General features: G+C 41.1%; 1 protein-coding gene and 3 long non-coding RNA genes across 6 annotated transcripts in view; all 4 read left to right on the top strand.

Annotated features, from left to right (window-relative positions):
• Positions 1–794, top strand: part of LOC124151143 — a 2,420-nt gene extending 1,626 nt beyond the window's left edge. The window contains exon 3 of the long non-coding RNA XR_006863333.2: positions 645–794. This is a non-coding gene — a long non-coding RNA (uncharacterized LOC124151143). The remainder of the gene's footprint in view (positions 1–644) is intronic.
• Positions 795–9,402: 8,608 nt separating this feature from the next.
• Positions 9,403–11,787, top strand: LOC124151144. The gene is made up of 3 exons (XR_006863334.2): positions 9,403–9,511; positions 10,379–10,507; positions 11,642–11,787. It is a non-coding gene; the product is annotated as an uncharacterized LOC124151144 (long non-coding RNA).
• A 6,159-nt stretch (positions 11,788–17,946) lies between these two features.
• LOC125372564 lies at positions 17,947–20,041 on the top strand. The gene is made up of 3 exons (XR_007218193.1): positions 17,947–18,074; positions 18,639–18,767; positions 19,890–20,041. It is a non-coding gene; the product is annotated as an uncharacterized LOC125372564 (long non-coding RNA).
• Positions 20,042–41,285: 21,244 nt separating this feature from the next.
• Positions 41,286–57,082, top strand: LOC124151167. 3 transcript variants are annotated; one of them, XM_046523528.2, is made up of 3 exons: positions 41,289–41,471; positions 51,387–51,463; positions 55,860–57,082. In XM_046523528.2, the coding sequence occupies exon 3, from the start codon at positions 55,873–55,875 to the stop codon at positions 57,001–57,003; it is 1,131 nt and encodes a 376-aa protein (XP_046379484.2). In that variant the 5' UTR covers positions 41,289–41,471; positions 51,387–51,463; positions 55,860–55,872; the 3' UTR covers positions 57,004–57,082. The 3 variants fall into 3 exon arrangements, with proteins under 3 accessions (XP_048239000.1, XP_046379484.2, XP_046379485.2); XM_046523529.2 differs by lacking the exon at positions 41,289–41,471 and adding an exon at positions 48,247–48,441; XM_048383043.1 differs by lacking the exon at positions 51,387–51,463 and having other exon boundaries at positions 41,286–41,471.
• The last annotated feature ends 15,007 nt before the right edge of the window (positions 57,083–72,089 follow it).

Genomic DNA, 72,089 nt, shown 5'->3' with positions numbered 1-72,089 from the left:
GTCAATCACTTGACTGTCTGGTCCAGACTCGATTATTTTCAGAACGCCGTCATACAGGTAGAACTTTGCTGACAACCAAATTTTGCCTTACCCGCCCTTCAGTTCCACTGCCAAAATTATTTTGAACCGCAGATCACACCAATTTGAAAACAGCCTCCAAATGGTCTTTCGTTTGAATTACAGTTGATAAAGTTATGAAAGCTACAAGATGCATACAAATCGTCATCTGAATATCAAGTTATTATCATTGATATCAGAAACCTTACTCCGATTCCCATTATTGCGATTTCAGTTTTTATCACACGCGCTCGCTTGCACGCCATTGTATAAATGCAACCATCTTGAATGTGACGTTAAACCCCATTTCACCTTGTTTCAGTTGTAGAGAAATAATCGTGTGCCTTAGCGACTAAAGGTTCGATTCCCAAAATGGGTACCATATTTTATTCCCTTCTGTTAAATGTCGGGGCCGTGAACTTCCTCAAATATTGATAAAAGTGGAATAAAATCTCAATCATTAACGTCTTGATCGCCAATACTAACTCTGTGTTGGGGGTTAAAACTCCGCGAGATTTATTGTATCTGTATCACACGTGTCCTGAATTCCAGTTCCAATTTAATAACATCGTTTCTTTTATTTTCAGCTAACCTTATTCCCCTACTTGCTGGGAAAATTAGATACTAAACCTGTGAAGGCAACGGTACGAGCCCAAATACAAGGAAAAACAAGAGTTAGTTCCCTTTAGTTGAACACATTGTCTGTTTGACAACGGAATAAACACGATTTAAAAACTTACAGTTGCAATTATTCATTCAAATTTGCATATGCAAAGCAAATACAGTCTTATATTTCGTACATGGCAGAACATTACGGAAATATGAATATCAGGTTTCCGTCAGAAAAAATGCCATTATCATTAGAATTCAGTTAAAAGCAGAGTCCATTGTACGATTCGACTATATCAGAAACATGTGTTTATGAAACACTATCAAATACTAACTGTGGGGGTACAAGGTATTCGCCAAAAAATTGGAGCGCATCCTGACCCACCGATGCTCCCGTGACAAACACATGCAAAGGCAAGTCAAGTGTTCAGCTGAAGAAACACGGGAATATAAGATAAAATTCAAAATAGAAAATGGAAATGGACGAGGACTGTGTGGCATCGTAAACGGATGGCGTCGACCATTGCTGCTGATATTTACCATTAATTTGTATGGTCACGCCGCTATAATATATTTACTTGCAATACTTGTGACTGACCAGACACAGACATTATGCACTGGTATAATTGTTTGAGGATTTCACTCATGTACAGCAATAGTGGTGATATACTTCATGAGACGTGTGGACATATATGTGTGCGTGCGTGCGTGTGTGCGCACGTGTCTGTATGTGTGTCTGTGTGTGCGGGCATGTGTGCGTACGTGCGTGTGTGTGTCTGTCTGTGTTGGTATGGGTGTGTGTGCGTGAGTATGTGTGTGCGTTTGTGTCTGTATTTGGTGGGCGCCCGTGTGTGTGTATGTGTGTGCGTGCGAATGTGTGTTGTTTATCGCCGCACTTGCGCATGTGTGTTGTTTATCGCCGCACTGGCCAATATTTAAGCTATATGACGCCCGTAGATAATGGAGTGATTCCTATCAATCTAGTTACTACACGGTCCATTTAGTCATCTCTTTGACCAGCATGGTTTGTTGGAGACCCAGAATTCTAACCCAGAATCAACACGAGTCTCAACATACAGTGCACGCATTACAATAACAATACCTGCAATAATGAGTTGAACTTTAACGCCGCTTTATATAATATTTCAGTTGCATCAACGCCAACAACAGCATTATACCCAAGAACCACCTTCAACGTCACAGAGAAAGCGTACAGTTGCGTACAGTCCTATTACTAGAGTTCGCGTTGCTACAATATATCCCATCAGGGGTTCGGGGAAGACAGGCTTGGGATCACAACCGAGTGAGTGAAATTGCAGTTACCCCAGTCGTTTCACTGAGAACGGGTCGAACCCGGGTCTACGAAGCGATTGCAGCCGGCTGTAACCACTCAGCGTCCAAGTGACAAGAGGCGAAACCAGTTGTAATAAGATCGTAATTTCGTTACAAAGAAGCGTCCACTTTTAGTTCCCAATGTTGACTTAATTTATGAAGCCCAGTCTACTTACAAAACGTCAGCAGGATCTTGTTTGCTTGTGAGGTACGCATCGCCCGTCAGAAGGTAAGTGTATCCCTTGTTTAAATACAGTGTAACCGACAGCGTACTGGTGCGGACCTCGTGTTGGTGTGGGATCTTGTGTGGCCACACTGTGCAGTGGATGTTTGTTCAAGGAAACCAGGTAGATATGTCGAACATTACAGCTTCAGAAACTGGGGCAGGAAAACCTCATTTATCCGGACACCTCGCTTATACCACGTTATACACATGGAAACAAAAGCGACAAAATCCTTTCCATAGTCATGAGAAATCCCAGTCGAAAGCAGGGTCGACTGTACGATTCCGACTCTGTCATGAGCATGTCTTTATGTGTGAGTGAGTGAATTGGGTTTAACGCCGCTTTTAACAGTATTCCAGTTATATCGCGTGTCAGCTTAATGTGGGAGGAAAGCGCGAAGGGATGCAGGTCTCAGACGTTTCCCACATCGGTGACACCCACGAGCACGGGTATGGTGCTGACAAACCTAGAAACCTAATCGGGGCGAAACGGGATTCGAACCCACAATCATAGGTTTGTGGCATGCCCAAGGGACGCAACTCTGCACACAGACGACTTGGCCACCGTGCCCGACATGTCTTTATGAATCACTGTCAAATGGAGATGATACCACACGACACAAGAAGCCGATTTCCTCAGGTTTGGAATAGAGTTGGTATTAATGTAGGTCCACTCATGTCCATGTACCGTAAACTACAGTTGTAACGAACTCATAGGGACAAGATATTTGAGTTCGTTATAACCGTAGTTCGTCATTAGAATATATACAGCAAATGATCGGGACCAAAAACTAACTTAGTTATATCCGTGTGTTCGGCTTAAACGTAGTTTACTTTATTCCAAATTATTTGGTTATATTTATGGCGACTTCCATTCCAGATAATGCTTTTAAAAGTATACAAGTCATACAACCCGTAACAGACGTTTTGTGTTAAGCTTTAGAGGTTGCATGATCAGATAACACATTCCGCTAACAATGTAACATAACAATATGAATATTTCTTTTTCCTTTTTCATTACAACGTCTTTGTATCGTTATTTATCATGTAGTTGTCGATTTTCGATCACAAACGTTGATGCCACTTAATTTCGTTGATCCGACTTAATCATATGCAACCTTCCATGTCGGATTAACGGGACTTGGCTGTACATGTATACCTAGTTTGTCAATGTTTTCAAGTGTTGAAGAAACGCACTCATTTACATCAGTGATCATACTCGTCAACTATCCTGGCAGGTGTGTTATGTCATTGATGTCGGGGGTAGCGATACAAAACCACATTAATGACATTTACATGTATGTTCATACCATCTTCCCGAGGCAAGAGAGTTAACTGACTATAAAGTCCAGTTTCCACCCTTGCCGAACTAGGCTGGTATTATGGAGTTATATTTGGGCTGGACTAACGAGTCTATGCATAGTCCAATCAAAATCGCGCACCGAAATAGAAATCCGGTTCGTTAACTGTCGTGCAGATTTCGGTCGATTGCAGGATTTGCAAAGCATGTGCACCGCCAACTCGTTGTCAATAGATATTTTCCAAATCTTTTCATGTTTTTAATCAATGTGCTCACGTGATTTGATGCATTTCGCGATGTAAGACCCGTTTTATCACAATATAGATCTTGATTATCCATCAGATCGTCCTGACTGGGCGCCACCATTTTGTGTGAAGCAAACGCAAGTGATACGAGAGGTGGAATCTGATTGGTCCATAGGCGAGGCTTAGACGGGACATAACTGGTAATAGCCAGTGGTGGCGCTACGATCGAACCCAGTAATTCCAGCCTTGTTCGGCAAGGGTGGAAACTGGACTTTTAAAGTCAGTTAACTCTCTTGCCTCGGGAAGATGGTGCATACTAGTTGGAATAATTTGGACAGTTTACAATTTCAAACCTTATTTCAAATGTTAGAAATGACACATTTCCCTTAAATTTCCAGGTACAGAAATTACGAGGAAATTGTACAATTTTAAATGTTTGTCATTTTATTTCATTTCATGACCATACAGGCATCAATGCTCAACCACACCTTCTGAAACACAGTGGAAATACAAGGACATATTACTAACTTCATCTCTGCAGGCGCTCGGTATCACTGTGGAGTATTAAAACAAAGTCAGAGATCGTTAACGTGGACAAAGAGTGCTCAGTGCATTAGCGAGGGTTTTAATTACAAGTGGCAATTGGGAAGCTGAAGTCTTAGCTTCTTGGAAGCATTATCACAGAGGACCATTTGACGAAGACATATTACTACAGAAACGTTGTGCGTTAAATGCAAGTTAACACGAACATCTTAGTGCCTACGTTTTGAAGTCAACTATTTCTAGATAACATTTATGTGAACATTTTGTTTGTACTAAAACTTAAATAAATTATTTAGGCCTTCGTTTCTAGTTATCAATCATAAAGGTTTGTTCAATGGAGGATACAAAAAAGTTCGCCTGATCATTTTGCAATATTGAGAAGAGTTACAGTAGAAAAATATAATAAGTGAGTGAGTATGATTTTACGCCGCTTTTAGCAATATTCCAGCAATATCTCGGCAGGGGACACCAGAAATGGGCTGCACACATTGTTCCCATGTGGGGAATCGAGCCCGGGTCTAGAAAGATATAAAAGACATCTATAGAAAAAAAGGTACACTGCTTACAATACTATACACAAATGTACATGATGGTTGACATCGTAAATGTATCTTTTGTATTTTCATTAACATTTGTTTCTTGTGTAGCATTTTACTTTGTTAGTGCTTATAATATGAAGGAAGCATAAAATCCCCGATTGATCTCCTATATAATATCATATAAAATGTATGTACGTAACGAACTCTCTACAGCGAACGAACTGACTGACTGACTGATATAGAAGATTTAACGTGCGCTTTCCGACTGCAGCGTATTTCGCACACGGGCCTGGCCAGGCCATTTAGTGTATTCCGAGAAGGGTGAAAGTGGTGTGTGCAACCCAAGAGGGGGCTTTTAGGGGTTGCTTATATCGATTTTTTTGAAATTCTAAAATTTGGAATAAATGCCGAGGTGGGTGGAGGAGGGAACTAAGGGAGCCGGGTGAGGTGGGTGTTTGTATGTTTATTGGATTTTGGATTGGTAGATTAATTAGTTTTTAGATGCGCTTAATTAGGCCTGTTTTGATTAGGAATACGCCTAGGGCCTTGAAGTTTTCTAGTTTATTTTGAGGGTTTAGTATATCATCTAGAGTAGGAACCTTATTTAGATTGAGGTTGGTTTGTAGTGTGGTTCTGTGTGTTTGGTAGTGGGTGCAGTGGATGAGTGCGTGTTCTGTGGTTTCGGGTTGTTTGCAGTGGGGGCAGTTGCCCGTGGTGTGTCTTTTAAGTTGTTTTAGGTGGTTATTTAGGTTCGTGTGTCCTGTTTGGAGTTTTGTAATTAATCTGTCAATTTTTTTAGAGGGGTGTAGGATTTTAGGTTTGGCTAGTGGTTTTCTGAGCACTTTTTTGATTTGGCTATTTGAGTTTTGATATTGATTATGCCATTTTTTGGTTATTTTTTGTTTGTTTACACTTTTAATTTCTGATTTTGAGATGGGTAGGTTTAGGCTTATTTCTGGTATTTTGAGAGATAATTTAGCTGCTTTATCGGCGTTTTCGTTGCCGTAAATTCCTACGTGGGCGGGGATCCACAAGAAGGTTATTTGTTTGCCTGCTTTTGTTAGGTCGTTGGAGCTTTTAAGTATTTGGTTTATTAATTTAGGTCGTTTTTTGGTATTTTTGTTTTGGAGGGCTTGTAGCCCACTAAGCGAGTCAGTGAGAATTAGGATTTTTTTGTTGTTTTTTGATTGTTGGTTATGCAGGGCTGAGGCCATGCCCATAAGTTCAGCCGTGAATATAGATTGGTTGTTAGGGAGTCGGTAAGATTGTGTGGATATAACTGGTTGTGTGGTATGGACTCCGAAACCTGTGTGGTTGGAGATCGGGTCTGAAGATCCGTCAGTGTATATGTGACACCAATTTGGCCAATTTTCGTGTATGTAAGAAAGTGTGGTGGTTTTAGCTATGTTTGGGTCGGTTTGTTTATTTATTTGGTTAGTTAGCGTTGTGTCTATTTGGGGTATTTTGAGTTTAGGGGTGAAGATATTTGATTTTTTGCAGTTTTGTTTAAGATTTTGAGTTTGGTGTTCATTGAGGTAGTTAGTTATTCTTTGGGATATTGGGGTGAGTAAGGGGTGTTTGCGAGCTAGAGCTTGGTTTCTTGGGCTAATGTTTTGGTTAATTAGGTTTTCGATGAGAGGGTTTGTTTGGGACGCGGCCCAGAAATTAAGGCTTAGATGTTCCCTGCGTAGATTTAGTGGCATTTCTCCTGTTAGGGCCTGAAGTGAGGTGTAGGAGGTGCCATGTTGGGTGCGTGTAATTAGTTTAAGGGCTTGGTATTGTATTGAGTCAAGTTTTTTAGATAGAGAGTTGTTTAGGGTATTGTATATGGCGCAGCCGTAGTCTAGTTTTGATCTAATTAGTGTTGTATATAGTGAGAGGAGGGTATCTTTGGAGGCTCCCCAGTTAGAGCCGGTGAGACATCTTAATGTGTTAAGGTCTTTGCTGCATCTAGTTTTTAGGTTTTGGACGTGAGCCTCCCAGGTGAGGTGTTGATCGAAAATAAGTCCTAAGAATTTGGTTTGTTTTTGGAATTTGATTGTTTGGTTGTTTAGCTGGAGGATTGGGTAGGCAGGTTTCATGTTTTTATGTTTGAATACTATTCCTGTTGTTTTATCTGAGTTAAGGGAGAAGCCCCATTTGTCTGCCCATTGTTGTATTTTATTTAGAGATTTTTGGATTAAGTTTTCTGCCATTTTAATGCTTTTAGTGCGGATCCATAGGGCTCCATCATCCGCGAATTTTGAAGTGTTTAGTTTAGGGGATAAGCCCTCGAATAGATCATTTATCATTATATTGAAGAGGGTTGGGCTGAGAATGCTGCCCTGGGGAGTGCCATTTTCTAGGGGACACTGGTCCGATAGCGTATGGTCTATACCCACGGTAATTTTGCGATTGTTTAGGAAATCTTGGATGAAGTTTATTATTTGGCCTTTTAGTCCTATTTTAGCGAACGAACGGATACAGCGAACTGATATCTGATCACCGACAAGCCCATCTATCACTAATTAGTGACGTGTATAGCGAACTGAGAAATCTCACTCAGTGTCAAGTGTCACTGACAATTGGCTGTACGCAATCAGCGGCGAATAAACACAATGGCGGCGAATCAATACAGTCAGCGGTGACGGATCAACCTTGTTAAATTTGCATTGTGTTAATCTTACCTGTACATGTAATATTGTCTGTAAAATATTATGTCTGTCATTGGAAAATCTATGTTTTGTCTTACCCAAGATGGCGGACGTTTCCGAGCGAAAACGAGTATAACAAACAACGGATATAACGAACTGATTTCTCTGGTCCCTTGTTCTACTGTATATCTTTTCATACTTTTGCTAGAACATATTTGTGAAACTGCGGGGAAGGTTAGTGAATATATAGCATAGCAGCTTTATGTTATCGATCCCCGTGTATGATTGTATACAATTCCGAATGCTGAAATTTCAAAATAGAAAATAATAACAGCGTATATCGTCAGACCCAGATGGCCAATGCCAATAAGTTGTCTCGTACATCGAGAATTGCCAACCATCAAGTTACGTCAGCTTTTCAATACACGTATATAAATTAGGTCTATATGGCAGTAGCAAGAGGCCCGGCGCCAAGCGACGTTACAGCAAGTACTGTCTCTCGCTTGTATGCGACTGATGCAGCAACACATTTTACTTTGATTGTTTGAACGTGCATGGATATATCAGAGTCGTCTTTTTCATAGTTTCGGGCAAACAACAATGATTTATTTAGATGCAGAACATCAACGAAAAACGTCTTCAAAACTGGTATCCTTCCAATCGGATCGTCCACGTCAATAGCAGTGACAGTCCGTACCGCACCAGTTGGCAATCATACTTGTACGAATCATTTTGAATGTCTCGGGGCCAAATATCTCCCAGACGTCTCGTTGCAGACGTTGAACAACTCGAGTAGTTACTGCTGAACAACTGCTGGAGCAGTTACATAGAAACATGATTTTCTGGGTTTAGGCGACCATTTAGCGTCCTGGCCAGTTTTTAATCGCTCGAAGGTGTCACAAAGGTCGCAGCCCTGTGTAATGGGGCCTTTACCTAATCATAACCAAATTATACGGTAGGATATCAATGCCCTACCCATAAAAACAAACAAACAAAAGCAACCAAATATCTCACTTTCACATCAATTCCGTCATATAATTTCAGGCCCCTATTCCCAAATACTCCATTACTCGTGTAATAATTACTTCCCTTTCAAAATCTTCACTCCCGTCATGGGATGGGCATTCATTTGCAAAGGAAACCTTTTTTCAGTCATTCCTTCCTATGTTTCTTGGTTTCCCAGAGAACGAAATCGGCACCTCCGGAAGCGCTCGTTATCATCATCATCATCAAATAATTTTCTGGTCCACCAGCACCAAGGCAATGTTACCAATTGGAAGTGGTTTATCTCAATCAGACATAGGTCAGGTCGATCCTCAGATATCTCTCAATCTCATCTGAATACAAAAATAGAGACGCTTCTCCACTGGCGAAGCTTCCCACTGTCAAAATCACATAATAGTAATATTACATAACTGACGTGATATTCATCACGTTTCCCCGTTCCCATCACACCAATCAAGATGTACTGCGTGGTGTATGTCGTCACACTGTAATAATCTCTCAAAGGCAGCTGCTGAAACAAATGAAACATCATCATCATCATCATCATCAAATAATTTTCTGGTCCTTCAACACCAAGGCAATGTTACAAATCGGAAGTGGTTAATCTCAATCAGACATAGGTCGGGTCGATCCTCAGATATCTCTCAATCTCATCTGAATACAAAATTAAACACGTTTCTCCACTGGCGCAGCTTCCCACATAACAGTAATATTACATCACTGACGTGATATCCATCGCGTTTCCCCGTTCCCATCACACCAATCAAGATGTACTGCGTGGTGTATGTCGTCACACTGTAATAATCTCTCAAAGGCAGCTGCTGAAACAAATGAACCCTCGGGCATATCATTCTTCATCTTTCTACGCTAATTAGAAGGACCGGGTGTATAAATATGTTCAAACAAACAATCAACTACAGCCACTTGTCCATATCTTCTCGGTTGCTTGTCGATATCGTGTCTATAGTTGTCAATCATGAAGGGAGTTGCTGTCATTTTCGCTGTCGTCGCCGTTCTTGTGTGTGGTGAGTAGCATTCAAACTGTTTCGTTTTTGTCATAGATTTCTGATGGAAAATGTAGCCTTTACCATCGTGGAGCGGTAGAGTAGCCAAGTGGATAGTGCTCACTCGTCACCCGTGTTCGATTCCCACGTATGTGAAGCCCATTGTTGGTGTCCCCCGCCGTGATGTTGCTGGAATATTGACATAAAACCATACTAACTCACCTTATCAGCGGATGTACATGTTTAAATTAGTAAAAGTGATCTCTCGAGCTACTGGTCAATATTTTCACCGTTACATCGACAAGGCAAGACCTGGTAAAAACAACATACGAAAACCATCTCAAAACAAAAAAATCTAATAGTGGGTTTATATTATAGTCCTAGCCACATGAAACAGAATCAAGAAATATCGTGATGATTAATTAACGAAGACAGCTGCGTGTGGCTGATACCTATAAAGTGAAAGGGGCGGTCGGGTAGCCTAGTGGTTAAAGCGTTCGCTCGTCCCGCCGAAGACCCTGGTTCGAATCCCAAAATGGGTACAATGTGTGAAGCCCATTTGTGGTGTCCCCGGTTGTGATATTGCTGGAATATTGCTAAAAGCGGCGTAAAACCATACTCACTCACTCACTCACTATAAAGTGAAAACACGCCATTCCGCCGTTAAGGTATATTACTTACAGTAATGACAAAAAATGCAAAGTGCGGTTTTCAAGAAATATCCTTTTATCTAGCGATAAACATCATCATTGAGTTTTGATGTAATACGGGTAGATTTACTGTTATTTGTTTGGATTGTTATTTTGGGTGTTTGGATCGGGTTTTTTATTGCGTTTTTCTTTTATGCACTCGCCGATATGTCCATTTATCCAGTGATTCCTTGTACAGGTCACGTGGCCGAGGCCCAGGATACCACGTGTCAACCACTCCGCTGTCTGGTGCCCTGTCCGCGGGGCTACAAGCGTGATGCCAACAACTGTTTAACGTGTGAATGTCTGACAGAGCAGGAGATCAAAGGTACGCTTCACTCTTACATTCCTTGTACTACGTTAAGGTCACATGTAGGCCGCGTAATTCATAATAAAAGACTATAAGACATTGGTTTATTTTTAGCAAATAGTCGGTTCCGGTTCCAATGGTTCCAAGTTATTTTCCATTCCGAAGTTTTACTTTTTGATGCAACCCGACACGACAAAAAGTAATAGCATTCTTGATTTATATTATAACACGGGCCGCATAAACCATCATATTTCTATATGTCATTGTTTTCATTTGGTACGACCGTGTAGAGAAAAGTGAAATCAACCTTTGACCAACATATACTACCCTATATGATATATATTTCTGCGGCTCCCCGGGGTAGAATAGGTCTTCCGCAATCAATGCTTGTCATAAAAGGCGACAGGATCGGGTGGTCAGGCTCGCTGCTTGGTCGATGCATGTCATCGTATCCCAATTGCGTGGATCGATGCTCATTATGTCAATCACTGGACTGTCTGGTCCAGCCTCGACCTTTTACAGACCGCCGTCATACAGCTGGAACTTTGCTGAGTGCGGCGTTAAACAACAAACAAATTTATGTGGCCTTACCCGCCCTTCAGTTCCACTGACAAAATTATTTTGAACCGCAGATCACACCAATTTGAAAACATCCTCTCAGTAGTCTTTCCTTTGAATTACAGTTGACAAAATAATGATAGCAACAAGATGATCGGTTACATACAAATCGTCATCTGAATATCAAGTTATTATCATTAATATCAGAAACCTTACTCCGATTCCAATTATTGCGATTTCAGTTTTTATCACACGCGCTCGCTTGCACGTCATTGTATAAATGCAACCATCTTGAATGTGACGTTAAACCCCATTTCACCTTGTTTCAGTTGTAGAGAAATAATCGTGTGCCTTAGCGACTAAAGGTTCGATTCCCAAAATGGGTACCATATTTTATTCCCTTCTGTTAAATGTCGGTGCCGTGAACTTCCTCAAATATTGATAAAAGTGGAATAAAATCTCAATCATTAACGTCTTGATCGCCAATACTAACACTGTGTTGGGGGTTAAAACTCCGCGAGATTTATTGTATCTGTATCACACGTGTCCTGACTTCCAGTTCCAATTTAATAACATCGTTTCTTTTATTTTCAGCTAACCTTATTCCCCTACTTGCTGGGAAAATTAGATACTAAACCTGAGAAGGCAACGGTTCAAGCCCAAATACAAGGAAAAACAAGAGTTAGTTCCCTTTAGTTGACCACATTGTCTGTTTGACAACGGAATAAACACGATTTAAAAACTTACAGTTGCAATTATTCATTCAAATTTGCATATGCAAAGCAAAAACAACGCTCATATTGCTCATATTTCGTACATGGCAGAACATTACGGAAATATGAATATCAGGTTTCCGTCAGGAAGGAGTTTGAATAGAAAATGCCATTATCATTAGAATTCAGTTAAAAGTAGAGTCCATTGTACGATTTCACTATATCACAAACATGTGTTTATGACACACTGTCAAATAATAGCTGTGGGGATACAAGGTATTCGCCAAAAAAATGGAGCGCAACCTGACCCACCGATGCTCCCGTCACAAACACATGTAAAGGCAAGTCAAGTGTTCAGCTGAAGAAACACGGGAACATAAGATACCATTCAAAATAGGAAACTGCATCAGACATCATTTTCGGAATGGATATGGGGGAGGAGTGTGTGGCATCGTAAACGGATGGCGTCGACCATTGCTGCTGATATTTACCATTAATTTGTCTGGTCACGCGCTGTAATATATTTACTTGCAATACTTGTGACTGGTCAGACACAGACATTGTTTGGTATAATTGTTTGTGGATTTCACTCATGTACAGCAATAGCAGTGATATACTTCATGAGACGTGTGGACATATATGTGTGCTTGCGTGCGTGTGTCCGTACTCGTTGTGTGTGTATGTGTGTCTGTCTGTGTGGGTATGTGTGCGTTTGTGTGCGTGCGCGCATATGTGTGTGTCTGTCTTTGTGGGTATGTGTGTGTAACTACTCGGCGTCCAAGTGACAAGAGGCGAAACCAGTTGTAATAAGATCGTCCTTTCGTTACAAAGAAACGGGGCCGGTCGGGTAGCCTTGTGGTTAAAGCGTTCGCACGCCACGCCGAAGACCCGGGTTCGGTTCCTGACATGGGTACAATGTGTGAAGCCAATTTCTGGTGTCCCCCGCCGTGATATTGCAGGAATATTGCTAAAAGCGGCGTACGACCATACTCCCTCACTCACTACAAAGAAACCTCCAGTTTTAGTTCCCAATGTTGACTTAATTTATGAAGCCCAGTCTATTAAAAAACTGCAGCAGGATCTTGTTTGCTAGTGAGGTACGCACCGGCCGTCAGAAGGTAAGTGTATCCCTTGTTTAAATACAGTGTAACCGACAGCGTACTGGTGCGGACCTCGTGTTGGTGTGGGATCTTGTGTCGCCACACTGTGCAGTGGATGTTTGTTCAAGGAAACCAGGTAGATATGTCGAACATTACAGCTTCAGAAACTGGGGCAGGAAAACCTCATTTATCCGGACACCTCGCTTTCTGGACTATTGGGAACGTTATACACATGGAAACAAAAACGACAAAATCCTTTCCATAGTCATAAGAAATCCCAGGTTAAAGCAGAGTCGAGTGTACGATTCCGACTCTGTCATGAGCATGTCTTTATGAGTGAGTGAGTGAGTTGGGTTTAACGCCGCTTTTAACAGTATTCCAGTTATATCACGGCGTGTCAGCTTAATGTGGGAGGAAAGCCCGAAGTGATGCAGGTCTCAGATGTTTACCACTTCGGTGAAACCGACGAGCACGGGTATGGTGCTGACAAACCTAGAAACATAATCGGGGCGAACCGGGATTCGAAATGCACGCAGACGACTTGGCCATCGTGCCCGACATGTCTTTATGAATCACTGTCAAGTAGAGATGATACCACTAGACACAAGAAGCCGATTTCCTCAGGTTTGGAATAGAGTTGGTATTAATGTAGATCCACTCATTTCCATGTACCGTAAACTACAGTTGTAACGAACTCATAGGGACAAGATATTTGAGTTCGTTATAACCGTAGTTCGTCATTAGAATATATACAGCATATATACAGCAAATGGTCGGGACCAAAAACTAACTTCGTTATATCCGTGTGTTCGGCTTAAACGTAGTTTACTTTATTCCAAATTATTTGGTTATATTTATGGCGACTTCCATTCCAGATAATGCTTTTAAAAGTATACAAGTCATACAACCCGTAACAGACGTTTTGTGTTAAGCTTTGGAGGTTGCATGATCAGAAAACACATTCCGCTAACAATGTAACATAACAATATGAATAATTCTTTTTCCTTTTTCATTACAACGTCTTTGTATCGTTATCTATCGTGTAGTTGTCGATTTTCGATCACAAACGTTGATGCTACTTAATTTCGTTAATCCGACATAATCATATGCAACCAACCATGTCGGATTAACGGGACTTGTACATGTATACCTAGTTTGTCAATGTTTTGAAGTGTTGAAGAAACGCAGTCATGTACATTTACATGGGTAGCGATACAAAACCACATTAATGACATTTACATGTATGTGCATGTGCATACCATCTTCCCGAGGCAAGAGAGTTAACTATAAAGTCCAGTTTCCACCCTTGCCGAACTAGGCTGGTATTATGGAGTTATATTTTGGCTGGACTAACGAGTCTATGCATAGTCCAATCAAAATCGCGCACCGAAATAGAAATCCGGTTCGTTAACTGTCGTGCAGATTTCGGTCGATTGCAGGATTTGCAAAGCATGTGCACCGCCAACTCGTTGTCAATAGATATTTTCCAAATCTTTTCATGTTTTTAATCAATGTGCTCACGTGATTTAATGCATTTCGCGATGTAAGACCCGTTTTATCACAATATAGATCTTGATTATCCATCAGATCGTCTTGACTGGGCGCCACCATTTTGTGTGAAGCAAACGCAAGTGATACGAGAGGTGGAATCTGATTGGTCCATAGGCGAGGCTTAGACGGGACATAACTGGTAATAGCCAGTGGTGGCGCTACGATCGAACCCAGGAATTCCAGCCTAGTTCGGCAAGGGTGGAAACTGGACTCTTAAAGTCAGTTAACTCTCTTGCCTCGGGAAGATGGTGCATACAAGTTGAAATAATTTGGACAGTTTACAATTTCAAACCTTATTTCAAATGTTAGAAATGACACATTTCCCTTAAATTTCCAGGTACAGAAATTAGGAGGAAATTGTACCATTTTAAATGTTTGTCATTTTATTTCATTTCATGACCATACAGGCATCAATTCTCAACCACACCTTCTGAAACACAGTGGAAATACAAGGACATATTACTAACTTCATCTCTGCAGGCGCTCGGTATCACTGTGGAGTATTAAAACAAAGTCAGAGATCGTTAACGTGGACAAAGAGTGCTCAGTGCATTAGCGAGGGTTTTAATTACAAGTGGCAATTGGGAAGCTGAAGTCTTAGCTTCTTGGAAGCATTATCACAGAGGACCATTTGACGAAGACATATTACGACAGAAACGTTGTGCGTTAAATGCAAGTAAACACGAACATCTTAGTGCTTACGTTTTGAAGTCAACTATTTCTAGATAACATTTATGTGAACATTTTGCTTGTACTAAAACTTAAATAAATTATTTAGGCCTTCGTTTCTAGTTATCAACCATAAAGGTGTGTTCAGTGGAGGATACAAAAAAGTTCGCCTGATCATTTTGCAATATTAAGAAGAGTTACAGTATAAAAATATAATAAGTGAGTGAGTATGATTTTACGCCGCTTTTAGCAATATTCCAGAAATATCTCGGCAGGGGACACTAGAAATGGGCTGCACCCATTGTTCCAATGTAGGGAATCGAGCCCGGGTCTAGAAAGATATAAAAGACATCTATAAAAAAAAAAAAGGTACACTGCTTACAATACTATACACAAATGTACATGTTGGTTGACATCGTAAATGTCTCTTGTATTTTCATTAACATTTGTTTCTTGTGTAGCATTTTACTTTGTTAGTGCTTATAATATGAAGGAAGCATAAAATCCCCAATTGATCTCCTATATAATATCATATAAAATGTATGTACATAACGAACTCTCTACAGCGAACTAACTTACTTACTTACTTACTTTGGAGATTTAACGTGCGCTTTCCGACTGATGCGTATTTCGCACACGGGCCCGGCCGGGCCATTTAATGTGTTTCCGAAAAAGGGCGAAAGTGGTTGCTTATATAGAATTTGGGAATTTTGAGATTTGGAATGGATGCCGATGGGGTTTGGGGGGGGGGGGGGGGGGGGGGGAGAGAACTCCGGGAGCTGGGTATGGTGGATGTTTGTTTATGTGATTTTGATTTGGTAGATTATAGTGTTTTTAGATGCGTGTTATTAGTTCCGTTTTGATTAAGAATACGCCTAAGGCCTTGAAGTTTTCTAGTTTATTTTGTGGGTTTAGTATTGCTTCTAGAGTGAGAGCCTTGTTTAGATTGAGGGTGGTTTGTAATGCGGTTCGATGTGTTAGGTAGTGTGTGCAGTGGATGAGTGCGTGTTCTGGGGTTTCTAGTTGTTACATTGTGGGCAGCTACCTGTGGTGTGTTTTTATATTTTTTTTGAGGTGGTTATTTAAGTTGGTGTGTCCTGTTTGAAGTTTAGTGATTACTCTGTCGATTTTTTTTGATGGATGGAGAATTTTTGGTTTGGTTAGTGGTTTGCTAAATACTTTTTTTATTTGGCTATTTGAGTTTAGATATAGGTTATGCCATTTTTTGGTGATTTTTTGCTTGTTTACGCTTTTAATTTCTGATTTTGAGATGGTTAAGTTAAAGCTTATTTCGGGGATTTTGAGGGATAGTTTGGCTGCCTTATCGGCGTTTTCATTACCGTATATTCCTACGTGGGCGGGTATCCACAAAAAGGTTATTTGTTTGCCTGCCTTAGTTAGGTCGTTGGAGCTTTTAAGTATTTGATTTATTAATTTAGGTCGGTTTTTGGTATTTTTGTTTTGGAGGGCTTGCAGTCCACTTAAGGAGTCGGTAAGTATTAGGATTTTTTTTGTGGTTTTTGGATTCTTGATTATGAAGGGCTGAGGCCCTGCCCATTAGTTCTGCCGTGAATATTGATTGGTTGTTTGGGAGTCGGAAGGATTGTGTGGTTTTAGTTGGTTGTGTGGTATGGACTGTGTGTGTTTGGAGGTCGGATCTGAACATCCGTCCGTGTAAATGTGACACCAATTTGGCCAATTTTCGTGTATGTATGCTAGTGTGGTGGTTTTAGCTATGTTTGGGTCGGTTTGTTTATTTATTTGGCTAGCTAGTGTTGTGTCTATTTTGGGTATTTTAAGTTTGGGGGTGAAGATATTTGATTGTTTGCAGATTTGTTTAAGATTTTTAATTTGGTGTTCATTTAGGTAGTTTGTTATTCTTTGGGATATTGGGGTAAGTAAGGGGTGTTTACGAGCTAGAGCTTGGTTTTTGGGGCTGATATTTTGGTTTATTAAGTTTTGGATGAGAGGGTTTGATGGGGACGCGGCCCAGAAATTTAAGCTTAGTTGTTCCCTGCGTAGACTTAGTGGCATTTCTCCTGTTAAGGCCTGAAGTGAAGTGTAGGAGGTGCCATGCTGGGTGCGTGTAATTAGTTTGAGAGCCTGATATTGTATTGAGTCAAGTTTTTTAGATAGAGAGTTGTTTAAGGTGTTGTATATGGCGCAGCCGTAGTCTAGTTTTGATCTAATTAGTGATATGTAGAGAGAGAGGAGGGTATCTTTCGAGGCTCCCCAGTTAGAGCCAGTTAGGCATCTTAGGGTGTGTAGGTCTTTACTGCGAACTAACGGAAACAGCGAACTGATATCTGATCACCGACAAACCCATCTATCACTAATTAGTGACGTGTATAGCGAACTGAGAAATCTCACTCAGTGTCAAGTGTCACTGACAATTGGCTGTATGCAATCAGCGGCGAATCAATACAATCAGCGGTGACGGATCAACCTTGTTAAATTTGCATTGTGTTAATCTTACCTGTACATGTAATATTGTCTGTAAAATAGTATGTCTGTCATTGGAAAATCTATGTTTTGTCTTACCCAAGATGGCGGACGTTTCCGAGCGAAAACGAGTATAACGAACAACGGATATAACGAACTGATTTCTCTGGTCCCTTGTAGTTCGTTATAGCCGTGTTCTACTGTATATCTTTTCATACTTTTGCTAGAACATATTTGTGAAACTGCGGGGAAGGTTAGTGAATATATAGCATAGCAGCTTTATGTTATCTATCCCCGTGTATGATTGTATACAATTCCGAATTCCAGCTGCTGAAACAAATGAACCCTCGGGCGACACCCGTTTTAATTCCATATCATTCTTCATCTTTCTACGCTAATTAGAAGGACCAGGTGTATAAATATGTTCAAACAAACAATCAACTACAGCCACTTGTCCATATCTTCTCGATTGCTTGTCGATATCGTGTCTATAGTTGTCAATCATGAAGGGAGTTGCTGTCATTTTCGCTGTCGTCGCCGTTCTTGTGTGTGGTGAGTAGCATTCAAACTGTTTCGTTTTTGTCATAGATTTCTGATGGAAAATGTAGCCTTTACCATCATGGAGCGGTAGAGTAGCCTAGTGGATAGTGCTCACTCGTCACCTGTGTTCGATTCCCACGTATGTGAAGCCCATTGTTGGTGTCCCCCGCCGTGATGTTGCTGGAATATTGCTAAAAGCGGCTCACTCACTCACTCACTCACTCACTCACTCACTCACTCACTCACTCACTCACTCACTCACTCACTCACTCACTCACTCACTCACTCACTCACTCACTCACTCACTCACTCACTCACTCACTCTAAAGTGAAAACACGCCATTCCGACGTTAAGGTATATTACTTACAGTAATACAAAAAATGCTAAGTGCGGTTTTCAAGAAATATCCTTTTATCTAGCGATAAACATCATCATTGAGTTTTGATGTAATATGGGTAGATTTACTGTTTATTTGTTTAATTGGTTATTTGGGGTGTTTTGATCGGGGTTTTTTGTTGCGTTTTTCTTTTATGCACTCGCCGATATGTCCATTTATCCAGTGATTCCTTGTACAGGTCACGTGGCCGAGGCCCAGGAAACCACGTGTCCACCACTCCGCTGTCTGGTGCCCTGTCCGCGGGGCTACAAGCGTGATGCCAACAACTGTTTAACGTGTGAATGTCTGACAGAGCAGGAGATCAAAGGTACGCTTCACTCTTACATTCCTTGTACGACGTAAAGGTCACATGTAGGCCGCGTAATTCATAATAAAAGACTTTAAGACATTGGTTTATTTTGAGCAAATATAGTCGCTTCCGGTGCCATTGGTTCCAAGTTATTTTCCATTCCGAAGTTTTACTTTTTGATGCAACCCGACACGACAAATATTAATAGCATTCATGATTTATTTTATAATACGGGACGCATAAACCTTCATATTTCTGAATGTCATTGTTTTCATTTGGTACGACTGTGTAGGGGAAAGTGTTATCAACCTTTGGCCAACATATACTACCCTATATGATATATATTTCTGTGGCTACCCGTGAAGATCCGGGGTAGAATAGGTCTTCCGCAATCCATGCTTGTCGTAAAAAGCGACTTACGGAATTGGGTGGTCAGCCTCGCTGACTTGGATGAGGCATGTCATCGCATCCCAATTGCGTGGATTGATGCTTTTGATGTCAATCACTTGACAGTCTGGTCCAGACTCGATTATTTACAGACCGCCGTCATACAGCTAGAACTTTGCTGACAACCAAATTTTGCCTTACCCCCCCTTCAGTTCCACTGACAAAATTATTTTGAACCGCAGATCACACAATTTGAAAACAGCCTCCAAATGGTCTTTCGTTTGAATTACAGTTGATAAAGTTATGAAAGCTACAAGATGCATACAAATCGTCATCTGAATATCAAGTTATTATCATTAATATCAGAAACCTTACTCCGATTCCAATTATTGTGATTTCAGTTATTGTCACACGCGCTCGCTTGCACGCCATTGTATAAATGCAACCATCTTGAATGTGACGTTAAACCCCATTTCACCTTGTTTCAGTTGTAGAGAAATAATCGTGTGCCTTAGCGACTAGAGGTTCGATTCCCAAAATGGGTACCATATTTTATTCCCTTCTGTTAAATGTCGGTGCCGTGAACTTCCTCAAATATTGATAAAAGTGGAATAAAATCTCAATCATTAACGTCTTGATCGCCAATACTAACACTGTGTTGGGGGTTAAAACTCCGCGAGATTTATTGTATCTGTATCACACGTGTCCTGACTTCCAGTTCCAATTTAATAACATCGTTTCTTTTATTTTCAGCTAACCTTATTCCCCTACTTGCTGGGAAAATTTGATACTAAACCTGTGAAGGCAACGGTTCAAGCCCAAATACAAGGAAAAACAAGAGTTAGTTCCCTTTAGTTGAACACATTGTCTGTTTGACAACGGAATAAACACGATTTAAAAACTTACAGTTGCAATTATTCATTCAAATTTGCATATGCAAAGCAAATACAACGCTCATATTGCTCATATTTCGTACATGGCAGAACATTACGGAAATAGGAATATCAGGTTTCCGTCAGGAAGGAGTTTGAATAGAAAATGCCATTATCATTAGAATTCAGTTAAAAGTAGAGTCCATTGTACGATTTCACTATATCACAAACATGTGTTTATGACACACTATCAAATACTAGCTGTGGGGGTACAAGGTATTCGCCAAAAAAATGGAGCGCAACCTGACCCACCGATGCTCCCGTGACAAACACATGCAAAGGCAAGTCAAGTGTTCAGCTGAAGAAACACGGGAACATAAGATACCATTCAAAATAGGAAACTGCATCAGACATCATTTTCGGAATGGATATGGGGGAGGAGTGTGTGGCATCGTAAACGGATGGCGTCGACCATTGCTGATGATATTTACCATTATTTTTGTCTGGTCACGCCGCTATAAAATATTTACTTGAAATACTCGTCACTGGTCAGACACAGACATTATTCACTGGTATAATTGTTTGTGGATTTCACTCATGTACAGCAATAGTGGTGATATACTTCATGAGACGTGTGGGCATACATGTGTGCTTGTTGAAGTGCTTGTGCTTGTTGAAGTGTCCAGTTATGTTTTCAACAGTTGCGTTTGGCTGAGCTGTGATAACTGCTGTGTCAAAAGTGATGAGTGCACATAATCGATATTGTCAGTATATTGCGGTTTGATCACCTATATTCCTGAGATATCGGTATAGTCGGTATTAGAAAACCAAGTTGGATTCGTGCATTTGTCCTGAAGATATTACTATTATGTTTCCTCTTCAAGTATTAGTTGAATACACAATCTCAGTTTTGTAACTATTTGGGTCTGACAATAGTATAATGACGAACCTTTATTACACCCAGACTACAGATATACACTTCCCTGATGTAGTATTGGCTGATGGGAGTTCAACTGAATAATATCATTGGCTATCTTCACAAACTCAACTTCAACTGTTGATCAAACTTTTATGAAACTAAAGCAGGAAAGTTTACTCTTATCTTTCAGGATATAAAGCATGAAAGAGCAACATGTGATGAATGGAAATGTACTTGCCTATAGTGTCGTGAAGATCCGGGGTAGAATAGGTCTTCAGCAACCCATGCTTGGCGTAAAAGGCAACTATGCTTGTCGTAAGAGGCGACTAACGGGATCGGGTGGTCAGGCTCGCTGACTTGGTTGATGCATATCATCGTATCCCAATTGCGTGGATCGATGCTCACGATGCACGTGATTGACTGGTCAAGACTCGATTATTTACAGACCGCCGTCATATAGCTGGAATATTGTTGAGTGCGGCGTTAAACAACAAACAAACAAACTTGTCAATTAGGTGATTCTTGTCTCAGCTGAAAGTAATGACAAGTGTTCTTCTTTTTTGTGTGTGTGTATAGTGTCCCAAGAAGACATTAAAGGACTTCCGGTCGAGATGAGAGAAAATCCATCTCATCCTCCATGAAATGGCCGCAAACCTGCGCAGTAAAAAAAACAAATCAATAAATAACGCAGAAAACAAGACTGAAATACAAAAAAGTTCGTGCAGATCTCGATGCAGTGACCACAGAATAGGGGAATAAGATTTTGCAGCAAGAAGGCTACATGCGAAAAACAAACCTGCTTGTCTATGGAATAGTACACAGAAGACCCGGAAAAGGGGTGCAAAAAACTGCTCAGCGAGTTCCATATCCCAGGTGCCAACGACTTTCGCCGCTATCCACCGCCTTCCGCGAAATTCGACAAACCCCTACACGGCAAAACAATAGTGATAGTGACTAAATTCCCCACTCTGTTTATGACCAACACAGTGTATTGGCAGCCAGCTCCAGGGAAGGGAGATTTCTGCGCGGAAAGAAGGTATCGATACGTACGGACTTTAGTTAAAGAAGTTAGCCGGCAAAGCTTATGAACTTAGAAAGAAATACAACGTTCAAACGAAAATTGTGGAAAAGGGAATTGACCTTGATCTGAAAGTACGGAAAAGTTCAGATGCCCCTGGAAATATGTCACACTCGACGACGAATATATCTATGAAAAGCTTTTCAGTACCATGTGCCACAATATGTGAAAACATATTCTGCTTCCCACTTAAATTGGATCAGAGGTTTATACAGACTCGAGAAACAAAGTGAAATGAATCTCCAGACAAAAGGAACCTTTTTACTTTGTATGTGTAAAATGTACATACATGGATGGACTGTCATATTTTAAACGAAGACAGCAGTTAAACGAACACGTGCGTCTATTTACCTTACGATGTTGTTCATTGTCGCGTGTGTATCATGTGATCAGATCATGTGACTGACAAACCGAGGCCGAAAAGATGTCTTGCAAATATTAATGAGGTAAAATTGGAGAGGCAACAAGACATACAATAAACTACGTTTATAACAAACACGCTTATAACGAACTGACGGATATAATGGATATATTATAACAGTATGGATTACACGGAAACATCAAATCCAAGGGTTATTTCTCCTTATTGACTTTGAAACAGCGTTCGATTCTGTTGACAGAACTTTTATAATGAAGGTATTGAAGTTTTTCAACTTTGAACCAAATGGATTTCAGTCTTTTTTACAGGAATGGAATCTTCTGTTTTAGAAAATTTATTTGCGAAGTTCTCTCAAATTACAAGGGGATGGCGCCAGGGAGATCCTATCTCGCCTTACATATTTATTGTATGTGTTGAGATCCTTGCACTATTGATAAGAAACGAAAAAAAAATAAAGGGCATTAAAATTTGAAATATTGAACATATACTGCCACAGTTCGCAGATCATACAACCATCATATTGGACGGTACTGAGAAAAACCCTCTGCTAAGTTCTAAACCTTTTTGCTAGGTCTTCTGGAATTAAAAACTAATGCACAAAAACCCATTAATAAGGATTGGATCCAAAAAGAGCCCGATAAAGCTGTGTGAGGAATGGAACCTAGACTGGAGACTGGCACCATTTAAGCTTTTAGGAATTGAATTTGATGTCGAATTGATGAAATGACTCAACTTCATTATCAAGAAAAAATGAAATAAAGACATGAACCGTTTGTCTAAAAGAATTCTAATCCCTATTGGGAAAAATGTTGTACTGAAATCTTTATTATTATCAAAACTTGATCATTTTGTTTTAATTCCATGCCCACCAGATGGACTTTTAAATTCATTTTAAAAAAAGTTGCTTTAAATTTATCTTGAAAGGAGGAAAAGATAAAATTAAAAGAAATGTTATGCAGTTAACACCTAAATTATTAGTGTTCCATACGCTAAACATATTATTGCTTCACAAATATTTACACGGATGGACAGAATATTCCAAAGTAAAACTTGGCTTGATCATCTATCTATACTCATCCCAAATGTTCATATAATATGGCTGGCGAATTCACAATAGATGGCTGAAATATTATACCCATAATATTTCTAAAGGAAACTGGCAAGATGTATCCACTGTGTTGCCATGCAGTTTGGAAAACCATGGTAACAAAAATAACTCGGCAGAATTAATAAACCAATCAATATGGTATAACACGAGTCACGTGACAAGCAGTGTTGACAGTCGTGTGTTCGGTGATAATATATGCAAATAAGAGATACAAACATTCAAACATGTAACCTGTTGCTAATATCGCGTAGTGAATGTATTTGGCTTCTCCCACCGTGCCATTGGTGTGTCAGTTGATGTTTGGAGGGCTCGAACCGGCAGGTTTTGTCAACGAGTGAAGAAACGTGGATGGAGGGCCCCCGCTATAACGCTCGCCCATGAAATCGGGTGTGGTGTTGTTTGTGTTGACATTGCCGATAATCACGTGATGTGGGAGATGTTGAAAGCAACCCTGGATCAGCTACCGGGGGTCGGTACTTTCCACGTGACACCAACGGGGGCAGAGTACAACCAGCCTGTCAGCGGGGAATGTTACAGGTCAGTGTTTGCCAGGTGAACACGAGCAAGCAGATCAGGGTATATCAGAAATGGCCGACATCGCGAAAACGTTAAAGGCAATTCAAGGTGAGATGTCGGCTATGAACCTGAAATTTGATTTGTTTGTTAAAGAATACGATGAATGACTTGTGAATTTCAAATCGGCAAAAAATGAAGACAACAAAAACATTACCGTAGATAATAAAACTTTGTTTTATCCTTTGTTTTATCCTTTGTTTTATCCTTTGTTTTATCCTTTGTTTTATGGCACAGTTAAGGAGTAGACTGCATTAACGACCTTCTAAATGACAGAGGTTATATATGTCATTTTGCTGAATTCCAGAAGAAAAATACAGTGGCATCTTATTAAATTTGAAAGTATATAGAATACCCACTGCTAGATACTGTAAGAAACGAGGAATATCTTATCCAGGCACAGTAAAGTAATACCCCAATCTCCCCTTTAACATAATTAACATTGTGGAAACAAAAAAGGAAGTAAGATGTTTTACCAATCCCTTTTAAATTATTGTTTGGGTTAAAAGTCATGATCAAGAGGTGTGGGAAAGAATAATGGGTAAGAAATATGAAGAAACTGATTGGGTTATTGTAAATCTTATGGCGTATACAATACAAGTGTAAACATAAGATGGTTTCTGTACAAAATAATCAAAAATATCATAACAACAAATATGTTCTTATACAAGATACAAGATATATGTGAATGCAAATATGTTGAAAAGATATGTCAATATTGCTTACTACCATTATTGAAGGGAAAATAAGTATTACTCAGAAAAATATATTTTTTGAATTTAGAGGTAACAATAAAATCCTTTGAATATTAAAGTTTTGATAGCAAAATAATTTATACAAAAAGAAAAGACCATTCTTTAGACAAATTCAAAGAGAAATTTTAGAATTCTATTCATAAACAAAAACGATAGCCTTTGTAAACTGCAACCAGGCCAGTATTGTTTCATACTGGTTATCTTGCCATACTCTGTTTGCAAATACTGAACATGAGGACATTTCTGCTGATTTTCTCGGTATATTAGTGTAGTTTTTTTAATTCTCGGTACACATTTTTTATTATTATGTGTATCACTTAATTATCTTCAAATGTCCAGTTTAATCAATGTTATTAATATGACGTCTCAAAAAGAGATTCTAATAATACTGTAAGTGTATATAGACATTACTGGTATGGCGGTACGAAAACCGTGATCTATATGAAAACACTTATGATGGTATGAATACTCTGCGATTTATAGGACTCTTGCTTAATGCTGTATACATACATGTATCATATCATGGATAGGTTTCACGGCAGGATAAAGCCAACGGATAAAAACGATATCCTTTGGGGTCATACGCGGATAGATAGATATATATGCGTGTGTGTGTGTGTGTGTGTGTGTGTGTGTGTGTGTGTGTGTGTGTGTGTGTGTGTGTGTGTGTGTGTGTGTGTGTGTGTGTGTGTGTGTGTGTGTGTGTGTGTGTGTGTGTGTGTGTGTTCCAGTGATTGGCACCATGAACATCGATCCACGCAATTAGGATCGATGACATGCTTCAACCAAGTCAGCGCGCCTGGTCACCCGATCCCGTCAGTCGCCTTTTACAACAAGCATAGGCTCTATAGGGAGTAGCGTGGAGAGTATTAGGAAGTACCCGTAGGTCGTTGTATGGAATATCTGTTTCCCTAATCATGCGTAGGGATAAGGTGTAATGTCGGCAATGTGACATGGTGTATCCACTCCCACAGCAGACACGTTTCACAACCTCGTCAAAACTGGCCAAACATTAGATTGCAGCTCATGTCATGCAGTGGGGAACTGACGTGACCGATTCTTTCATCAAATGAGGAACATATGAAGATTACCCATCACGTATTAACGTCAATTATCCCCTGTAAGCCACTCATATCACAGTGTAATATCACAGTCAAGTGAGTCGGTAGACTAACATCTAGTCTCTGAAATGAACATATCGTACATAAAAAAAAGTTGTTCAGTTATCTTAATAAAAATATAATAAAAAGGAGCCCTGTGACTCTCTTCATTTTCAGATACTGCAGTGATCTAGACTTGCCAAACATTATAGACTTGCATGGGCTGTATTTGATATATATTTGTATCAGGGTCTGTAAGACAGTCAAGTGAGTCGCTGATTTGTCTGTTCTCCATGAAGTTGCGTCAAACCTGTCTACAGCACAACACATCCATGAATCTCACTTATGACACATTCACGTTTATGAGAAGTATCATATATTTTCCCTTGCTCATGTAAATGATGACGAAATATGCTTTACTTATATTCCTTTAACTAGATACTCTCTAAGCCATGTGACTCATTTTCTTTTTTTCATATACTCAGTGAGAATGATTTTTTGCCGGAACTTACTTTTGTGGAGAATCAAGAACAAATGTGATGACAGGGAAGTTTTGCAACAGTGAATATATGAATTGGAAGATAAGACATTTTAAAGGTATGGTCATTTTTACTTGAACCTGTTGAACAATAACCGGGGTAACAACTTTATCATGTTGGGATTTGTTGAGGTGGGTGGTCGTCTAGTTGTTAAAGCGTTCGCTCTTCACGTTGGAGACCCGGGTTCGATTCCTGTCCGCGGTACAATATGCAAAGTCCATTTCAGGTGTCCCCACAATGATAGCTGGAATATTGCTAATAAAAGCGGCGCAAAACCATACTCACTCATGTGGGGATCCCAGGTTAGTATTGGTCGCCAGCAACCTATGCTGATTGTAAGAGGCAACTAAATGGATCATTTGACACGAGTAATTCAGAAGAATAGTGTAACTGATTTCAAGTTTCCCTAATGTCAACTTTGGGTAGAGTCTGATTTGTTTTGACAAGAAAATGCTGCAAGTTGACAAACTTGTGTAGCCTTGTGTCAGACCATGGTTAATCCAAACAGAGTAGGGTACTAATTGGTAAGTGGAGAAAGGGTGAATGGATTGTATGGGTAGCCTCGATGACTTAGCTCATCGTCTGGTCTGGAATTGCAGGATGGGTCATTTGAAATTAATCAGTTTTATGTGAATTATAAAATGAAATGACTTGGATTCAGCATATAAATGGAAATGCTTAAACATCTACCGATATTAGCTGTGCTGTTATACAACTTGTTCACTTGTTCATTGTAAAATCTAAAAGATTCTTTTAACAATTACATCAATCACATAATTGTTTGTATGTGTGATATGCCGGTATGTAGAGGTACATGTGCACAAGCGTGTATATATGTATATTGCTATGGATGCAACGGTTTGGCTATCTACCGGTATATGTATGTGTGTATTTATGTGTATCATACATTTGTAAGTAGAACCGTGTAAGTAGAAAAAAACTTTTATCTAGCTATACACATTTCCTTAATCGACAGAGACGTGTAACATGGTAAATTGACTTGAGTCTGTGCTTGCAGACCTCTGCGGCTTGGAACCTTTTCCACAAATTAAAACAGTTGGATTTGGTCGAAATATGTCCGAATTGTTACCTTGTTTCGTTTTGTCGCTGTGTGTACATCTGACTGCACTTCACAACGTTATGACAGGACAGGCCGACTGTCAAGAACGTCTGACTGTGGCCGTGACGTCTCATAAACTAGGGTTAGAGCAGCAGCACTCAGTGTGGCTGTAAACGCACAACTGACTTTACCTTAGGTAATTAACGGACAATTGCAAGTGCTAATACCCACCCGACACTAATTGCCCTGTGAATCCCTAATCCACAATGAGTGGGCATTGTTCATCTCGCTAATGAGCTGTTGTTAATGTAGCCAGTTCATAAACATCAAAGGTGGGGCAGGCTTTGATCACGTGTGCTATAGAAGATATGATGTCACTCATTTAACGTTTATTTAGGAAAAGCTGCATCCCCGCCCACGTAGGAATATACGGCAATGAAAACGCCGATAAAGCTATCCCTTACAATCCCAGAAATAAGCTTAAACCTACCCATCTCCAAATCAGAAATTAAAAGTGTCAACAAACAAAAAATCACCCAAAAATGGCATAACTTATAATCTAAACTCAAATAGCAAAATCAAAAAGGTTCTCAAAAAACACTAACAAAACCAAAAATTCTACATCCGTCCAAAAAAATCGACAGAGTAATCACTAAACTCCAAACAGGACATACCAACCTAAATAACCACCTCAAAATAATTAAAAAAACACGCAACAGGAACCTGCCCACATTGCAAACAACAACAAACCCCAGAACACGCACTCATACACTGCACCCACTACCTAACACACCGAACTACACTACAAACCACCCTAAATCTAAATAAGGCTCTTACTCTAGAAGCAATCCTAAACCCAAAAAATGAAATAGAAAAATTCAAAGCCTTAGGCGTATACTTAATCAAAATAGGACTAATAAATCGCATTTAAAACCCTAATAAACTACCAAAACCAAAGCACATAATCAAACTAACAAACTTCCATACTCAGCTCCCTTAGTTTGCCCCCCAAACCCTCTTGGCATTTTTTCCAAATCTCAAAATTTCTAAAATTCTTTATAAGCAACCACTAAAACACCCCTACTGGATTGCCAAACAACTTTTTCCCCTTTTCGGAAACACATTAAATGGCCTGGCCGGGCCCGTGTGCGAAATACGCTGCAATCGGAAAGCGCATGTTAAATCTCCAATATAAGTAAGTAAGTAAGTAAAGCTGCATCCCTTCATGCTACCAAGGCCACCATTGAGCTTACCAGACAGTTTGTCTTGACACAATCTGATGTCTCAACTGGATTATTGGATTGTCCCTTGCAGCAAACTACGAGTCAGATTAGCACTTCGCCACTTTGGGCAGATGAGGGTCACCAAGAAATATGACATGCATCATTGGAGGATCAATAGCGTATCAAAGAACCTTATTTGTATCAGTTGGAAATATGTGTGTTTCTTCATTTGTGAATACCAAGTTTCTAAAGACGTTATAAATAGTTTCAGGGAACTAGATTTCAAAGAGACACCAGCTACATTGAAGATCATGCTCAGATGACGACTACTCAGATGATTTTGAATTAATAATGCCTCATCAATGTGACTGTGTGGTTGGTTTTATTTCGACTCCGTTCAAGTATGAATGATCTATGCCAGAGCAGTGTGACTATGTGAAGGATGTTTACTACACAAACATTAATGACTTTCGATGTTCTTCTTCCATGAACTTCTTTAAAATGGCCATTGGTAATTCTTCAGGCATGAAACGAACACAGGTGAAGGTCACGAGATGTAAAAAATCACAGAAAACTTGAGGCAGTTGTACCTCTATAGACACGGAACTTTATGATAATATGACTTTTAACATCCTACCTCATTATCTGTCAACCGCATTTATGTCAAAGATCAAGGTCAAATTTGGTGTAATTCATGACAAGAAGCTGCATCATACTTCCCCTTGAATATGGTGCAAGATTATTGACATTGGATGACCTCCAACATCAGACTTATTCCACACCGGTCTGAGGAATTCTTTGGGGCACATGCTACATGAAGGTCAAGGTCACAATCTAGAAAAGTCACACAAAGTTATTCTTTCTCAAAAGAGTATGAATGAAAGAATATTTTTTATTGAACTTTGTGTATTTCTTCTTTAGGATGTGGCTAAGTATTTGGCCAACATAAGTCACGGTCAAGGTCAGCGTTAAGGATTTTGTATAAGAAGACTTACATCATTGTCAGTTTCTGAGGCATAGTTACCCAGTCATGAAATTTAAAAATATTTGCATGTATGTTACACATCCTACTACATCAAGGCCCCCCTTGAGGTTATTGAGAAACATGGTTGTAAGATTCATTGTCACTAACCTTTACTTACAGAGCCATGTTTTATATATAACCCAACTATCATCCACATTCCATTCTCATCCCATTTTCATCCCATTCTCAGCTCCAGCAGCCTAAACACATCCCATTCTCAGCTCCAGCAGCCTAAACACATCCCATTCTCAGCTCCAGCAGCCTAAACACATCCCATTCTCAGCTCCAGCAGCCTAAACACATCCCATTCTCAGCTCCAGCAGCCTAAACACATCCTATTCTCAGCTCCAGCAGCCTAAACACATCCTATTCTCAGCTCCAGCAGCCTAAACACATCCCATTCTCAGCTCCAGCAGCCTAAACACATCCCATTCTCAGCTCCAGCAGCCTAAACACATCCCATTCTCAGCTCCAGCAGCCTAAACACATCCCATTCTCAGCTCCAGCAGCCTAAACACATCCCATTCTCAGCTCCAGCAGCCTAAACACATCCCATTCTCAGCTCCAGCAGCCTAAACACATCCTATTCTCAGCTCCAGCAGCCTAAACACATCCCATTCTCAGCTCCAGCAGCCTAAACACATCCCATTCTCAGCTCCAGCAGCCTAAACACATCCCATTCTCAGCTCCAGCAGCCTAAACACATCCCATTCTCAGCTCCAGCAGCCTCAACACATCCCATTCTCAGCTCCAGGAGCCTAAACACATCCTATTCTCAGATCTGAAATTTAGAGACTTGAGGGTTCGGAAGTACAGTAGACTTCCCTTATTGAATTTATTTAATTTGGCCTTAACTGTAACATTGTTACAGGTACTACAGGTTAGGTTACTGTTGTACAGTTATGATCCTGAGATTTGACTATTCTTTTGGATTTAGAAATGGCAGTGAAGCGTCTGTTTTTGTTTGCAAGTTCTTGGAAACACGTGGTTACTTTATGTTAGTCTCTCTTCTCGCATTATCAAATTTCAATCTGTGACATGTACAGACGAATTGTCATATAACCAATACATGTATTTTTTTTATCTCCGAAATGTCTTTGTTTTGCTTCAGTATAATACTGATCTGCCAAGACAGAGGTGCTGAACATATATCAAATATACTAATGCCCTGAATGTTTTTCTTACAATTAATACAACTCACTGAAACCAGTTTCTAGTTCTATGTCAGTAAAAAATTGACATACATATTTTTCTTATGCGCTTTGTTCAGGTGTTTACTATGTATGCCATTAGTCTTATGCACCTATTTCGGACAATCATTGTCTGTTTCGAAACTAGTATGTCAAGATACAAGTACTGATCCCGTTCCAACATAATCTTTTAATGATCTCGCCAGGACGAAAGCCCCAATTGAGCCGAGTGAGTATCCAACAATATCACGGTGGGTGACAGCAATAGGTTTCAATCATTGATCCCATGTGGGGAATCGAACCTGGGTCTTTGGCGTGACGAGTGAATGATTCAACCACTAGGCTACCCCACCACCCCTTTTTCTGAAAACAAACTGGAATATGATCATGAAATTTAAGTACAGCATCATACTAGAAGTGATGCATGTTTATTAAATACTGTCAACATCTAAAAAATAAATCCCTGAAAAAAAATTTTCTCCAAAAGTACATCCCGAGAGTTGTCAGCTTGCAGAGGATATTAGTAGAATATTACTACAGCTATCTGATATGCCCAGGCCAACATTATTTACCAGAAGCAAAACATGAAGAAAATTTGCATCCGGATACCTACATCAATATGCTAAATTTCCGGGTAAGTTTCAAATATTTTTCATGTGTTTCACACTTAATTGAACAAAATGCACCCAAACACCCGAGATCTATCTTTACTTCCTCCTTTATATAATGGTGTAATAGTCCCTATTCTCAAAGACTCTGGGATGTAGCTCTTTCGTACTATCCGCTGTGCAGAGTTGCGTCCCTTGGGCACGCCAGACACCTATGATTGTGGGTTCGAATCCCGGTTCGCCCCGATTATGTTTCTAGGTTTGTCAGCACCACACCCGTTCTCGTGGGTTTCACCGAAGTGGTAATCATCTGAGACCTGCATCACTTGGGTCTTTCCTCCCACATCAAACTGACACGCCATAATATAACTGGAATACTATTAAAAGCGGCGTTAAACCAACTCACTCACTCACTCACTTTCGTACTATCAGGTTGAATAAGTGCGACATGTTTACACAAGATTGCACCAGCATATTTTTTTGTGTTCATTTATCACAAAGTCCATACATTTTATCCTTAATTCACCAAGAGATCGTTCATCTGAGTGGTGGTTACCGCATCTGACATCGGGCTCCCATATGCCAACATTCTTTAGAGAGTTTAAAACACCAGGATCGGCTCTGACATCGAGGATAAAGATGGGCGTATTTCCTGTAGGTGTTTTGAGACTCGCCTCATCAAATACCTCGTCTTCTGTACACACACTCGTCTGCTACCCGTTACCCTTTCGTTCTACTGTACGCAATTCCGTGGCAGGAGTGAGTGAGTTCGGTTTAACGCCCCTTTTAACAGTATTACAGTTATATCGCGGCGTGTCAGCTTAATGTGGGAGGAAAGCCCGAAGTGATGCAGGTATCAGACGTTAAAAATTACCACTTCGGTGAAACCCACGAGCACGGGTATGGTGCTGACAAACCTAGAAACATAATCGGGGCGAACCGGGATTCGAACCCACATCCGTGCTAGGAAGGCATCTTCTTAAACGGCTGTACTTGAGGCAACAGTTCGCTCCTCATTTCAATATTAAATGTGGGGAATAGTCAATTCGGGGTATTGTCTAAGTTGGACATTGTCCTGTGGGGAAATGTCCTACACATGTAAACAAATGCAATCGTTTGGTGACGAAAGGTGAACAAAAAACACTTTGAACGACCATCATCTGTGTTTAAGCAGAAATGTTCCACATTTGGAATTTTAGAAAGTGTGATAATGTTGTTTTTACAATATACGGTCATCGCCGACGAAAGCAAAGCACACGTGAAAGACAATGCAATTGTTTTGAGACCAAAGGAGCACAAAAATTTAAAACTAAAAACAAAACAAACTTTAAACGACCATATCTGTGTTTAAACTTAAGAAACATTCCACATTTGGAATTTTAGAAAGTGTGATAGTGTTGTTTTTACATGTACAAAATGCTATATATACGGTCATCGCCGACGAAGGCAAAGCACGACGTAAAAGGCAATGCTATCGTGTGGTGACCAAAGAGCATAACATTTAAAAAAACAAATTTAAACGACCATCATCCGTGTTCATACATACCAAAGAGCTGGGATTTGAAATTACGTTGTTGACCCAAGGCTTTACTCACAAAACATAGTTTATCGCCACACACAATTTTCGTGTATATTGCTTCATTATGCACACATACGAAAGTCCTACAGTTCGAGGCATAATTTCAGAATACCTAAGAAATTATTATGTCAGTACTGAAATATATATATCTGCGGAAACATTAGCTGTCTGTGAATATCAGATTCACTGAAGGCAGCATCTTCCTGTTCCGGCTTGATGCTTTAGTGTGTAATCACTCCCTGACTGCACATGTATTTAATATAGACTAGTATACTTGATATTGTATGAGATCGCACAGTAGACTCTGACAAATCCGATCTGTCCAATCCGACATTCAAGCGTTCGCTTGTCACGCCGAAAACCCGGGTTCGATTCCCGACATAGGTACAATTGTGAAGCCCATATCTGGTGTCCCCCGCCGTGATATTGCTGGAATAATGCTAAAAGCGGCGTAAAACCATACTCACTCACTCAATCCGACATTCTGTCTCTTCCGACGAGAAAATTAAAATAAAATTATCACATGACATCAATCGCCCGTTGCCATTCTAAAAGGATGTTTTACTGTAAAAAGTGTCAGCTCTCAAGTAGTTAAAGTCACGTTGAATTCTGTATGTTCTTTACATAACATACACATGTACCATGAACTCATATCGCGTGTGCCTGTCAACAGGTACCATCTGTAGTTTAAGTCTTCTGCTATTTTCAACACAGTCTCAAAGTTACAAGAATCAGATCATAGGCTCAAAACACTCTCAGTCCAGGCCCAAATCACTCTGGTGTGGTATGTTACCGTCCGTGTTTGATTGTATACTCTGGAGTGGTATGTTACTGTCCGTGTTTGATTGTATACTCTGGAGTGGTATGTTACTGTCCGTGTTTGAGTGTATACTCTGGAGTGGTATGTTACTGTCTGTGTTTGAGTGTATACTCTGGTGTGGTATGTTACTGTCCGTGTTTGATTGCATACTCTGGAGTGGTATGTTACTGTCTGTGTTTGATTGTATACTCTGGAGTGGTATGTTACTGTCCGTGTTTGAGTGTATACTCTGGTGTGGTATGTTACTGTCCGTGTTTGATTGTATACTCTGGAGTGGTATGTTACTGCCTGTGTTTGATTGTATACTCTGGTGTGGTATGTTACTGTCCGTGTTTGAGTGTATACTCTGGAGTGGTATGTTACTGTCTGTGTTTGATTGTATACTCTGGAGTGGTATGTTACTGTCCGTGTTTGATTGTATACTCTGGAGTGGTATGTTACTGTCCGTGTTTGATTGTATACTATGGAGTGGTATGTTACCGTACGTGTTTGATTGTGTACTTTGGAGTGGTATGTTACTGCCCGTGTTTGATTGTATACTCTGGAGTGGTATGTTACTGTCCGTGTTTCATTGTATACTCTGGAGTGGTATGTTACTGTCCGTGTTTGATTGTATACTCAGGTGTGCTTTTGTATATATTTATAACTTTATTAGAGGCGTATGTGGTTGGTGATGTAGGATGTGTATATTGAATACAAATTGTTGTTTCGTCTCTTTTTCACACATATGAATCCAGAACCACCCTCAACATGTGGTCGTGATTTCGAGAATCTGTATCACTACAAAGGATGCAAAGGAAAGTCTACAGTTCACCTCAACGAAACAGGGGCATGTATGGTAGAAGTCAATACATGTAATTGCATCGGAAATCACTTTTGTCATTGGTGCGTCTAACGTGGAAAAGACCTCCACATGTCCACCATAAAATGTTTGGAAAGCTTTGCTGTGACCTGGAATGTTGATCAAACAACTGCATTTCCAGTGTTTCCACCTTGATGTAGCTGGGATATTGCTAAAGCGGCGTAAAATAATACGCATTCACATATTCTTTACACAAACCAACTTATTGGTTATCACAAGATAATCTTACAGACATATTGCAGAGTTTACTCAAATGCTTACCATAGTCCATTCCTGAGCTTTGTTTTACTATTTATTGGGCGTTTATACTGAATTCTATCTGTTTAAGGGCGATTTAACGATTTCGGGGATCTGTATCAATACATGTTCATCTTACTCTGGAGTGATTTAAGCCTCCGACACCGGCGTAGTAGGCCCAATGTAATTTTCATGTCAGTGAATTTCCTTTTTCCAAAGGTATGAATCATAACAGCCTCAGCAGCAGAGCCATTAGTGATGTCATTTGATTGTGACGCAATGAAGTCACAATGGTCTGCAAAGCATTGTGATGCAATTTCATTGCAGCGATATCTACAATGTAGATATCGTTTGATCTCACCCAAGCGATATCTCCCGATGGAGCCAGTTTTGGATGATAAACACTTTTACTCAGTCGTAAATATGTAGTGATGGGGAGGCTTTGTGGTTAAAGTGTCAACAGGCCTGTAGTTTATGGATGTCACGTTATTCATATGTTCGTTACAGTTACAGAACTATCAAACAGAATAATTCATATAAATACAAAGGACACATCCCTTTTCATATTCATAAGAAATTTCAGCTAAAAACAGAGACCTTTGGACCTTTGTCCGATTGCAACTATGTGTCCAGCATGTGTTTATGAATCACTATCAAATAGCGATGATACCAGGTGTTAATCATCGCTAACACCTGGTATTATGGCTACCATCATGGCTCCACCGGTGCCAGTCGTCACCATCACATGCAAAGGAAAGTCTACAGTTCACCTCAACGAAACAGGGGAATGTATGGTACACGTCAAAACATGTAATTGCATCGGAAATCATTTTTGTCACTGGTGCGTCAAATTTGGAAATGAGCTCCACATGTCTACCATAAAATGTTTGGAAAGCTTTGCTCTGACCCAGAATGTTGATCAAAAAACTTTTGAGCAAAGGTGGTAATACTGCATTTCCAGTGTTCCCACCTTGATATAGTTGGGATATTGCTAAAGCGGCGTAAAATAATAGTTACGCATTCACATACTTCTTACACAAGGTGTATCTGGGGGGTTGGGGTAGGGTGTGGGGGGTGGGGGTGTGGGGGGGCTGGGGGTGGGGCTTAGCCTAGTTGTTAAAGCCTTCGCTCGTCACGCCGAAGACCCGGGTTCGATTCCCGACATTGGTACAATGTGTGAAGCCCATGTCTGGTGTCCCCCGCCGTGACATCGCTGGAATATTGCTAAAAGCGGCGTTAAACCATATTCACTCACTCACTCTGCTTTACTAATTATTGGGCGTTTATATTGAATTTTATCGGTTTCAGGGCGCTGTTATCCAATTCTGTCGGGGACGGGGTCGATGTGGAGTGGGATGCGGGAGCGTGGATGGGTGTAATGTTGTTATTAACACATTCTTAATTATTATATCCCACAACATAATATACAACTGGTCAAGTTAACGTTCAGAATAATCGATGGCAACTCTCTGTACACGTTCAGCAATGGCTTATGGCTGCTCGAGTGTCGACACGCCTGGTTCAGCAGAATGTGTGCATACACAGCTGAAAAGCTTGGAAACATAGTTAAATGTACATTTTATCACACGTTTGCGTCCTAAATACATGCCTGAAACGTTTCAACATTGAGGCTACGCGTGTGATTATGCAAACAAGGCCTACTTTGTTTGTGGAAGCCATGTAATGGTATGTCCACCTTAAACTGACACTTTGATCTAAATTATCCACCTGGTAAGACAGAAACCTCTGGAATGTGACAAGGATACGATCTCAAACAAGGAAATATATTCACGCTTGGAGAAATAGAGACGGGGTTTTCCTGCACGTGCCCTGATTTCAGTTGAAGCCGTTTGATAAAAATCTAAAATGCAGAATTCTTGTTTATCTAACAACACCTTGCCTAGGTGTATACATGTCTAGGTGTATGCATTTCTAGGTGTATGCATGTCTAGGTGTATGCATGTCTAGGTGTATGCATGTCTAGGTGTATGCATGTCTGGGTGTATGCATGTCTAGGTGTATGCATGTCTGGGTGTATGCTTGTCTGTGTGTATGCATGTCTGGGTGTATGCATGTCTGGGTGTATGCATGTCTAGGAGTATACATGTCTGTGTGTATGCATGTCTAGGTGTATGCATGTCTGGGTGTATGTATGTCTAGGTGTATGCATGTCTGGGTGTATGCATGTCTGGGTGCATGCATGTCTGGGTGTATGCTTGTCTGTGTGTATGCATGTCTAGGAGTATACATGTCTGTGTGTATGCATGTCTAGGTGTATGCATGTCTTGGTGTATGCATGTCTAGGTGTATGTATGTCAAGGTGTATGTATGTCTAGGTGTATGCATGTCTGGGTGTATGCATGTCTGGGTGTATACATGTCTGGGTGTATGCATGTCTGGGTGTATGCATGTCTAGCCGATACATGTCTAGGTGTATGTATGTCTGGGTGTATGCATGTCTGGGTGTATGCATGTCTGGGTGTATGCATGTCTGGGTGTATGCATGTCTAGCCGATACATGTCTAGGTGTATGCATGTCTAGTCGATACATGTCTAGGTGTATACATGTCTGGGTGTATGCATGTCTAGGTGTATGCATGTCTGGGTGTATGCATGTCTAGGTGTATGTATGTCAAGGTGTATGTATGTCTAGGTGTATGCATGTCTGGGTGTATGCATGTATGGGTGTATGCATGTCTGGGTGTATGCATGTCTAGGTGTATGCATGTCTGGGTGTATGCTTGTCTGTGTGTATGCATGTCTGGGTGTATGCATGTCTGGGTGTATGCATGTCTAGGAGTATACATGTCTGTGTGTATGCATGTCTAGGTGTATGCATGTCTGGGTGTATGTATGTCTAGGTGTATGCATGTCTGGGTGTATGCATGTCTGGGTGCATGCATGTCTGGGTGTATGCTTGTCTGTGTGTATGCATGTCTAGGAGTATACATGTCTGTGTGTATGCATGTCTAGGTGTATGCATGTCTTGGTGTATGCATGTCTAGGTGTATGTATGTCAAGGTGTATGTATGTCTAGGTGTATGCATGTCTGGGTGTATGCATGTCTGGGTGTATACATGTCTGGGTGTATGCATGTCTGGGTGTATGCATGTCTAGCCGATACATGTCTAGGTGTATGTATGTCTGGGTGTATGCATGTCTGGGTGTATGCATGTCTGGGTGTATGCATGTCTGGGTGTATGCATGTCTAGCCGATACATGTCTAGGTGTATGCATGTCTAGTCGATACATGTCTAGGTGTATACATGTCTGGGTGTATGCATGTCTAGGTGTATGCATGTCTGGGTGTATGCATGTCTAGGTGTATGTATGTCAAGGTGTATGTATGTCTAGGTGTATGCATGTCTGGGTGTATGCATGTATGGGTGTATGCATGTCTAGGTGTATGCATGTCTGGGTGTATACATGTCTAGGTGTATGTATGTCTGGGTGTATGCATGTCTAGGTGTATGCATGTCTGGGTGTATGCATGTCTAGGTGTATGTATGTCTGGATGTATACATGTCTGGGTGTATGCATGTCTGGGTGTATGCATGTCTGGGTGTATGCATGTCTAGCCGATACATGTCTAGGTGTATGCATGTCTAGTCGATACATGTCTAGGTGTATACATGTCTGGGTGTATGCATGTCTAGGTGTATGCATGTCTGGGTGTTTGCATGTCTTGGTATATGTATGTATAGGTGTATGCATGTCTGGGTGTATGCGTGTTTGTATGTCTGGGTATATACGTGTATACCTTTCTGGGTGTATGGTCCCACATTTTGTCCTTGTGGATGTATAAACCCAAGGCACGGGTACCTACCCGGATATATGGCCTACAGCAATTGCCCCGTTCTATATTGTCCTGATGATCCACTAACTACCACGGCATCTCACTACTCGGTAGTTTGGGAAAGCATGTTCATCTCTTGTTTGCTGCAGACTCCGCGTGAGGACGGATATTTATGATGCAATTGTAGAATCCCTGCTGTGTAGAATCCCTGCAATGGTTGTTCAACGACAGAACGTTAATTTACAATCATTGAGAAATACATGTAAATACATGAGAGAAAGTGAAAGCTTTATATGGCGTTTTTAGGCTTGTGATAAGAGGCAGTAGGTGTGAAGGGGTAATTCATTTCATGTAAATCAAAGTAGATATTTACGAAATACACCTAGAAATACGGCCACGCTTTTGTCCCGTGTTTGGGAACTTGATTCTACCTTAATAAGAAGAAGAGGAACGATTACAGTCAAGCAGTTTACTGTCAGTTGTGTTGTGTACTGACCAGTGGAGATGCTTGACTTTTATAGTAATCGCCTCGTACATTTTTACTTTGAATGATTCCCCGGTCGGTGAATTATGCATTGTCTTCATCTAAATCTTGACCGACGATACGTCACGAGGTAATGATGCTGTATTATTACATAATAATAGCTTCTACGCCGATGTGACTGCGGCCGTTGGACAATAGAATTCACTGAGCGCGATGGGTTTAATTTGATGGATACGTCCATCTAACTTCACTGTAGCCCGCTATGTAGCTGTCAGTGTTCAGTCTGACACGTGAACGTCTACAAGATTTAATTGCTTATAGATATACTGTAGGTAATGAAACTTTTATAAATATTTTAATTCCATTTATATTTAGTTAATAACTATATCAGAATTCGCTTATATTTACTGAAAATATTGGAACAATATTGAGTGTATTTTAGACTGGTATAACAGTATGTTTATCTCCTAATTAATTGAATTTCAATTGGGGAGGGGATGCGCAGACATGAGATAACGAAAAATGGTTTTATATAAGCGAGCAAATATGAGTAGTACCTAACTATTATTATCGTTGTGTCATGGTTCATAGCATCGCAACTCTTGGGAGGTCAGAACTCATCTTTTTTCCGGTACGACATCGTTCGAGATTATGTTCTACCCTTTGTGCAAATGGAGAGATGTAACGTCAGGTTGCCACAGGATAATGCCCACACTTGCCCGACACAAGGAAGTTAACTGACTGTAAATGTCCAGTTTCCACCCTTGCCGAACTAGGCAGTTGCTATTACGAGTAATGTTCCTGCTATGTCTCCCTTATTGACCAATCAGGTTCCACTCCTCCTATCAATTGCATTTGATGCAAGCAAAATGGCGGCGCCCAGTCAAGACGATCTGATCGATAATCAAGATTTTTATTGAAATAAAACGAGAGTTGGAAAATAATCGTCAACGCCCAGTTGACACACATGCTCTTCAAATTCCACAGTCGGGCCGAAATCTGCACGGCAGTCGCCATGTTATTTATGAACCGAATGTCGATTTCGTTACGCGATTTTGATTAGACTCGTTAGTCCAGCCAAAGTATAACTCGTTAATTCCAGCCTAGTTCGGCAAGGTTGGAAATTGGAATTTTAGAGTCAGTTAACGCCCTTGACCAGGGAAGATGGCCCGCATGTTGCATGTGCTATAACAAATTCTTTTAGGCACCATTACATTGCTGTACTGCCATGGCCAGCTGGTGTACCCAGACCTCTCCCACATAGAACATGCCTGGGATGATATGGAACTACGTTTACAGCAGGACAACGAACCAGCCAGGCTGTTACGCAAGCTCAGCCAGGCTGTTTTCAATTATCTGGTGTCGTCAATACATCGCCGCTGCATGAAGCCGATCACACTCGTTAATTGAGTTCTACACCTGTTACCAGGTATATGTTTTGTCAACATGTACACAACTGTATAAACAAAATATGAAGCACAGTTACTCTCTCTCTCTCTCTCTCTCTCTCTCTCTCTCTCTCTCTCTCTCTCTCTCTCTCTCTCTCTCTCTCTCTTAAATATTTTCTAAATTCACAAAGAATGTTGAATAAAGACTGTGCTCATGAGGTTGGACTTTGATATAATACAGCTGTCACACTTACATTTCAATATTTCAGCCACAGGAAAACAATATTCACATATCAATTACCATTTGACCTTCATTTATATTGAATCGGAGATCGTTTGACTGTGAAAAACAGTAACGTACATCGTACGAATATCAATTACAATTCTACGCCCATTTTTTATTAAAATGCATTCAAATAAAATGACAGTTTAGGTATCTCAAGTGCAGCAAATGAAAAATGTGACGGTAGTTTCTCAGGTGCATTTTGATTGCATCAATATAAACTTCATAACCAGAGGTCGTCCATCCCAACTTTAGGTGTGTCGCTCTTTCAAGTGTTCACTGATGCGTGGCACGTACTAACCCGAAGCTACAGGAGCGCTGTCTTGAAGCGAGCTGCACATTTATTACAGAAACACAAGGGCATATAACACACCCCTGCAGTAGACCTCGCTCCGCTGGGAGTACATATATACAGCTGAGGATGTACTGAGTGGTCTTTCCGGACCAGGACTTGTTCTGTAAGTATAATAACTGCTACCTTTTCTGCAGTTTCATTGCATGTGATTCCACCCAGAAGGATTGAAGACCGTTGTGTTAGTTTGTGGAAGATCGTTGTATTTTATCATCCATACTGGGTTTGTGACAGTTACATTAAATCCTGATATTACACAACTATTGTGCATGAGCAGTCATTGTCTGTCTCGCTGCGTAAATATGGCTCCTGGATGTATAAATGCTCCATGGGTGTTACACACTGACACCGCGTGTCGGTCTAGGCTAGTCTCTCCTCATCTTAGTGGAGATACAGGTAACCTAGGGACCTGGGCCCACTTGCACAAAGCGATCTTAGCGCCAAGACTATTGTAAGCCTATGTTAAAGTATGGGAGTTACGATCATCTTAGCGCTAAGATCGCTTTGTGCAAGAGGGCCCTGACCTGGAGGGAACAAAGGAGAGGCGACAAAGAGTGTACAACAGGGCGGGTGGAGGTGAAAGTCACACGTCACCTGACATGCATTTGTAACCACAGCCTTACTGCACACCCTCCACAAACAGGTGAGGTGATACGGGCTCTAGCGTCGTGTTTCAGATTAGCTCACCTTTTTGCGACTCTCGTGCACGGCTTGTATAAGACCGGACTTGGCCGGTTTTATAGTGAGATAAGATAAGAATATAGTTTATTATTGTGTCCCAGACCATACCGTAATCATTTATATAAATACAGTAACCTATACATGTTGTCTGGCCGAAATGGCCTAAAAGACACAAAAAAGCAAGTAATTAGATAAATAAAAATAATAAATAAAAAATACATGAAATAAACTGAAAGCATTGGATGTGCTTTAAAAGGATACAAATGCAAATATGTGTTGCTCCGCGAAGCAATAGTTGCACATATTAATATTTGATGTAAGAGTGGGTACTGATTAGTTGCATAATGCCAATATCACGATAATAGGATCAAAAACCCAAAATCGGGCCTGGGTAAGTATTCAGGAGAAAGTATTCCAACGTTTATACATGGAGGATGCAGTTGCGACAACTGATGGAACTGACACATGACACTACGTTATGGCTCATTTCTGGTGTCCTCCGGCGTGATATTGCTGGAATATTACTAAAAGCGGCGTAAAATCAAACTCAGTCACTCACTCACTACGTTATGAAGACAGTTTAGTCAACGTGAGACCGATTCCTACAAGGGTCGGGTCATTCAGTATAAAACGCTTTGTTGCCTTATTCAAATCTAAGATCTGAATATGTTTCACAATTGATCAAAACGTGAGTTTCATCCTCAACTTTGTGATAGTCACGAAAGGTACATAGAAATTAATGAAGAGGTGGAGTGGGGTACGCGTGGAAATCATATCAAACATAATAACAACAAGTTCAGTGAGTGAGTGAGTGAGTTTGGTTTTACGCCGCTTTTAGCAATATTCCAGCAATATCACGGCGGGGGACACCGGAAATGGGCTTCACACATTGTACCCATGTCGGGAATCGAACCCGGATCTTCGGCGTGACGAGCGAACGCTTTAACCACTAGGCTACCCGGCCGCCCCTAGAAGTTAATGAAGAGGTGTAGTGGGTTACGTGTGGAAGTCTAACACAAAGCAACATAAGCCCACTGACATACCATGCTGTAGTTTGTCTTGGATACCCACGCATTATATTCAGATACTGACTCCGAACCGGCCTGTCGTTTATTTTTTTTAATACCGAGCGCAAATATACCCGTTCATGATCGGAATGACTGATCGTTTGACGTCAGTAAACATGTCATTGTTAATTCCACGTGATTCATTTCATCCCGCCGTAGCAGAAGACTACATTCGTTAGCCTTCGGTACTTCGCGGGTTCGAATCCTGCTGGCCACAGACGTGTGTTTTGTGAAATTGTTCTTTCATCAAGGTAAATTTAAAGGGTGAAAAAGAAGTTCAGTCATTGCCAAGTGGTGTTCAACTATGATTGTGGGTTCGAATCCCGGTTCGCCCCGATTATGTTTCTAGGTTTGTCAGCACCATACCCGTGCTCGTGGGTTTCACCGAAGTGGTAAACGTCTGAGACCTGCATCACGTTGGGCTTTCCTCCCACATTAAGCTGACACGCCGTGATATTACTGTAATACTGTTAAAAGCGGCGTTAAATCCAACTAACACACTGTGATGAAAACTGGTGAGAACGTACCTAGCCAAGCTGAAAGCAACACGTTAAAGAATTTACTCTGCCAAATCACTTTTTAATTACAATCCCAGGGGAAAATAGTCCCCGAGGTTAATACCTTCCGCGTGTTCTCGTGAAAAAGATATTTGCATAATATATATTGCCCATTATTGTCCTTTTATGACCGCCTATATCCCCGAGTGGTCTCACTATCATAAACTAATGAAATTGCGAGTGAATGGCCCGGAGTTATAGTTGCATTGGTGTTGATCGAGTGGAAATGCCCCAGGTGCAAAATCGGTTCCACTTGAAGAGCTCGTACAATCTCAAACGTCCGTATCATCAAAGATGTGATAAGACTCGCGCCCCGCGGAGGTGGACGTTCTACTATGGAAACAGAATAAGCCGAGTCATTCGACATATGAAACTGACGTTGTTTCTGACAGGCAAGTGTTTGTGACATTGTAGCAGACCATGTGTGACAGTGAAACAGACCATGTGTGACAGTGAAACAGACAATGTGTGACAGTGAAACAGACAATGTGTGACAGTGAAACAGACAATGTGTGACAGTGTAACAGAACGTGTGACAGTGAAACAGACAATGTGTGACAGTGAAACAGACAATGTGTGACAGTGAAACAGACAATGTGTGACAGTGTAACAGACAATGTGTGACAGTGAAACAGACAATGTGTGACAGTGTAACAGACAATGTTGGCAACGAAACAGACAATATGTGACAGTGAAACAGACAATGTGTGACAGTGAAACAACAGATCGTGTGACAGTGAAACGGACAATATGCAACAGTGAAACAGACAATGTGTGACAGTGTAACAGACAATGTTGGCAACGAAACAGACAATATGTGACAGTGAAACAGACAATGTGTGACAGTGAAACAACAGATCGTGTGACAGTGAAACGGACAATATGCAACAGTGAAACAGACAATGTGTGACAGTGAAACAGACAATGTGTGACAGTGAAACAGACAATGTGTGACAGTGAAACAGACAATGTGTGACAGTGAAACAGACAACGAAAGAGACAATGTGTGACAGTGAAACAGACAATATGTGACAGTGAAACAGACAATGTGTGACAGTGAAACAGACAATGTGTGACAGTGAAACAGACAATGTAACAGACAATGTGTGACAGTGAAACAGACAATGTGTGACAGTGAAACAGACAATGTTTGACCGTGAAACAGACAATATGTGACAGTGAAACAGACAATGTGTGACAGTGAAACAGACAATGTGTGACAGTGAAACAGACAATATTTGACAGTGAAACATACAATATGTGACAGTGAAACAGATCGTGTGACAGTGAAACAGTACGCATGACGTGACGGTTATCCAATCCAGGTATCGCTTACCATGAGTCAGCCACTTGACAGCCAGGCTCCCGAGTCGGCTGTGTGCACCTTGGCCTACAATGTCGTGTCATGTGTGATAAACAATCTTCTTTGAAAATGTAACTTGAACCCTTACAGGGCAGTGTCAATTACAAACAGTGGCCTACACGCCTACACGGTGAAACGAAAATGTCCCACACTGGATTTAACATGTCAATTCCTTAATATCTTAATTAATTTCATTTCAAGATATCTAAGAAGAACCTGAGCCAATATTTTTTCTTTGACTTACGCTGGGACATGATATTTGAACAGGGACGTTTGTACAAATAATTCAGCTGAGTAGGTCGCGAGGATATTCCGGAAGCGAGGTGTGTTGGTGGAGCTTGGGGTTAAACAAATATTGGTAACGTGATTTTGATTATAAATAAAACTCGATTTTGCCCTTGTTTCTTACTGGGCAAATAAATTGCAGTAGGTTAGCACAAAACAGATGATTGTCGACAGAGAGTCAAAATGGATATGTGCATTTAGCATACCTCCATTTCGGAATGATGGTTCTGATTGGTTAACGTGATCTTGATAGAAACCTAACGCGGGACGCATAAACCCTCATGTACCCCGAGTGATCCTGCTACAACTTAGTAACATCCATCCTACCACCATCCCACGTGCACGCTCCTACACATCAATATACGTCCACATACGTCCGTCATACACCGACCGGGGCGGTCGGGTAGCCCAGTGGTTAAAGCGTTAGCTCGTCACGCCGAAGACCCGGGTTCGATTCCCGACATGGGTACAATGTGTGAAGCCCATTTCTGGTGTCCCCCGCCGTGATATTGCTGGAATATTGCTAAAAGCGGCGTAAAACCATACTCACTCACTCACTCACTCATACACCGAAGAAACAAACAATACAGGAAACACTTAATAGTCATTACGTTTTTGAATATTATAACCACATTAAGTCCTTTGATGTTAAATTAAAATATCATGCAACAAATATCAAGGTAATAGGGCAGCAGTTATTTATGTTTACTTATATTGCATGAGCTACCATTAAGGTGTTATATTAGAAGTAGAGAAACTAAAATTATAAATCAAATTTGAAAGATTTGTAACTGTAATAATATTGAATATGAATTTTCTGTTTCAAAGCCCAGCGTGTGCAATGTTAAAAAATATTTATATTCCAAGTTATACAAATATGTCACAAAGAATGCGTTATAACAAATTATAAAACTGTAAGGCTACAAATACCTTTGTAAATTGTGCCATATATGTCAAGGAAGGTCATCATTATCGAAATATGTAACTTGCTATAAACACAAGTCTGCATTGTACATATTATACGATTGTCATATTATATTATGTATATTTGTGCAGATTCGTACATTGAGCCGATGGCCTACAAACACTGAATGAAACACTATGACATACACGTACACCCAGGCCCAGGCATGCTCGGATCTCCATGCTTGTCCAGAGCCAATGAGACCCGTGAGGATCCGTGTTAGAATAGGTGTTCAGCAACCCATGCTTGTCCAGAGCCAATGAGACCCGTGAAGATCCGTGTTAGAATAGGTCTTCAGCAATCCATGCTTGTCCAGAGCCAATGAGACCCGTGAAGATCCGTGTTAGAATAGGTCTTCAGCAATCCATGCTTGTCCAGAACCAATGAGACCCGTGAAGATCCGTGTTAGAATAGGTCTTCAGCAATCCATGCTTGTCCAGAACCAATGAGACCCGTGAAGATCCGTGATAGAATAGGTCTTCAGCAATCCATGCTTGTCCAGAACCAATGAGACCCGTGAAGATCCGTGTTAGAATAGGTCTTCAGCAATCCATGCTTGTCCAGAACCAATGAGACCCGTGAAGATCCGTGTTAGAATAGGTCTTCAGCAATCCATGCTTGTCCAGAACCAATGAGACCCGTGAAGATCCGTGTTAGAAAAGGTCTTCAGCAATCCATGCTTGTCCAGAACCAATGAGACCCGTGAAGATCCGTGTTAGAATAGGTCTTCAGCAATCCATGCTTGTCCAGAACCAATGAGACCCGTGAAGATCCGTGTTAGAATAGGTCTTCAGCAATCCATGCTTGTCCAGAGCCAATGAGACCCGTGAAGATCCGTGTTAGAAAAGGTCTTCAGCAATCCATGCTTGTCCAGAACCAATGAGACCCGTGAAGATCCGTGTTAGAATAGGTCTTCAGCAATCCATGCTTGTACAGAGCCAATGAGACCCGTGAAGATCCGTGTTAGAATAGGTCTTCAGCAATCCATGCTTGTCCAGAACCAATGAGACCCGTGAAGATCCGTGTTAGAATAGGTCTTCAGCAATCCATGCTTGTCCAGAACCAATGAGACCCGTGAAGATCCGTGTTAGAATAGGTCTTCAGCAATCCATGCTTGTCCAGAACCAATGAGACCCGTGAAGATCCGTGTTAGAATAGGTCTTCAGCAATCCATGCTTGTCCAGAGCCAATGAGACCCGTGAAGATCCGTGTTAGAATAGGTCTTCAGCAATCCATGCTTGTCCAGAACCAATGAGACCCGTGAAGATCCGTGTTAGAAAAGATCTTCAGCAATCCATGCTTGTCCAGAGCCAATGAGACCCGTGAAGATCCGTGTTAGAATAGGTCTTCAGCAATCCATGCTTGTCCAGAACCAATGAGACCCGTGAAGATCCGTGTTAGAAAAGGTCTTCAGCAATCCATGCTTGTCCAGAGCCAATGAGACCCGTGAAGATCCGTGTTAGAATAGGTCTTCAGCAATCCATGCTTGTCCAGAGCCAATGAGACCCGTGAAGATCCGTGTTAGAATAGGTCTTCAGCAATCCATGCTTGTCCAGAACCAATGAGACCCGTGAAGATCCGTGTTAGAATAGGTCTTCAGCAATCCATGCTTGTCCAGAGCCAATGAGACCCGTGAAGATCCGTGTTAGAATAGGTCTTCAGCAATCCATGCTTGTCCAGAACCAATGAGACCCGTGAAGATCCGTGTTAGAATAGGTCTTCAGCAATCCATGCTTGCCGTAAATTGCGACTAACGGGATCGGGTGGTCGAGCTCGCTGACTTGGTTGATGCATGTCATTTATCCCAATTGTGTGGATCGATTTTCTTCATGTCAATCACTGGATCGTGTGGTCCAGACTCGATTATTACAGCCCGCTATCATACAGCTGGAATATTGCTGAGTTCGGCGTTAAACAACAAACAAACAAACAAACCAGAGCCAGGGAGGGTCGTGTGGCTACAATAACTCAAAACCCCACCGTATCGACCACAGGCTTGCCCCTTCAAGTCACAATTCTGTACAGCTCACTCCATTGTTCATAGCACCGAAATCGACATTGTATCGGACGTTGTGCAGCAGCTGCAACCTCAGCAACATCACACCGTCGATGTATACGTAAATAGCCGTCTGATTGTGCCACCTGGAATGTTTCAGTTCGTGAGTGATTTCATACTTAATTGGACTGATTAATATGTTTGCTTCCTTCCTTTATTATAATTAATATTGATGTTTTATTAATATTATTGGACCGCGGAAGCTCTAACGGCTGTTATTGTTTTATCGGGCAAAATGACCTTCGTTGTAGTGATGGCACTATAGGGAACGTGTCAAAAGTATAAAATACATTAAAGGAGTTTATCTATACAATCTCTCTCCTTCTTCACTCTTGGTCATGATGGCGAAATTCTTCTTAGAGATCTGGATTTTGTTAAATACTTCTGGGTAAATTGTAGCGATACCATCAAAATCAGGTTATATGGTACCTCCTGCCATATCGCCCACACTGCATAGCTGGACCATGTAGAGCACCAGTGACCGTCAGCCTCCATTAGACCACATGTTTTACATTTATGCTGATGGTAAGCACAGTGTAGAAACTCAATGAGTTGGGTTTGCTCTTTTTAAACGAAGTGGGGAGAAAAAAGAATGGTAGTTATAGGATATATGTGAATGACACATATGAAAGGTCAAAATGTCTATTAACATTACAATCATGATATGTATATGTTCCTTTCTGCATTAAGTGCTTTAAATATATGTTTTCATATAATTGGCATATTTTTCCATAGGGCCACAATTGTAACCTTTACTAAATACAGGGATAGAAGACGATGGCATTCCAATAGTTACACATGTGTTGAACATGCTACTTCTAGCTTAAATATTCAAACTGTCATAAACAATTTGATGTTACCATCCAGCTCACAAGATAGTTCTGAATGTGAACCACTCGTTGGTGCCTTCTATGATATTTTACAAACTGTCAACAAATTATCAACAAAGCCTTGTAAAAAAATCAAATGTACTAAAAAGAACAATGGTACGATGTTGAATGTTAAGAGCCAAAATGTAATATGGAGGCAAAATATCATGTGTTCAATAAGAAAACAATATATCAATTAATAATGGGTTCTCTTTTGCACCCAAAAAATAAAAAAGTTACTCATAACAAAACGACATGTATATAAACAAACTCAGCTGGAACAAGTGGAAACTTTTCTGGAAACTTTTGAATAATATTAAAAATTAATTATAATGATCCTGAGAAGCTAACAAACCCCTTCAGGAATATTTACAACGCTAACAGAAAAAGAGATATGCATATATGTGACAATCTCAAAAATAAATAGCATCTAATGAACTCCTCACTTTTATAAAACAATTCAAAACAAACAAAAGTCATAACTTATTGTATCTTGTACATTGATAGACCAGTTGGCTAAACTGTTTAATGTCTTAAATAGTAGTCACTTCCAACGCAGTTTAGTCATGCACCATGACTGTGGAATACATATATTTTATGGGGGGAAAAGCAATAGATAGATAGATACAGCTTATTTACAGTCATCTTTGGAGACTGAGATTTGATGTTCTTTAATTCGGGTTTTGGGGGGCCTGGATGTTTCTCTTATGTAAGCTTGTCCACAATTGCACGGAATGTGGTACACTGCTCCTGATGGTTCTAGCTTGTGGCTGGATGGTGGTTTCTCTGTGGCTTGTATTGTGTTCTGAATGGCGTGACTTGTCTTGAAGTGATACACTGCTCCTGGTGGTTCTGGCTTGTGGCTGGATGGTGGTTTCTCTGTGGCTTGTATTGTGTATTGAATGGCGTGACTTCTCTTGAAGTGATACACTGCTCCTGGTGGTTCTGGCTTGTGGCTGGATGGTGGTTTCTCTGTGGCTTGTATTGTGTTCTGAATGGCGTGACTTCTCTTGAAGTGGTACACTGCTCCTGATGGTTCTGGCTTGTGGCTGGATGGTGGTTTCTCTGTGGCTTGTATTGTGTTCTGAATGGCGTGACTTCTCTTGAAACATACAGTGGCGTTCATTTAGACCCTTTAATCAGCGTTTCAGTATACATTGAGAAACGTCAGAAAGTTTGACTGCATAAGTGTTCACGAATATCCTCGCTACGACCCATCCTAATGAGTGAGTGAGTGAGTGAGTTGGGTTTAACGCCGCTTTTAACAGTATTCCAGTTATATCACGGCGTGTCAGCTTAATGTGGCCATCCTAATGAATAAAAGGAAGAAATGCACATCGAAACTGTCGTAGTATCGTTTATTAATTGAGTACATTTGTTTACAGAAACTACAAAAGTTGTCCTTGTTGAGCATGTTGAGCATACATAAGCTCATATCACCTCTCGTTTTGAGGAACTATTTTATTCCGCGACACAGCTGGTTGTTGTATGGCTGTATGTAACCATGAAGTTGGACGTACTAAATATTATTGTGTATAAATAAGGGTCTACGTCCTTTAAGGTAAAAATAGTGATTATTATTCATTTATTTATTCATGTACAGTAAACTACGTTTATAACGAACAGGCTTATAACGAACTGACCGATATAACGAACTTATTTTTTAGTCCCGACCATTTGTTGTATATATGCTGTGTGTTTGCTTATAACGAACTACGGTTATTACGAACTAAAATTCGTGGTCCCCTCGAGTTCGTTTTAACCGTAGTTAACTGTAATTCAAGTCTAAGGAGGATGGTTTAGTGTAAGTGTTATGATGTCCATCCAGGATGTTGGCTAAATATTTCGATATGCCTGCTTGAACGTAGATGGAGTCGGCTAAACAATATGCTCAATAACGCTAGACGTTACTAAGCCTTATAACAGAGACACGACTGAGCCTTATAACCAAATGTAAGGTGAGGTATTACGTTTTTTTACACGCTAACATGGTATGGGTTTTTCATTCTATTTTGACTTCTTATGGGTGCAGGGATGCACTCATCATACATGACATTGACCGTGGCAAGTGCCTTCAATGTATAAACATAAGCGTCGATAGGGTAACGGGGTCGTTTGTGTATATTAGTTGTTACATTTTTGAGACGGTCCCTGATAGACACGTTCTGTCGTCTTGCAGTGTGCGCTACGAATCGCAAGCCTGGCGCAGGTGTCGCCAGACAGAAAGATGAAGCTGATATAAGATGAGCGTATGAGGTAAGCACTCATTTGTTATAATGTTACTCATGTATCTGTTGACGTAAAATAATGAGATTCGCCCTACAAACCTCTTTCAATTGGCCCTCCCAAACAGACCAACTTCTCTTACTTGCACCAACTAAACTGTCAAACCTCAGTCATCTGTCTTACCCCAAAGTTGAGCCTCTGTCTCTTACCCCACCCAGACAGACGAACCTCTGCCACTTCCCCCACCCAAACAGACGAACCTCTGTTACTTGCCCCACCCAAACAGACCAACCTCTGTTACGGCCCCATCCAAACAGACGAACCTCTGTTACTTGCCCCACCCAAACAGACGAACCTCTGTTACTTGCCCCACCCAAACAGTCGAACCTCTGTCACTTGCCCCACCCAAACAGTCGAACCTCTGTCACTTGCCCCACCCAAACAGTCGAACCTCTGTCACTTGCCCCACCCAGACAGACGAACCTCTGCCACTTGCCCCACCCAAACAGACGAACCTCTGTTACTTGCCCCACCCAAACAGACGAACCTCTGATACTTGCCCAAACCAGACAGGCGAACCTCTGTTACTTGCCCCAACCAGACAGACCAACCTCTGTCACTTGCCCCACCCAAATAGACGAACCTCTGTTACTTGCCCCTACCCTTTACACTTTTCTCACCCCTACTATCTCATGATCATTATTACTATTACCATTAAAGCAGATATTATTTTGTCAACGTCATTTACCAAAAAATTATAACCGTGGTCATAAAGCGTTTGCTTATAATGTACATTGCTACCGACATTATCAACAGTGTTTGAAGCTGAGTCGATGCAAAGGAATCGTGGTTTACACCCATGTCGAGTCGTTGATGTGGGGCATGTGCAGGACATATGCGCATATGGATAACATGTGTCTGTCGCCATTGTCCTACTCACGGGGCGTAACCTTGTCTGGTTACTCCGAAACAGTAGCATCGCTAGCCGTGGTCAGGAGTAAATATTCGGCTTCCGAACATGAGTTATAAGATATTGTTCATTTTCCTTCTCTGAAAACATAAACAAACAGCTCACAATGATCATATGCACTTCAATTTTAAAGGAAGACATTGAGCGATAACCAAAGACTGGATGTAACATGTGACCAAAATACGTCCCAATGGAATTAATTCCCTTTATGCACAATACACCGTTATATGAGTACAAGTTGGAATGTATGTGTATGTAGGAAATAACAGTGACGCTAAAAGGAGCGCGATCCTTTGGCCAGTGAATGTTTGTATATCTGCTTCAATTCAAAGGAGGTGCCAAAAGCCATTTGCCACCCAGTGAATAATTTAATTCCTTTTTTTGCCAAACATATTTGTACATTATTTCCAAGATTAATTAAATTTATTTTTAATATCCCAGCGCTCGACGAGGGCCAGACATGACGCCTATGCACTACCAGATAGTATTGATGGGTGTGGTTACTTGAGGATAGCCATAGGTACACCATAAGCACTGTTATGAACGGTGATTCATTCAGTCGAGGCAGATTGATTTTTCCAAGTCCAATATCGCATGGCATCCTCGTATTATATCACGGCCAGCCGAGTCGTCTAAGGAGCCGCGATTCGTTGTGCAGAACTGCGTCTCGTGCGTTAGCCAGAAAACTATGATTGTGGGTTCGAATCCCGGTTCGCCCCAATTATTTTTCAAGGTTTGTCAGCACCATACCCGTGCTTGTGGGTTTCACCTAAGTGGTAAACGTCTGAGACCTGCATCACTTCGGGCTTTCCTCCCACATTAAGCTGACACGCCGTGATATAACTGGAATACTGTTAAAAGCGGCGTTGAACCCAACTCACTCACTCACTCACCCTGAACCATCAACTTTTTGCATATTCTCTTCCATAGTTTATTAAAATGACTGTGCCATATGTTTGTGATTGACCTGCGAAACCACTCTGTGTTTAGTCACATTGTAATGTGTGGAATACCAAAGTGCAATGTATGGAGTACTGTAAGAGACATTGTCACAACTTCGCGATCCCATTCTAGAAATAAATGTACAATTGTCTGAAAATGCGAGTGGACAGGCTCGTGATATTGCAGCTTTGTGTTCCAATATCCGAATTTCGAATGTCCCTCAAATTATTCCTCAATGAACTCAAGCTCTATTCTCGCCATGTTTTACCATGCTAAAGTTTACAACCTATGACGTAGAGACCCCTTCCCCAGGATACAGCCAGCTTCCTGTCATACTTCCCTATCCGAGCATCCACTGTGTCTACGATAGTTTCGATAACTCTGTGGCTGGGGGCGGGGGGTAGCCTTGCTCCAAGGCTGTACTGAAAGATAAGTCCATGAATGTGTAGTTATTATCGCCTCCCAATAGGCAAGTCTAGATAATTATGTGGACAATACTCCAGAACAACTTGTTCTTATTATTTACGTAATCTGGAAATTATGATTTAAACCAATAATTTATTGCTCTCGAGACTTGTGCAAGTCTAGGCGGTGGGATAATCTAGTGATAAAAGCGTTTGCTAGTCACGCCATATTTCCGGTGTACCCTGTTGTGATATTGCTGGAATATTGCTAAAACGAGTATACTAACTCACCGCAGCTGACATCACATTATGGAACGGACAGGGTTTGAACAGGATTTATTAGTTCGAAAGGTTCGCTTTGTACAGTATGTAAGTTATCTCGGCGTGTCAGCTAGATGTAGGAGTGAGTGAGATTGGTTTGAACCTCTTTTATTTTAAGGACAAAATTCCATCCTTGGTCTACCTCTCTATCTTCCTGCATACCTTTATACAATTGAGCAGTCGCTTTTTGACTTACAGTGACTTCGATCATTGCTTTAATTGTTTTTGGCTTGAGAAGCTATTACAATAAATACTGTGTTGGTCGGGCTCAATGATCAAAGGGAGGCAAACACTGTCATGGACAGGCGGGAAACGATTACCCCGTTTCCGAGTAACGGGGTATGGGCGCTTTAGTACAATGTGAATAATTGCCGTGTACACTTTATGTGAATAATTGACGTGTCAGTCTCCAGGAGTAACCGACCGCCTCCGTGGTCTTGTGGTAGAGCGTCCGCCCGGAGAGCGGAAGGTCCAGGGTTCGATCCCGGGCCGCGTCATACAAAAAGACGTTAAAAGATTGTACTTGTTGTTACCCTGTCTGGCGCTCGGCATTAAGGGGCTAAAACAAGGACTGGTCGGCTCGGAGTCAGTATACTGTGTCTGAGTGGGGTATTCATGTTAAACTGCGGCATGGTATCTCAGTGAGCTAGCACTATAAATCGGCATCAGTCCGGACTAGTACAAGCAGCCACACACACACATACACGTGCATGCACGTCGCTATATAAGTGCGATAATCTTGGACGCGACGTTAAACCCAATTTCACCTCACCTCACCAGGAGTAACCACGAAGTACGCTCCAGGGAGGTAACTCTCACTGAGAAGTATGATTCATGGTTGTATAAAAACTACCTACTGATAACGTTGCAGGTTTCAATGTTAACAATATCTGCATGTCTCCACTGATCTAGTTCATCGTAAAATAATATTGCAACAATGTTATTACTTTCAAAAAAGGATTATGAAAAGAATATTAATAATATTACCACTGTAGATAATCAACTCTCTTATGCCTTTCCGTCCATTCATTGTGTCACTGCCATAATTGTTCGTTCGATTTTAGAAAAAGTACCGACAAAAGAGTATTTTTGCCATTAGATTCAGTTAAAATGTTATACATGTGTCATGTATGCCACTATGATTGTGTCAACTTAATATCTCTTGTTCCTTGAAAACAATACCAAATGTTCAGGTAGTCATTGTTGTGAAAACATATGACTAGTTTACTGTACAAATGTGGCAAAGTCAAGTTTTAAGTATTTGTACATGTAAGTTGGATATTTTAGGTGTTTCATTTTAGTTTTAGACTTCACGTACGGCACACTAGAAAAACGACAAACACGACAAACATTTAGACTTATACAAGCCCTCAATACAATCAGCCTAGCCCTTCACCCTGCATTTAAGATAGCCACCTTACTGGGTCAGGCCAGGTTCTGACCCATGCATTTGCACTCTGCATAAAATTATTTTGTCTGTCTGCTTTAGTTTCTCTGGTCAGCTTACTATCTATTGTGTATTTAGTTTTAAAGGTTTCTGTCCAGCATATCCTGTAGGCTTATGTTTTAAACTCGAATGTGTAATGTACTCATTACTGCTTCTGTAGGTACCACATGCAAATTACAATATCTTTTACCTTCTGGGTTATATGTGTGAGCCTTATGACAGTGAGGATACCTGCTTTAATAGGTACTTATGCAACAACATTTCTTCGCGCCGTGTTGATCATTTGGATCAAAGTTATCTTGTGTATTACTGTTGTAACCCTTGTTTTGATTCTCATTGCAGATTCTAGAATGAAATGCGTCGTTTCTACACCCGAGCGTTTCTCGTTGTGGCTGCCACCATCGTCAGTGTATTTGTCTACCTGCAAGTCAAGGTTCTCACCAAACATGGACTTTCTAGAGCACACGGAAGTCACATCCACCAGGTTCCATCAAACATGAACCGAAAAACAGAGTCTGAAATCGTTCCCTCTGATTCGAAACTGAAAGAAAACGTCATGAACGACACACAACGTGATGGGAATGACACAAGGAATGGCGGGCAGAATACGTTTGTGTTGAACTTCGAAAAAACATTAGACTCTGGTCGCATTCCTCCTTTGTGGCAAAGAGAATTATACACAAGTATCCTTACAGATCGACCAAAGACAAAATTTTATCTCAGCCATGTGTTGATGGTTCGACTGTATCATGCCGATAAGGCTAAATGGACAATACGGGAGTTGAAGCAGTGGTTGCATTATATGCTTCTAGCGGGTGTAGAACACTTTTACATATGTGATCACTGGCACGTCGGGGATAATGACATGGGGAGACAACTCCATCGATATATAACTCTCGGCCTTGTGTCCTACAGTAGAATATACACACATGATGCGATGCAAGCTCAGGTTCAATGCTACAAGAAGTGGGTGGAAGCAGAAGGCTCTAAATCTACTTGGATGACATCAGTTGATATGGATGAATACCCCTACCATCTCCAGGATAAGCGGGAGAAGTTCCTTCAGCTATACCTCAAGGACGTCCAACACAAATACCCAGAAGTTGCTGAAATATCTATGCCTAACTTCCTCATGCTTGGACAAGGGGATAAAACCAGAAATATAACTGTTGATAGAATCAAACGGTCGACGCCTGGTCCAGCAAATAAATTAGTGAAGCCAATTTTTCAGCCTTGTTGTGTGCGGCCTGATATCCATCGTGGGACGATGTTACGTCAGATGCGCGTCATGTCGGCGGATCCAGAAGAGCTGCGGATGCTGCATTACTGGGGTAGCAGGTTACAGAACTGGGGTCCTGATACAGATCAGATGTTGAAGATAACCATTCCCTATAGTGACATGGCAGACAGTTGGGTTGGGCGGATGAGAAACAGCTTGTTAGCGTTCGGTGAAGAGGACGCTTTTTCACGGAACTCAGGACCATGATATATGAAAATGCTGTTGTTCAAATTGGATACGCTTCAAGCATGATTTAAATAAAAGTATTATTTTTATGATATGTGAATCATCATGGTTTGACTTGTTGAATGTTTTTCCTCAGACACTGTTGTCGCCTTAGACGACTGGGAACATTGCCTCTTCTTACTAATATATTATATTTCATTTCATTTTCATTTATTTCTCCAAAAAAAGAATCACCCACGGTGGTACAGGAGAACAGGTTTCTTAACATAATTAATATTTAACAAGATGTCGGTTATACTTTACAAATATTTGGCGATAAACATTTTGCTTGAAATTTTGTACGAACATTTAAACAGAAACACTTGCATAAAACACACACACATACACCGTTACACTTAAAGGTATATATCTATTATACATATGGATTTTGCAAGGTTCTTGATTTCTTTTACATTTCTGGTGCTCAACATTTTTTGTATTTGTATTTTATTCGGAAATTGCGTGTATTCATTTGAGATAAGTTCAGATCTAGATTCACGGAACACTTCACATTTTAACAGGTAGTGGAATTCATCGGCTATAGCTGGCGATATACACTTCTTTGTAAGGCGTTTACATCCATCTTAACATCTCGCCTGCAGACATGGTGTCATAATAGCAGCATTACTAGTGAATATAAAGCCGGATTGGGAAATGATTATTCTACAACTGACCGTTTTTTCTCCTTGAATGCCATCATACAGAAATATGCACGTTATCAAAACAGGTAGATTTTATGTGTGTTTATACATTTTGCCAGCGCGTTCGATACAGTAACTTGTTTAAATGTATTCTAAGATTACAGCATGTATTAGAACATCAAATGGCCTTTCTCTAAGTTTATGTTTAATCTGGGAACCTGTCAAGGTTGTATATTAAGCCCACAGCTGATACTGCTGGGATACTGCTATGGGGGTTTATCTAGATAAAACTGAGATTATTGTGTTTAGACAGTCTGGTTCTTTACGAAGTTACGAACAATGGTATTTTGAAGACAAACAGTTAGAACAAATGTTATATTTGCGTTACACTTTCTTAGTAAAGTACAGATTCTAGTACTTTGTTGGGTTGAGTCCGATCAAGGATTCGAACCCACACTGTCGGAGTGAGCTCCTAATCGCCAGCGCACAAAGTTAGCGATCTAACCCACTCAACCACCGAGACTTCCAAAAATATAAAAGTCCGACAGCTAGTAATCTAGATCACGTACTGTGTGTACCCCTCTGACAAGTGTAAATTGGCACGAAATCTATGAACACACAATGCCATTTAGAAAGTGGTCAAGTGTAACAAATGTTATATTTTGGGTAAAACTTTCTTGGTAAAGTACGGATTTTAGTACTTTTGGGGGTTGGGTCTCATCCAGGATTCGACCCAAACTGCCAGATTGAGGCACCCAAAAGACAGCTATCTAACCCACTCAGTCGCCGAGGCTTCCACAAAAATTAAAGGTCGACTGGTAGTCTAGATCACGTACTTTGTGTACCCCTCTGACTAGTGGGTTCTAACTTATTTCAGACAAGGGGCCGTGGGGCAGCCTAGTGGTCAAATCGTTTGCTCGTCACGCTAAAGACCCTGGTTCGATTCCCGACATGGGCACAATGTCAGATGCCTATTTCTGGTGTCCACCTGCCGTGATATTGCTGGAATATTGCTAAAAGCGGCGTTAAACCATACTCACTCACTCACCCACTCACTCACTCACTCTTTCAGACAATCGAAGAATCCACTGACAGTTTATCTCATTCTTAAAGTTATGAACGGTACAAATCACTTCTAAATATTTCTTTAAAAACTTTATCAGCTAAATTTGGATGTTTTGCTTTTGGTTTACATATAGAGCCTAGAAGAAATTCTTATTCCACCCTCGAGGAAAGTTTATGTACTTATTGTCAAGCAGCTGGAGAATCCATAAATGAATATGTAATCCATGTTTTGTTTAAAAAAAGTATATCATGATGCATATTACTCTTTATGTACATAATTTAGAAACCTAAGACAATCTGATACACATAATTAGTAACAAAAATGAAAAGAAATCTTTGCTATTTGCTGAACCATTTATATGAACTGTAAATTGTAAATACTTTTATGTGCGCTTCAACCTTTTCTGGTTTTGTGATGCGTATTTTGAGCTGGTGGCCTTCGCGCTGAAATACAAACTGTCTGTTTGTTACACACTGCAAAGACGAAAACCTCGGGGTTTTTTCCTTATATGGTCGTTGGGCAAAATAACGATAAAAAAATTATTTAAGGATTGAAGTTGTATTTGTTGACGTTCATCAGCTGATGAAGACAGTGACTCACGTGAGCAAATTCCATGATGCGCGATGAGCTGATGAGTGAGTGAGTGATTATGGTTTTACACCGCTTTTACCAATATTCCAGCAATATCACGGCGGGGGACACCTGAAATGGGCTTCACACATTGTACTCATGTCGGGAATCGAACCCGGGTCTTCGGCGTCTTAAACCACTAGGCTTCCCGACCGCCCCTCATCAGCTGGTGAACGTCAACAAATACAACTTCAATCCTTATATTGACAGATACATAAATCATAACAAACCGATCCATTAAACATCAAACTTTAATTATTTAAAGCGAACTATATCAACGCGGAGAGTCGTGACGTCGAGACGTCATCCGTCCCAAACATTCTATTTGGAGTGGCATCCCTTGGTTTTACAAACGGTAGAAAATGGCGGCTACGGTAATGTCATGCATGTGAAATGAGCACCCAGAAAAAGTTAGCGTTGGAAAGAAATCCAGACTTTGCTGATGCTGAAAATGGATTGATATTAACGTTCTGTGAACTTTGGGTGTGTATTTGAGTCATACCGCGGCTGCTGATGACGGGGATTACCGCATCAGGCGACGCGGTTGGATTTCCCGAAGCAATACACGGCAGTGTGGAGCACAGTGTTGTCTTTTGGTAAGTCGAGTATTCTCTGTTATAGCTTCGAATGGACGCTTCATTTCGACATATATGATCTGTCTGGCCTCAAAGCCCGCATCATTCATGGCCTGAATCGATGTCGTCAGTTGTTCCTTATGATTTTCTGTGTTATTTTTAGACATTGAGGAATTCCCGTAAAGTAGTTCTGTATGTCTCCGCTGGAGTAACGAATCTATGCATAGTCCAATCAAAATCGCGCAACGAAATCGAAATGCGGTTCCTAAACTGTCATGCAGATTTCGGTCGACTGCAGGATTTGCAAAGCATGTGCACCGCCATTTCGTTGTCAACAGATATTTTCAAAATCTTTTCATGTTTTTAATCAAGGTGCTCGCGTGATTTGAGCGATTCGCGATGTAGGACCCGTTTTATCATAATATAGATCTTGATTATCGAGCAGATCGTCCTGACGCCGCCATTTTGTTTGAAGCAAATGCAAGTGATACGAGAGGTGGATTCTGATTGGTCCATAGGAGAGGCTTAGAAGGGGCATAACTGGTAATAGCCACTGGTGGCGCTACGATCGAGCCCAGGAATTCCAGCCCAGTTCGGCAAGGGTGGAAACTGGACTTTTAGAGTCAGTTAGCTCTCTTGCCTCGGGAAGATGACTTTTTTTGTATGCTTTGAACGCTCAATCACATTATTTCAAATATAAATAATCGACGCAAGAGAATTAACGGTCTTGCTTATCTGCCGAAACGGATTCCGGTCCATTGGGGTGGGAGGTGGTGAAATGGGATTTTCAATATTATTGCGTTCAATATTATTGCACTTATATTCCTGTATTGGATTTCATACTCCTAGTATCTTTGCCACAGAGCCCGAATGCAATCGGTCTGTCTAGTTATGTGTTTCTCAACATCACGACTACGTACTCTACTAATCACCTTCTGACCATTACGCGTCGGTTCCTCTGTGGGAGAGGCGGTCCTACAGCATGGGAGGTGTAATCGTTAGTTCAGCACCGTGACAACCAGACAATCAGGTGACCAGTATCATGAACAACGATCTTTTGGGGTACAATGCCACGTCGTCAAGCAAGTCTCCGAGCCTGACCCCAGGATCCATAAGTGAGTGAGTGAGTTGGGTTTAACGCCGCCTTTAACAGTATTCCAGTTATATCACGGCGTGTCAGCTTAATGTGGGAGGAAAGCCCGAAGTGATGCAGCTCTTAGACGTTTACCACTTCGGTGAAACCCACGAGCACGGGTATGGTGCTGACAAACCTAGAAGCATAATCGGGGCGAACCGGAATTGAAATCCACAATCATAGGTTTCTGGCGTGCCCAAGGGACACAACTCTGCACAGCGAATTGCGGCGCCTTAGACGACTGGGTCACCCGTGATCCATTAAATAAGTGCCAGGGTTTAGGGAGGCGTCGAACTCTCTGTAAAGGTCAAAGTATGTGATAGCATTGCCATCATGGGGACAAGCAACGTGTCATATTTAGTAACTTTCTCTGAATGCATTAACACAAACACATGCATAACCTCGCAATTACACCGATCAGCGAGGTGTGAAAGGACAGCTGTGATTGGATTAACGAGCAATGTAACAGTTGTCCTCAGCAATCAAATAGATTTCTTGTTTAGTGTGTTTCCGGGGAGGCTAGTGGTTGTGTTTCCGGTAGGCTACATACACATCTAATATTGGAAAGCGGCTTGACGAGGATGAAAGGGTGTGACTAAACTGCTTCGTGGAAAATGAGGTTTCAATACCTGTTTGAAGAGTAAGTGTGTACTGTGGTGGTTATCTTTCAACTTGACAACATGACGGGAGTGAGAGAAACTGTCAAAAAGGAGAAACTGAGAAACGAGCTGTGATGAGTGAGTGACTGAGTAAGGTTTTACGCCTCTTTTAGCAATATTCCAGCAATATCACGGCAGGGGACACCAGAAATGGGCTTCACACATTACACCCATGTCGGGAATAGAACCCGGGTCTTTAACCACGAACGCTTTAACCACTAGGCTACCCGACCGCCTCTGAGCTTTGATGACGTGCCTGCATAAAAAGGTCACGACACAAAAGGAAATACACGATAACACGAGTAAACCATTTCCATAAACATTATATATCAACAAGAGAAGAGACCATTGTACAATTCTGACTATAGTGAGTGAGTGAGTAAGGTTTTACGCCTCTTTTAGCAATATTCCAGCAATATCACGGCGGGGGACACCAGAAATGGGCTTCACACATTGTACCCATGTCGGGATTCGAACCCGGGTCTTCGGCGTGACGAGCGAACGCTTTAACCACTAGGCTATCCGACCGCCCCTCCGACTATAGCATAAGCATGTGTTTGTGAATCACTATCCCAGGTGTTGGCGAAAAGGTCAGCGTATCCTGCTCTTCTGGTGACTACCATCACAAACACATACACAATCAAGTTGGTCGGTTGGTTTGTTGTTTAACGCAACACTCAGCAATATTCCAGCTATATGACGGTGGTCTGTAAATAATCGAGTCTGGACCAGACAATCCAGTGATTGACATCATGAGCATCGACCCACGCAATTGGGATACGATGACATGCATCAACCAAGTCACCCGATCCCGTTAGTCGCCTCTTACGACAAGCATGGGTTGCTGACACAATCATGTGTTCACCTGTGCGAGTAGTCAAAATATGGAATACATGATCGGACTCATATTTGTCTTTAATGTAAAATATCCTCTACATGTCTTCCATAAAACATTTCGAAAATTATACTAAGGCCTTGAATACTGATCAAAAAACATTCGTACGACGCCCTTTGACATTTTGGTAAAAAGAGCATGCTTGTTTGAAATACAGTCAGACCCCGGTATCTCGAACATAGCGGGCCGTGTTGTAACTTCGAGATATCCGGACATTCGAGATGGCGAGGTATGGGGAGCCAGACGGACAGATCGAGTACCAAATTGAGTGTTATAGATCCTTCTCAATACGATTGCATAGACGGTAGCCGAGAACACAACAGATGTCGAATGAAATTATCAATAACAAATTTAACAAACGTCAGGGACAGATGTCTCTTTGCAATTAATACCCATGGTTTCGGTGGATGATACTAAGTTGGACTATATTGCAAGTGAGATCTGCTTTTGACTTCAATCAGATGGGTGAGGTGAAATTGCGTTTAACGTCGCGTCCAAGATTATTGCACTTATATAGCGACGTGCATGCACGTGTATGTGTGTGTGTGGCTGCTTGTACTAGTCCGGACTGATGCCGATTTATAGCTCACTGAGATACCATGCCGCAGTTTAACATGAATACCCCACTCAGACACAGTATACTGACTCCGAGCCGACCAGTCCTTGTTTTAGCCCCTTAATGCCGAGCGCCAGACAGGGTAACAACAAGTACCATCTTTTAACGTCTTTTGGTATGACGCGGTCGGGGATCGAACCCTGGACCTTCCGCTCACCGGGCGGACGCTCTTGGAGGCACATCCATAAAATAAATAATAAAAAAAGAATTGAAAGTAAATCAGTTGAGGGGAATTGCCTATTCCCCCTTCTTAAATAATATCAGATCCGGCCTGTTGCTTGCTTGAGTTTAATTTCTTGGCCAAATTCACGTGTTTTTATTTTACGAACCCGAGACGGAGGATGCAGATCAACAGGGTGAGGAGCTCAATGAGGATGCCATAGCCCCAAATGTCACATACATGTCATATATCACGAAGTCCGGCATTTCAGTTAATGTTTACTAAGTAAACTTTAGAGGACATCTGCTTGATATTTTGACAAATTGAGCCCCAACAAAGACGAACTAGGTGGTAGCGTCAGCTGGCAAAGTCATAGCTTTTGTGTTTGGGGATTACCAGCGTAAGCCGTCTGTAATGAGGTGAGACATTGTGTAGAATACTGTGACACACACGACGGCAATACAGACAGTATATCAAGGAAATATGTCGAGGCAAGCTCCGTTCAAATGTGCTACTACTTCATGAAAAGTCGCCTGTGTACACTTTTATATTTTTTTAATGGTGGCTTTTAATTGCTTCCCATGCTTCTTACTATCCTGAACAGGGGTACGTCTAAGGCGACGCGATTCGCTGTGCAGAGTTGCGTCCCTGGGGCACGCCAGACACCTATGATTGTGGGTTCGCATCCCGGTTCGCCCCGATTATGTTTCTAGGTTTGTCAGCACCATACCCGTGCTCGTGGGTTTCACCGAAGTGGTAAACATCTGAAACCTACATCACTTGGGGCTTTCCTCCCACATTAAGCTGACACGCCGTGATATAACTGGAATACGGTTAAAGGCGGCGTTAAACCCAACTCACTCACTCACTTATGGATCCTGGGGTCAGGCTCGGAGACTTGCTTGACGACGTGGCATTGTACCCCAAAAGATCGTTGTTCATGATACTGGTCACCTGATGGTCTGGTTGTCACTCACTCACTCACTCACTACTATCCTGAACTAGCATACTCTGTTTTAACCTCTATTACACAAAACTTCTACCTAAACACAAAGTACCCATGCGATAGAGTCTTTGCCAATGATTGCCTCCATCAAGGTCATGTCACCTTCCCGAGGCAAGAGAGTTAACTAACATTAAAAGTGGACACTGGAATTTTATAGTCAGTTAACTCACTTGCCTCGGGAATATGAGGCCATGTTTGGGGACGAAGGAAAAGACTTCAAAAGCGCTGATATAACAAATAGAGCACATCGGCGGACCAAACGCGTTGAAACAAAAACTGAGAAGTTCAACGATTTATATTCTGTTTCGATTCGCCCTCATACTAAGCAACATCTGTCGTGGCTAGGGAGGCGGTTGACTGGAGACAAAGCAAGGTAACATGCAGCTGCTCTCCCGTGATATTCAAGGATGGTCTAATTTAACTGGTTAATGTTACTAATTTTAAAACAGTTAATAAGCGCTAACCACTTCCGAAGGTATCACTGCACTGAATAGGTGCACAAGAAAAATAATCCGTTTTATAAAACACAGTTTATTCATGGTAGAATAGAGATGAACTTATTCTGTTACATTTAGCGGTTTAATCAACTACCTCATCATTTAAAACAGAACAGGACTGTCTCCCAATTACCAAATTAGTATTTCTTGATTAGTGTGTACCTATGTCATGACGGACAACAGACAGTGTACTACCTCTGTCATGACGGACAACAGACAGTGTACTACCTCTGTCATGACGGACAACAGACAGTGTACCACCTCTGCCATGATGGACAACAGACAGTGTACTACCTCTGTCATGACGGACATCAGACAGTGTACTACCTCTGTCATGACGGACAACAGACAGTGTACTACCTCTGTCATGACGGACAACAGACAGTGTACCACCTCTGCCATGATGGACAACAGACAGTGTACTACCTCTGTCATGACGGACAACAGACAGTGTACTACCTATGTCATAACGGACAACAGACAGTGTACTACCTCTGTCATGACGGACAACAGATAGTGTACTACCTCTGTCATGATGGACAACAGATAGTGTACTACCTCTGTCATGACAACAGACAGTGTACTACCTCTGTCATGACGGACAACATACAGTGTACTACCTCTGTCATGACGGACAACAGACAGTGTACTACTTCTTTAATGACGGACAAAAGACGGAGGATCATGGTGTCTATTGCAATGTAACAGATTGTAACCTTGTAACTGAATAGTCTTCTTGTGTTATCGATCGTCATAACCTATGTGAAATGTTTTGTCAGATATGTGTAAAAGAATACACACTCACACACACACTCACACGCACACACACAGACACAAACACAGGCACACACACAGACACACGCACACACACAGACGCACACACAAACAGACGCACACACAAACATAGGCACACAAGAACAGACACCGTATTAATTCACAGTCATTGCAATCAGGTATTTGGCGAGAGAGTTCACCTGAATCAATTACTTCAAACACCTGGCTGCAGCCACCATCTGCTCTGATGTTGAATGTGGTATACAAGTTCACACTATCTGTGTATAGGTATTTGCAGCCCCATCTCATCAGGTAGGTTGACTGAACACTACTACTTCTTAACCTTTCGATCGATGCCACATCAAAAATCATTTGTAACCTGAACCTGATTTTTATGGAATCCTAGAAGAGACATTGTCACGTTGTGGCATTGTCGCGCTTTGGTTAATTTTGACACGTTTGCTTGTTTTGTAAGGGCGACAATACTGCAACGCGACAATGTCTCTTCTAGGATTCCATAGATCTATGTAAAACAAATTATCAAATAACACACTTAGTATATTCCACCTCAAGACGACGGCCCTCTAAAGAAGCAGGCCTGATTAGATCCTTCGTGAACAAGGAACCTATTGGACGTTGTTTTTCGTTCCGGGAAGGTAATGTCTGGTATGTCAGTTACCAAAGTTGTGTCCGGTGAAATTCCATAATAAGACTTGTACGATATGTCCCCGTGAACAATTGATTTGTCTTTGCGTGTGTTTGTTACGACTGCCACCGATTGGGCAGGATACGTTCACCTTGTTATCAACACTTATAACGCAGTGTCTTCCTTTCTTGGTCTAACTGCAAAGCTCTGTTTTTGGCATTGTTGATAGATTTTAGGCACGTAAACATTTCTGACATGGTTGCCTATGCACACCTATATCTACGACAGTTCCTACCGGCTTACGACACTCATTACGGCTGTTATAAGAGCGTTTTTTACCATGTCCTAATCCTATCGCAATCTTCCGACACCAATGTCAGCTAAAAAGATATCTCGAGCTCTTTTGTGGTGATATATTAAACACGCCATGTCTTTGATAGTGACTTGGAAAAGTCAGGGAATGTCATCCGAACTTCATCCTGATATATGTTAAACTGCAACTGAAGATTTATCTAGACAACATCATTGCCTTTTCTCGATTTTTGTCACAGAGAGTTTTCTCAAATACGAATCGACGATGCATATTATCGTAAATCCATTTCACATTTAATTTATTTTTATTTTATTTATTTTATTGAAGAAGTCGGCAGACTGATCCTAAAGGTTAATATGACTAAATACTCAAAACAAATCTGACCTCAATTCTGCATTCAGAAACACGGGCCTTCAGATGTCACAGGACACTTACGTGTATACATTTCAAACTCATTTCTGACGTACGATTTGCGGACGTGTCATTGTCAACCTCGGCTCAACCGTAGCCAAGGTTGACTTTGACACGTCCGCAAATCGAACGTCACAAATGATTTTGAACTGTCTACATATGGTATGGCGACGCCAACAATGACATAATTTAGCGGTTAACGCTAAATGCGATTTATGCTATGAACATAGAAAGAAGATACAATCTTGGGTAGTTGTGGCCTATGAGTGGATGGCTAGACGACAGTGAGAAGCCGTAGCAGCGAGACAATATTATTATACAATCACCCCTCCGCTGTGAACTAGCAGACGAGGTGAGCGAGTGAGTAGCTTTAACGCCGCTTTTAACAGTATTCCAGTTATATCACGGCGTGTCAGCTTAATGTGGGAGGAAGCTCCAAGTGAAGCAAGTCTTAGACGTTTACCACTTCGGTGAAACCCATGAGAACGGGTATGGTGCAGACAAACCTAAAAACATAATCAGGGCGAACCGGGATTCGAACCAACATTCATACGTTTCTGGCGTGCCCAAGGGACGCCACTCTGCACAGCTAATTGCCGCGCTTTAGACGACTGGGCCACCCGTGGCCCGAGCAGACGAGGCGAGCGTTACGAGCGAATGCATTCCACTTCCTGTAAAGCAGGCTGGAATTTGGTTACCGGACAACCAGCTGCGAAGCGACTTAGATGTTCTCACCCCCCAAAAAGGCCACCGCGATAGAATCGCCGGCCAACCACACACCACGATGTTAGGTATTAGAAAGTAGCGGAAAAGTTATAGGAACACCTGTGCTCACGCATTGCTGCTAGTTTAGCATTATTTAACTTACTTGGTAGTTTTGCATTGACAATGTTCTGCACAAACGAGTTCACAGCACCAAGTAGTTCCAAGTAATGATTCGAGCCACATTTTACTGGATCAACCTGATCGTGGCGGGCGCTGATCCCATATAGTTCGTTAATTCTATTCGCCAGTCTCCGGTTGAGCATTTCAGTAGAAAGTTCAAGTTTTCTAATGTTCACAGCTGACGGCTTTCACGCAACACGTGGCAACATGAACGACCACAACCTGATGTTCGGCAGACGAAGCTTTTTTAAACAGCAAATCGTAGATAATGTCGTCATACAGACATCTGGCCGACGTTTGGCACAATTCGTTTGAACCTAGATTAGGGTGGTGTTACCTGCAGAAGACAGAAGATTACTAAGGGAAGATCGGAAATGGCACCAACGCCTACCGCCTCTGACTTGCCACCGTGTGGTGCCTAGTGTAACACAGCACAAGAAGGCGGTTTGAGGATTACGTAGTTTTAATCACAATGGCATATGTACAAGTCAAAGGAAGTGTGCCGTCCTTCCTTCCTCCCTCTAGATACTCGCCTGTACCTTAGAGTGCTGAGACCAAGTCTGCCGGTATTTGGAAGTCGCCCGGTATATATAGTAATGATGGAATGCGAAGCGTTTTGTTTTGCACAGGTACTAACATTTGGTGTGGTCAACTTGAGATTAAATTGACCATCAAGTGGTGTCCATGAGGAGGCACTTAAAATTGTTCCCCTAAGGTGACATGAAACCACCATTCACTGGTCCACGTGATATGTACTTGACATATCCACGGTGTCAGTCGTATCTGGCAAACACTGATAGTGTTATGATATGTTCTTGACATATCCACGGTGTCAGTCGTATCTGGCAAACACTGATAGTGTTATGATATGTACTTGACACATCCACGGTGTCAGTCGTATCTGGCAAACACTGATAGTGTTATGATATGTACTTGACATATCAACGGTGTCAGTCGTATCTGGCAAATACTGATAGTGTTATGATATGTACTTGACATATCCACGGTGTCAGTCGTATCTGGCGAACACTGATAGTGTTATGATATGCACTTGACATATCCACGGTGTCAGTCGTATCTGGCAAACACTGAGTGTTTCATCAGCCGTTGCATACTTCCCTCTAGGCTTCCCCTCGTTCTGGCTATATAGCTGTCGCCCATTACCCAGGCCACATCTGTAAGCGGGCTACAACTTCATTGATAGAAACAATTGACTAGATTAAGCTATTTTTTATTTTTTATTAGAACCTTATATAGACTTGGTATGAGCGGGATGACCATATACCATAATGCTTAATTATTTTCGTCGAAACCATTTATCGCAGCAGACTTGGAGGCATACTGGGTGACGATAGCAACTTGTTGAGGTGGGGGTGAGGTTTAACGTCGCGTCCAAGATTATCGCCCTTATATAGTGGCTGCTTGTACTAGTCCGGACTGATGCCGATTTATAGTGCTAGCTCACTGAGATAACATGCCGCAATTAAACATGAATAACTCACTCAGACACAATTTGCTGACTTCGAGCCGAACAGTCCTTGTTTTAACCCAGCGCCAGACAGGGTAACAACAAGTACCATCTTTTAACGTCTTTCAGTATGAGGCGGCCGGGAATCGAACCCCGAATCTTCCACTTTCCGGGCGGATGCTTTATAGCGCGTTAATGAAGAGCCATCAAAATGGACATACATCTGTGAAGTAGTGCATGGTCTGCATGGAATTGATAAACCTAGCGAGCGCGCGAACTGGACAAGGGTATAAATTGAAAGAACTGTTCCACGACTTAACTGGTCAGTTAACGAAATACTTTCGCGCAGAGTAAAAATACAATGTTGCGCGTAAAGTAATATTTGAGTTAGTGAACTTTTTTGTGAACTCGATTATTGCTAACCCTGTGGGTAATTAGGTCTGTAAGTCTCACGAAGCGCTACTTCCTGTTCCCGATTTCCGATGACAAGAAATGCACATGAACTAGTTTTGCTTTCGTAATGCGCAACCGCTTAAACATACATTGTCATGTTCAGTATACTACACGCTGGGTTGTCGCAGCTGTTGCCCATTTCTGGTGCCTCCCGTCGCGATATTGCTAAAATGTAGCTTAAAGCGGCTTAAAACAATACTCATTCACTGTCTCAGCTATGGACATTCGTAACAGTTGGCATATTTCGGAATGATAAAATTGTTTATCACTTCCTGACTGACAACTGACAATATTTGGACCGTCCGTGTGTGCTTTTCCTTAACTTAAAAACAAGTTTGACTATCAGTGCAGTATTGTCGTGCAGGCATGGGGTTTTTTTTCATATTAGCTGGAGACAGTGTCTTATGATTATGCTGTATGCGTTAATTGTTTCTGTGATGTAAACTGTTTTAATGTAGATGCAACTACTAACTGATCGGCCAAAATACCATGGCATTCTGGTGTCTGACAGCATGAGCAGCCGCTAGCGCATTTAACCGTTTGACTAGGGGATAGGCAAGATTTAAGGAAATATGCCATGAATTTGTAAACATGAAATTTATTTCAGTAAAATGCATTTATTTATATTGGTTTGGTAATGATATTAATAAACCAGACATATGTCTGAAATGTAACATTTGATATGTTTTCTTTCATATTTAATTTGGTCATATTTACGCTGTCACACTAGCTCACATCATGTCATTCAATTTTAAAATTAAAGTTATATTTTTTTTATTTGTTAGATGAATAGTAGGATTATTTTTCTAAACCTTTATGAAGGAGACAATTTAGGTTTTTGTACAATGTAGAAAATATGTGCATAATGTGTGCCAGAGTACAAAAAACTACGAGAATCTGTACTTTACTCAGAAAGTGTTATCCCAAATATAACATGTGTTATACTCTTTGTGATTTACTCTACTTTGGACAAATGATAGTAATTATTACATACCAAACAGGTTTTTTTCACCCTGCCTGTAAATATATTGATCCCAAAAATGTTAACCCTGAATAAATAACGGTCTTCTCAATATGCACAAAACATAGAATTGTGTGATTTTATTTCAATTCATAAAAATAAACAAAATTATTATACATGAGGACATATTATACATGAGGTAGGGCCTGTCTCAGAATCTGCATTGTGAGACCTGTCAATTTCAAGATTTCATGGATTCCAAAGACAGAGTGTTAATGGAATGAGACATTCGTGGCCCAGACATAGTGGGTCGTGTATGATTTTCTTAATTGTGCGTGTTCTGAAATGAATTTCATCAAGTTTGACTACAATGATGTAGGGACATTGTTTTCGTGGATTATCGAATGGACAAGTGTTTTCTGAGTGATGGAATTTCAAATCCTCTTCTGCCAAATCCTTACAATGGTGGTTGACGGAGATAGCGATGAATGTCGATTACAAAAAGGTTTGTAAACAACAGGTTGTGATGAATAAAAAAGAATACAAACAATTTTGATAATGTTATATTTTACTTTCATTGTCGGTTGTTTCAATGTGGAAATAGCTTAAATTGTTCTGATTCTGGTCACCATAGAACATTTCCCTAATAGTTTCATAAACATTTCATCTGAATGCAAAAGATATGCCTTCGTTAAATCTTTTAATGTCATCATCAAAGCAGTCAGGGTTGCGGCCTAGCCAACGCCCAAAACATCTGATTTCAAACTACCGTATTTCCTCTATTTGAGGCTATGCCGTCTGTTAATTTAGCGAGAACCCTTGCCTCAGCGTGTATTAGAGACCTGGCTGGTATTAGAGACCCAGCGTGTTTTAGAGGAAATAAAGATACGTTTTAAAGTTCAAATGGGGTGATCGATCGGCAGCCATTTTCTATGAATCGATATGGAGGCTATCTATGTGTTAATATGCACGTTTTTGTAAAAAGGCTTAATGTATTTGAAAGGGGTTTCCGTAGCAAAAAGGAAACCTCTTTTTAACCAATCAGAATCAAGCATTCATCAATGTCATGGTAGAATGATTGATGTAACGTTCACCTCGACGTCAGTACACTCGAATCTGTCCATCGCTCAAAACTCTTCAGTGAATAGAACTTGTCCCTACTGCATGGCCGCCCAGCGTAGACGCTGTCTGCACCGCTGTAGACGTGCTTGACGGTGGTTTCCTGTCAAAATTGGACGTCTGTCGGGTCTTCTGGCGACAATCCCTGTACATCTGAG

The sequence above is a fragment of the Haliotis rufescens genome, unplaced genomic scaffold (assembly GCF_023055435.1).
Source record: "Haliotis rufescens isolate VD_foot unplaced genomic scaffold, xgHalRufe1.0.p SCAF_43, whole genome shotgun sequence".
Classification (NCBI taxonomy): Eukaryota; Metazoa; Mollusca; class Gastropoda; order Lepetellida; family Haliotidae; genus Haliotis; species Haliotis rufescens.
This window is presented reverse-complemented; position numbering and strand designations above follow the sequence as displayed.

What these genes read in the sequence shown, in the direction of transcription:
- LOC124151167 (XM_048383043.1), top strand. Translation starts at nt 55,873, where the DNA reads ATGCGTCGTTTCTACACCCGAGCGTTTCTCGTTGTGGCTGCCACCATC.